Genomic DNA, 72089 nt, shown 5'->3' with positions numbered 1-72089 from the left:
ATCCCGACCCGATCCGGCCCGAAATAGGGTGGGTTTGGGCAAACCTAAAAATACATTTTTAGTTAAAACTCGAACCGGGTTCGAAAAAAGCCCGAAAACCCGCTACTTTTCTACGGGTTTGGGCACAAGAAATTATGATATGGCCCGGCTACTCGATTTTTTATCACCTCTAAATTTTTCCCGTTAATAATGTGTAATTTTTCAGAAAATTTTATCAAGTTTTTATCTCGTTCTTTTTATTATATCTTTATGTTCTTTGGTAATGCATGTTTTTGTCAAATACAAACATGTTCTTTGTCAAATACATGTATGTTCTTTATGAAACACAGGATGTTCTTTCCGCCTTTTTTTTATTTATCCGGGTGTACGATGAGCACTGTACACCCGTGTGTATAAACCACGGATTACATCTTAGGGCTATAAGTTGCTTCTAGAAACTATGTTTTCCTGAAAGAGCATGACGATGAATAAAGTAGTCAAATACAGATAGGGCTATAAATTGCTACTAGAAAAGCATTGCCTAACCACAAATGTATTCAATACAGATAGGGGCATGACATATCTCAAGGTCAATGTATACAGATAGGTGAATACATCAAAGTACATGGTTAATGAGTTGTAACAAGAAACCCGATGATGTTCAAGCCTTCAAGGTTTTGTTGAATATGCCGAGTTCGCCCTGAATTGAAGTCAATACTTATTTCCAAAGTGACTTTGACCACTTTGTTATACCAACATTGTTGGAGTTAGTAATGCAACCGGAAAGTTTTTATCTCAGACTAAGTTGGGTTAGTTTGTCCGACCGAGCAGGTGAGAGTAACTCTTTGGTTGAAAACTCATTATTGTACAACTATCTGCTACATGGCCGTGTACCTTGTACTACATGACCGTGTGTCATACATGGTCATGTACCTTACTCTACACGGTTGTGTGCTTTTGCAGACGAACCTATCTACACGGTCGTGTACCCTCTTCCTACATGACCGTGTGTGTTAGATATTGTTTGGAGTGGTTATCAGTTGGACCTAGTTGGGCACAATATAAACTGATAGGTTATTGCTTTCCTTGTATTGGAACTTCACAAATACAAACAAGAGTCTCTTCAATAAAAATAACTTTTGAAAAAAACACATATAACACAAACCTAACCTTTGTTATCTGAATATTTCTTAAGCAATTCCAACCTTCGAGTTTGGGTACACAAATTGCGGAGGTCGTTGTGTAAAACTTGGGGGCGTGCGTCACTGGAATACATGTACCGGTGGTGGCGTATTTCTCTTCTAAGTCAGTGGGTACCAAACCACGACACAACTGAAGGAGGACATATCTTTGATTCGAGTATGTCGATCGAATTTGTTCTAGAGAAGTTCTTGATTTGTCTATTATTATTCATGAAATCAACAGGTATTTTTCCAACAAATTAGAAGCAAAATAAAATATTATTTAATTATACTGTTGATTTCTTGGATATGGAGATTGCACGAAATTTTGGAGCAAGCGTATTAGACGATATTCAAGAACCCTAGTTTAATTATGAGACTATTAATTAGTTGGCAGATTATAATTTATGTATCCTCTGCAAAGAGGATGAAATTCGTAGAGGAAGACTGATTGTAATTTTGTACAATAAATTAATTTATGTCTGTTGCGATCAAGATGGGCCTGTATCATTATCCCTTGATTTACTCCTTGATTTACACAATTAGCTAGGTTCATTGTTATGGATTTCCCTAACTATTGTCTAATGTATTTAGTCATACTCTAATGCTTACTTATGTACTATAAATAATCTTATATATTCTTCAATATAATCAAACTTTTCAACAATCTCTTTCTCATAACTTGGTATTATGAGCTATATATTGATCTTGTTCCTGTTGGACGTGGAATATATCGGACGTACATTTCTGATATTATGTATTAACCGGCTACCCCATTTAATTCTAGCAAGAAATTTAATGGATTAGTGTCAGAGTATGAATTCATAAATTAACAAGAGACAAACCCCCTAAAATTTCAAGCCTTAAGTGGTATTATGCGTGTGGTTGGTGTGCTTAAGTCAACTTTGATGGTGGTCAGAGGCGTCGACGTGATTGACGCAATTATCATTTGATCATACGCTATAACCTTTCGTTATCAATGTTTGGAGCTGTTGTGCGACTATTGGTTGCGAGTTCGTGTGCCAAGTAGCTAAGTTCCTTCTCAACTTATTTTATTACTTCATATTAAGTTTCTAACTTTATACAATATGTTTATTATATGTGCCCCAAATATTCGTAATTAATTATTATGAAGTATTATGCTACAATGTGGGGGTGATTTAAATTAGATTTTTGTGACTAACTATGAAGTTGGGTTTGCTCATGTTTGTGAGTGGTTTTGAGGAGGAAAGATTCCGTCAGAGATCTTTTTATCTATTGCTATTTGCTAGTTGGTTTCATGAGTTGCTAGCAAGTATCTTTCTTCTGCTAAATTTTGCGTGCCTTGTTTAATTAATCATGTATGATTCGTGGCATTGCTTTTTTTCTTAATTGATTAAGGATGTTATTTGTTCTATCTTTATGTTGAAATGTTTCTCTAATCTAGAAAAAAAAAATATTTGTTGAGCATGGAGTATGTGATAAGCTTGCGAGGTTCCTTTTTAGTTTGCAAAGGGAATTTAGAATTATCGTTGTTAATTCTTGTGTTTGATAGTTTAACTTACCTTTTGAACTTAAAATGTGTATAACTGCTAGAGGACAAGCATTTGACTTCTCTTGTTGAAGGTCTAGAAGGGACCGGATTTTCTCCATGTTGAGAGCAGAAGTGAAAGGTATGGCTTGATGAGGACTAGTAAGGTTGTACAAGTCTAAATGCTATGAACTCCACATGCTGTAAGAATAGAAATTAAATTTCTATGTCTTCAATGTTGATTTTATATCATGTGAATAATCGCTATGTGGGGTAGCAGTATAGTTCAGCTTGTTATGTTTATAAAGTGTTACTCACTAAAGTTGCTAGTTATCTTTCCCTAAAACTTTGACAAGAGTCAGGTTTTATTATCACAAGATGTGTGATGTGGGGGTTTTTAACTATGAAGTTTATTCTATAAAGAACGATTCATATGACATGTGTGACCAGTATGAAAATGTGTGGGTGATATGTATGTTGAACTATGAGCTATGTATGTAAGTTTGTATGACTTTAATTTGACGGATCATGTATATGAAGTTTCTCAAGTACAGCTTATATCATGTATTAACCTGTTAACCTTGGTTGATCATGTGGGTGTTTTTGTTTCTTAAGCTTTGATCTGGCTAGTGTAGTTGATGAATAGTGGATCAACTAAGGTAAGTATATAATGACTAAAGCATGAACTAGTTGAGTTACGTTTGGTATTTGTTTCGGGGTTTTTTATGTGTCCTGCGGGAGAGTTACAATCCTGAGTATGCGCGTCTGACCGCCTGTACCTGCAAAAGCACGGAGACTCCGGTTGGTGGGAGTTCTGCCTCTGACGATCAAGTTAGTATATAGCCGGAGTAGGAAAACGTGCGGAAATGGTAAATAGTTCTCTGATTCAGAAAGATTCTGCAATTAATTATTGCTCGATTTTTTGCGTTTGTATTTGTGAATATATTTATGAATGCCAATAAATGAGCAGGATTCCTCTATTTATAGCAGATGTGAATCTTCTCCCCCATTGGGGATTCAATGCCACGTGGTGTCCCCTGAGTGGATCCCCTAGGGCCAATATGAGGGTGACACGTGTCAGGCCTTTATTGGGCCACGTGGTAGGGGTAATTTTTACCCCAAACATTTGCCCCTCACAGGTGTGACGTGGCTTGCCACGTGGAACCTGTGACATTTGTCACCATGCGGAAGGGCGACGGTTCACTTCCTTCCCTCCATTTTTTTTTGAATTTTGAATCTGGAGAGAGAGAGAGGTGACGGTTCACCTTCTGAAATTTTCTATAAATAAGAACCCCCCTCCTCTCACTCTTCACTTTGCCAATTTTGAGAATTTTTTTTAAGAGAGAGAAGAGAGCTCCTGAAACCGCCTGCATTTTCTTGCAAAATAGCCTTCAACTTCAGTTTCTTTGAGTATCGGCTGAGTATTTCTTTGCCCGTCTTACTAAGGTATCCTCCTGACCTTGTCAATTTCTTTCCCTTGATTTTTGATAAAATTGCATCCGGTCTAATGCCATCTGGGGTTTATATAAGCAATCTTAAAACGAATTGTACCCAGTAGATCCTCAGCCGGTTTACACCGTCTGGGGTATCTTTAAGCAATCTCATTGTGAGTTGCCTTAAATAGACCCTCAGCCGGTTTTAACCGTTTGGGGTATCTTCAAGCAATCTCATGATGAGTTGCACTCAGCAGATCCTCAGTCGGTTTACACCGTCTGGGGTATCTTTAAGCAACCTCATTGTGAGTTGCATTCAATAGATCCTCAGCCGGTATAAACCGTTTGAGGTATCTTCAAGAAATTTCATTGAGTTGCATTCAATAGACCCTCAGCCGGTATTAATCGTCTGGGGTATCTTCAAGCAATATCATGATGAGTTGCACCCAATAGACCCTCAGTCGGTTTACACCGTCTAGGGTATCTTAAATAAAATTTCTTAGCTAGTTCCGCAATTCCCTTAGCCGTCCTCACACCGTCTGGGAGGTCTTTGAACAGCCTTCCATTAAACTCCAGCCCATTTATTTGTTGTAACAACCACAACCGGTTTTTTCCGCCTGTGGTATCTTTGGGCAACATTGGAATTAACCCTGCTATCTTTTGCCAATTTTGCAGTCTGACTAAAAGTGATACCGTCTGGGGTATCTATAGCCAACAATCTTCAACTTCCTTTCATCAATCTACTCTTTCAACTACAAGGTATCACCTCTGCCCCTTGCTTTTTTGAAGGTTTTTCTTTTTGATTTTTCCTAGCTGTATATAGTAGCATAATGGGCTTACCCAATACACACACGGCACTCCACGATTTAGAGGTCAGCCGGTCTCCTGGTACGGCTGAGTCTAGGACTAGGGGTACTGTGTTTGGGCACTGGGACTCTCCTAGTTTATCTCCAAAACCAACCGCCTTTGTCTCTGTGCAGGACGCAATGGCTCGGATTAGGCAAACAGCCGTTGATCCAGAATATAGGGGAGAGTCCTCTGAAGAATTACCGCCTGACTCCAATCAGGCTGAAAGTGGATCTCCGCATGGTACCCCCAATACTCCCAGTGATGGAATACTGGGTTTAGAAAATGGAGGCGGTGAAGAGGCCGCCTCACCATCTAGGGTAGATGAGAGAAACCTCTCAGAGGAAGAAAACAGAGAGAGCGCCTCACCGTCCGGCTCTGAGCAAAGCAGTAGCAGCAGCAACCTCCTAACGTTGGATGCTAATAGCGAAGAGGAGGAGAGGCCAACATGGAATAATAAGGGTGACCCTCTCCTCATCGCCGTCTCCGCCAAAGACTAGGCCTATATGACCAGAAACTTAGAGGACTTCATCAAAATTCGTCCTCTTGGTACTAATTGGAGAATTTTTGTTCCGCCTGAGATGGGCGCTAAAGTCTGGGAAGATGATCAGCCCAACTCAAACGGGTATTTTGGCTGTTATGAGGCGGCGTTTCTAGCCGGTCTCTGCTTCCCTCTTCACAATACAATCAAGGCCATTCTTCGAGGGTATGGTCTGGGAATCTGGCAGTTAACCCCTAACTCCTGGGTTAACATCTTAGGGTACATCTCCGCCTGTGAGATGTAGAAAATTCACCCCGTCTGGGAGGCCTTTGCCCATATGCACTATCTGAGTAGAAGCCCAGGCGGTTGGAGGGCCTGGTACACATTGACCACCTATCCTCAATACTTGATGACCCTAGACAAACCGTCTAAGTGGTCAGACTGGAAGAATAGGTTTTATTTGGTTTCTGCCCCTACAAAGGAAGAAAACCACAACCACCCTCTCAAATGGAGAGTTAATAAGTGTACCCAAGAATTGGGTACCAAAGCACGAATTCCTTCGTGATGAGGCGTTTTCGTCCGCTTGTAAACTTAGCACTCAGTTTAAGAAACGTAGGTTGCGCTAGTGCTTGATCTTATGTACTTTTGTGAATTTTTGTTCTTCTAACCGGATGGGTTCTTTTTTTTTTTTTGCAGTGCGAGCCTTAGCCATGTTGCCAGCTGATAAAACACCGGCTAAATCGGCTAAAGATATCCGCAAAGAGAATGCGGAGAAGAAACTTGCCGCTCAGGCGGCAAAAAATAAGGTTTGATGCTTTTCCTCTTTTTCCTTTATTTTCCGTATGGCATTTCTTCGGCTGACCCTTCTATGTGTTTCCAGGATGGGAGCAAGGTGCCTCGCTCCCTTACAAAGATGATCAGGCCCCGTCTGGGGGAGGAGCTTGTTACACAAAATAAGGCGAGGAAGACTTCCTCCCAGACAGTACCCAGCCGGCTGACGGTTGGGGGTAAAACTGTCAAGGCAACCGGTGTGGGGTTCGATCTTGTCTCTAGACAGCCGGGCGTTCCTGAGGCTTCCAGGGGGGTTGCACCGCCTAAGGCGTCTGGTGCAGTCGTACCGGCTGAGGGCAGTCATGACCCTCGCCAAATATCTCAAGGTACATTTGATCCCTTCAACCCCTCTTTGCTTGGCAAGCCCATGCGGGTCAAGTCACACTCCCAGCTCCAGCCAGAAGACTCTTCTGGCAGCCGGCAGTCAATTGGAGGGAAGTATGTTACTTTCTCACCATCTCTTTCTGGTGCAGATCAATCCTCTCGCTGGCCGGATGTACAGCAGTACGCCCGGGCCATGCTCAAGGCGGTCCCCAAAGAAGAGAAGGAGGCGATCCCAGGGATCAACACCTTCAATGCCGACCGAGTCATGGCCGTTTTGGCTGATGTATGATGCTTCACATCTTAAAAGTTATTATTTTTTTCAAGTTATCATTCCGTCTGACTTCTCTTTCATCGCTTGGACTTTTACAGTCAATGCTGCGCGTGGAGGGGCTCAAGAAAGCCTACGCCCGCAAGTGCGACGAGGTAAGACGGGCTAAACGGGATGCGTCCGAAGCTCATAACGTTGCCCAATATTCCATGATTATGCATGAATTGAAAACTAAAGGCATAATCATGCAACATGCGGACTCCATCAAGGCGCTCCATCAGTCTCTCGATGAAGCCAACACAAAGCTCGGCCAACTTCAGACGGAGAAGGAGGAGGCTGAGAAGAAGGCGAAGGAGGCGTCAGATTCTCTCAAGCTCCTGGACCTAACCAGGAAGGAGAATAATACGCTTTTGACTGACAATGTCCGCCTGAAGGAGGAGGCGGCTAAAGCCAGTCAAAACTTCCAAGCCATGCTGGAAGGTGAACAGAGCCGGCTCATTGAGGAGAATGAGCAAGACTGCATCAACAGAATGCAAATGGCTTGGTCCCTGATACATCCAGACTCGGAGTATTACATCTGGGAGCTTGCCTACAAATATGCTGACGGCTAAGAAGCAGATCGACGCCATGAGGAGTGGGCTAAGAAGCAGATCGACGCCATGAGGAGTGGGCTAAGAAGCAGATCGACGCCATGCAGACGGAGATCGAGTTGGAAGGAGGAGAGCATCAGGATGATAATCAAGAAGAGGCTCCTCCAGCTTATGAAACTGCTTCTAAAGACCCGGCTCAGCCCCAGTCTTGAGCTTTATTTGTTTCAACTTTTTTTTCGGCCTGCGTGCCGTGTAGTTTTGTATCTTTTCCGGATAAGGGTCCGGCTGACATTTATCCTCAATTTATATATATGTATATATATATACATATATATATATATATGTATATGTATATGTATATATATATATATATGTATATATATATATGTATATGTATATATATATATATATATACATGTATATATATATATATATTCATATATATATATATACATATATATATATATACATATACATATACATATACATATACATATACATATACATATACATATACATATACATATACATATATATATACATATATATATATATATATATATATATATATATATATATATATATGCCGACTGAGTCGGTTTGCTTTGTCACTTTCAATTCTTTTTCAATTTTTGCACTTTGCTTTGCTTTGCACGTGTTATTGTGAAATACCGGATGCATTGGCTTTCTGCCCCTGGGCGGTTGCCTTTTTAGTTTCCAACACTAAAGAGGCAGCCGTCCATAGTCATCCGGGTTATTTCAATGAAAGGCTTGTCCGGCTGCCTCAAGCGGCCTAGGACCGGACTTGCCTTTGCCAGATTCGAGAAGGTGTAGGTCCTACTTCTAACGCTGTAGCCGGCTGAGGAGCTGTTGGGAAAAAGCTAGTTAGACCAGTGTAGGTTAACCCTTCAAATATGGGTTTGAGCCGGCTGGGGTGCTTTTGGGCAAAAGGCGGCTTACCTCAATAAGATTTAATTTTACCGTCTGTACTGCCTTGGGGCAATACTCGAGTGCATCTTGTTTGCAAAAGGTCATTCAAACGGACATGGATTGCTTTTAACCTGATAGGTTAAGTTTGTTTGAGTGTATGACGCCTAGAACAATATACCACCCGGAAGGGAGATGTTCTCTTCGACGAATTCACCAGGATGGGCATCGCCGCATGCCTGTTTATAGGTAAAACAAGCGTTTTAGAATATGCTGGCTTTGTGCCAATTAAGGTCTCTTAACGATTGCCCGGCTGTGTATTACACAGTGGACTTAGAGGATGCCCGGTTGTGCATTGCACTTCGGACTTTAAAAGGATGCCCGGATGTGTATTACACATTAGGACTTAACAAAAATTTTGAATTAAAGTATTACTTTCATTCATTTACTCTATTTACAAAAAATAATTACATTCTCCTTAGAAGTAGTACTTTTTTAAGTTATCTACATTCCAGGTTCTAGCTAGCTGCCTGCCGTCTGGGATTTCCAGGCGGTAGGTGCCGCCTCTAACTTTTTCAAAAATACGGTAGGGGCCTTCCCAATTGGGGGTTAGCTTCCCTTGCTCATTTTCCCTACCAGTTGCTTCCATTTTTCGTAACACAAAATCCCCTACTTTGAGTGGCCGCTTGTGTAGTCTTTTGTTGTAAGCCCTCGTAATTCTCAGACGGTATATCTCATGACGCAAGGCGGCTTTGCCCCTGCGCTCTGGGAGTGAATCTAATGCAAGACGCATGGCCTCCCAATTAGCCTCTTCATTATAGAGTATAACTCTGAGTGTTGGCTCGTAAAGTTCAATGGGAAAGACGGCTTCTGTGTCGTATGTCATGAGAAACGGGGTTTCACCGGTTGCCCCCTTTTCCATTGTTCTGATGGCCCAAAGGACGCGAGGTAACTCATCCGCCCAGAGACCATCGACTCTCTCAATCTTCTTTTTTATGCCGTCTGAGATGAGCTTGTTAAAGGCTTCAACTTGACCGTTTGCTTGGGGTTGGCCAACAGATGCGAAGCAATGTAAGATCCCCCGATCTCCCAACCAGCTCTTGAGGGTAGGCGTTTCAAACCGAGGGCCATTGTCAAAGACCATGGACATAGGAACCCCAAACCAGGTGATGATGTTTTTCCAAATGAAGGAAATGACATCCTTTATTTTTATGCCCTTGACCGCCTCTGCCTCAACCCATTTGGTGAAGTAATCTACGGCCTCAAGAATGTATCTTCGCCCGCCTAAGGCAGGCGTATAGGGACCCAAGATGTCCATGCCCTATTTTGCAAATGGAATTGGGCTGTAGATAGCCGTCAGATCTGTTGCCGGACGGTGTATGAGCCGGCCAAATCTCTGGCACTTGTCACATTTCTTCACTAGTTCCATGGCGTTTGCCTCAAGAGTAGGCCAAAAATAGCCCTACCGCTTGGCCCTCTTTGCTAGAGTTCTGCCGCCTATATGTGAAGCACAAAATCCCGCATGCAGATCCTCTAGCACCTCTTTTCCCCGCTCGGGGGTAACATATTTCAGTAACGGCTGTAGATAACCTTTTCGGAAGAGTTCTCCTTTGTACATCTCAAAGATCTCTTGTTAATTTTTCAATGGTGCCGTCTACCAAGTAATCCCGGATGGGGTCCATCCAGGTAGAGCTTCGGTCAAGAACTCCAATGGGATCATGTTAAATACTTTTCTTTTCCATGACTTCCTAGAAGACTGACCTAGGCGTATCACAAGTGGTGGATGAGGCTAGTTTGGACAAAGTATCCGTCTGATTGTTTTCTGACCGAGGCACTTAACTCAGATGAAATTCATCAAATGCCCCGGCTTCATCTTTGACCGCCTGAAGGTATTTGATCATTGCCGGATGGGTGGCCTCATAGTCACCGTTGAATTGGCTGACGATCAATTGGGAATCAGAACAGGCGTCAACTTTTCTTGCCCCTGCTGCCTTACACATGCGTATACCGGCTAGCAGGGCCTCATACCTAACTTCATTGTTTGAAGCCTGAAATTTGAACCGTAGTGCATATTTGTATGTATCCCCTTCCGGAGATTTGCAAATTACGCCTGCACCACAGCCATTCATAGTAGAGCTCCCGTCTACATGCAACTTCCAAACCTGATCAACATTTCCTGGCTGGGCCGGTCTTGTCATTTCAACGATGAAGTCGGCAAACGTCTGACCCTTCACCGCCTTTCTAGGCTCGAAATAAATTTCTAAACTTTGTAACTCAATAGCCCATTTAAGCATCCTGCCGGATGACTCCAAAGTTGTCATTGGCCGCCTAAGGGGTTGGTTTGTATAGACTACCACCGGATGTGCCAAAAAGTATGGTTTCAACTTTTTGACTGCCATGAAAAGAGCTAGGCCAAATTTTTCAACCAAGGGGTACCAGAGTTCAGCATTTCTGAGAATGTGGCTGATGAAATATACCGGGAGCTGCTTGCCGTCTCTCTCAGCAAGGAGAACAACACTAAGGGAGTGATCTGAGACGGCTAGGTACATGTAGAGAGTCTCTTGAGGCAGGAGACTCACTAGCCTTGGCAAAGAGTGTAAGTGTTGCTTTAACCTCTGAAATGTCGCCTCAGCTTCTTCTCCCCATTCAAACCTTGTTTTCTTCTTGATTGCCTGGAAAAAGTAGAGGCACTTGTCACCTGACCGGCTTAGGAATCTCCCCAATGCCGCCAGACAACCGGTGAGTTTTTGGACTTCTCTGACAGTGCCGGTTGACTTCATGTCAATCACCGTCTGTACCTTTTCCGGATTAGCCTCTATCCCCCTTTGATCAATCAAGAATCCGAGAAATTTCCCAGACTCAACACCAAAGACACACTTTTTGGGATTAAGCATGACTTTATGCCGCCTGAGGGTGGTGAAGGTTTTTCGGAGGTCATCAAGATGACCCGTCTGGAGTTTTGACTTGACTATTAAATCATCAATATACGCCTCCATACCCAATTTAGTTGATGAAAACTGTGTTTATCATTCGTTGGAAGGTAGCAGGCGCATTTTTCAACCCAAACGGCATCACCGTATAACAGAACAACCCTTGATCAGTGACGAATGCCGTCTTTTCTTGATCTTTTTTCCACAAGGCTATCTGATGGAAGCCTGATTAGGCATCCATGAAACTCATCAATGCATGACCGGCTGTAGAGTCGACTAAACTGTCGATCTTTGGAAGAGGATAGCTATCCTTCGAACATGCCTTGTTTAGATCTGTGTAGTCAACACACATCCGCTAGGTACCATTCGGTTTTTTAACAAGTACAACATTGGCTACCCAATCCGGGTAGTAGCATTGCCGAATGAACTCGGAATCCATGAGCTTCTTGACCTCGGCGGCTGCCGCCTGAGACCTTTCCTCGCCGTGGTTTCTCTTCTTTTGCCTAACTGGCTTCTTTTTTGGATCCACGGCGAGTTTGTGGACAGCAAGATCCGGGCTGACGCCTGGCATCTCCTCCACTTCAAAGGCAAAGATGTCTTTGAATTCTTTTAGCAGTTGGTGCAAATCTGCACCCAATTTTTCAAAAGCAACCGTCCCGACTTTGACGGTTCTGTCGAGCCGACTGTCGTCCAGGACGACATCAATGCTCTCACCGGCCGGCCGAGGTCGAAAGTCATCCGACCTTTCCCGGTCAGTGATTGCTATTTTTCTTTCTTGGCGGGGCCAGTTGGTCCGCCTTTCTCTTTTTACCGGCTGCCTTTGGAGCAGGCTCGACATTTTCTTCTTCAAGGTCAGCGGGTTCCTCATTATAGCCGGCTGTAGCAGCAGTCGGCCTGACGTCTGAGAGATAGCATTCTTTAGCCGTCTTCTGGTTCCCGCTTAGGGCACCCACTGACCCATCATCCCTCTGAAACTTGACCAACATGAGAGAGGGAATGATAACTGCTTTGGATTCATTGAGGGTAGGACGACCCAGTATGAGGTTGTAGGCGGTTAATTCCTCAACCACTAAGAATTTTACGACCATGTGTCGTCCTTCCCCCTTATTTCCCAGCCGGATGGGTAGGTCGATCTTCCCCACCGGATACACCACCCCTCCCCAAAACCAAATAGAGGTTGGGATGCCTTGTGCATACTGCTGGGCTTGTACTTGAGCTTAGCCAAGCAATGGTAGCTGATTAGGTCAGACGAGCTCCCGGTATCAATTAAGATAGCCAACTCGTTGATTGGCAACTTTGCATTCAATGACGATGGGGTCATCATGGGGCCGCCTGACCGTGCCCCTATCCTTCATTGAGATGAAAACCTCAGGAAAGGTGTCTTTCGACGCCTGGCCCTCATCCTCTGGGTTGGAAAGTTTTCGGAGATTATCCTTGTTACCCCGGATGGTAGGACCCCCGCTGGCGAAACCGCCTGCTATTGTCAGGATATGCTCTTCATCCGTATCAGAGCTAGCAGCCGACTTTTTTAGCGGTTGCCTGCTGGTGTGTTTGGGATTATCCTTTGATTTCAGCAGGTATGACTTCAAAGATCCCTCATTAGCCAGATGGTCCAATAGCCGCCTGAGGCTATAGCAACCATCGGTGTCATGGCCAATGTCCTCATGGAACTGGCAGTATTTTCTTTTGTCCCTGTTCTTGACAGAGCTCTTCATAGCAGCCGGTTTTTCAATTGTCAGCCGGTCTTTTATCTCCATGAGGATGGAGGAGCAGTCTTTGTTGTACTCGTACTTGGGGATGTACGGTTCAAATTTCTTTTGTTTCTTCTGGGCCGACTGACCAGGGCGGTCAGCTGCCCAAACCTCCTTTCTTTTCTTTTCTTCCTTTTTAACCTGCTGGGTAGGTCGTTTGTCTCTCCCGTCGGACCGTTTGGGTTCCGAGGGGTGCTTGATGGCGCAGAGTTCAGTTGCCTGTATATAGGCTTTAGCCTCCATCAGCGCCTCCTGGAGGGTAGCCACCCTCTTACGGACCAAGTCAAACTTGAAAGTTGACCTATCCTTCAGACCCTTAAAGAAGTTTGCATATGCAATTTCGTCAGACAACCCCTAAATTTGGATTCTCATCAGATTGAACCGCCTGACATAGGACCGAAGTCCTTCCTTGTCACCTTGTTGGATATCCCCTAGGTCGAGACTTGTCTTTTTGGCAGGGATGTTCATGGAGAAATTTGACGCAAACAAGTACGCAAGCGTCTTGAAGTTGTTGATGCACCCAGTCGGCAGATTGCCAAACCATCGTTGGGCTATGCTCTTCAATGTAGCCGGGAAGCATCGGCACCAGGCGGCGTCATCCAACCCCTGTAGGTACATGAGGTTGGTATATGCCATTAGGTGAACTTCCGGGTTGGTGGTACCGTCGTAGGTACCGACCAACACATTTTTAACCTTGGCCAGCTGTGCCGCCTTGGCTATCTCTTGGGAAAACGCAGAGGGCTGTTCCCCGAGGTTTAGCAGCCGTAGCTGCCAGTCCATAGGTTGGACTTGGTATGCCGTTTGACCCCCAAAGGATGCCGACTGCATGAATGGCGATCCATATGGAACATATGGCTGTTGGGGCACATACGGCTCCTGTAGAATCACATGAGGAGCAGTTCGTATGGACGTGCCGTGTGACTGGCTCCTTTGATTGGTTTCCAAATGCTTCGGAGAAGTATTGCAAAAGCTATCTGGGTATGTCGACATTGAGGCTGACTCAGACATTTGCCGACTTCTCTTTTCCTTGATGAAAATCCGGGCATCAGAGAAAGTCTTCTTGGACCCATCTGGCCGTGTATGCCATATGGCCTTTCGTTGCCCTGATTCAGGGAAACGAACTTTCGAAAAATCGATCAGGGGCCCATCCGTCCCCTTGTGTTTGGGGTGATGAGTAGGCACCCGGTCTTTGACTTGCTTCTTCCCAGAAGCCTTTTTTGCCGACTGACCCTTGCTGGGACCAGCTGACTTCTTAAGCATGTCCGTAATGTCCCCCTTGAAACTAGTCATGAGTTTCAAGAGTTCGTCTCTAATGACGGGAGCTGTGCCCTCCGTCTCCTGGGGTATCCCGGCGAGCTTGCTGCCTGGATTACTGGGACCAGCCTTGTCTGCGCCCCGTTCCTTCCTTTCTTTGGAATGGATGTGCTTTGATCGAAATGACCCGTCTGGGGCCACATAGGTTTTGATATTGTCGTCACCCCACTTTCATGGTCCGTATGGACCTCAGGTTCAGCCGTAGCCCGGCTGCTCCGAGCGTTCGGTACAACATCGGACGCCATCTCAGAAGTACTCTCCTTACAGACGACGCCAAATGTTTCGGGGTTTTTTATGTGTCCTGTAGGAGAGTTACAATCCTGAGTATGCGCGTCTGACCGCCTGTACCTGCAAAAGCACGGAGACTCCGGTTGGTGGGAGTTACGCCTCCGACGATCAAGTTAGTATATAGCCGGAGTAGGAAAACGTGCGAAAATGGTAAATAGTTCTCTGATTCAGAGAGATTATGCAATTAATTATTGCTCGGTTTTTTGTGTTTGTATTTGTGAATATATTTATGAATGCCAATAAATGAGGAGGATTCCTCTATTTATAGCAGATGTGAATCTGCTCCCCCATTGGGGGTTCAATGCCACGTGGCATCCCCTGCGTGGATCCCCTAGGGCCAATATGAGGGTGACACGTGTCAGACCCTCATTGGGCCACGTGGTAAGGGTAATTTTTACCCCAAACAGTATTTACTTTCTTGTTAGAAAGGTCTAGATGGACTGGTTTGTTGGTATTCAAGTAATAGTGGATTAAATCCTGAACCATATGAATAGACCCATGATAAATGTTATTTGAATTACTTTTGAAGAGAAGAAGCATGTTAACTTGAAAGTAAGCTCTCGTTGAGTTTTATATGCTTGAGTTTTATATGTCTTGCCTTGCCATGATATGTCCTTCAGTTGTAAGTGTCTTTTCAAAGGAATCGGAAGGTTTCTTGTTTGCATTGGAAGGAGGTTAAGGGTAAGATATTGTGACTTCACAATATACATGTAGGTTTGGTATTGACCCAATTTTTATTAATCACTTGTATTATGAGTATGTCATTTTTGCAGTGAGGTTGCGTAGGCTTCCTGACATGATTGATTAGAAATCATTGTGTTTGTTAGTGATGCAATTATATGAGACAACTCAAGGTATGAGGTATAACCTTCGTATATTAAGTTAACCTTTGTGGTTAATGTGGTGAGTGGACTAGACAGGTCATGTGGGTCAAGTGTAAGTACCCAAATTATGTCAAATGCTTTTCATTCTTGGCATGCTAATGTACTGATTTAATGCGTGTGTGTGTTTATTATGATGAGCATTGATGCTAGTCAGATGCTAGTCTAATCATATGTTGTTGATTACACATGTATTAGTTGTTTGAGATTGAAGATCTTAGTTTTTATCTACGCCAAGATGAAAAGTATGAGATAATGAGATGAGTGATGTGATTCTGGATGGTAAGGTCTAACCTCCTTTAGAGACACTATCTCTTTACCAATAATACAAGACTACACAAATTAAAATTCTCATATGACATTGGCAATGACACTAACAAAATTATGGCAGCATCCTCATCCTCAACCTTAACATCAATATTACGCAATTCTAATAGAGTAGTATTCAATTAATCTAAGTGTTCTAAGGGATGTACCTTCAGACATTCGTAGATCGAACATACATTACTTCAATAACAACTTATTGGTTAAAGACTTCGTCATGTATATACTCTCCAGCTTCAACCACAGACCCGATGCATGCGACCTCGGTGATAATTTAACATCGTCCGATCCAAATATAACATGATTGTTGAGTGTGCCTTCTCCTCCAAGATTGCCATCTCAGCGGTTACCCTCCGATGACTTTTTATTCAATGGCGCCATAGCCCTTGTTACCTCAACAAAGCCCGCATCTTGATCTGCCACAGACTAAAACTATATCTCCCCGTGTATTTGTCAATCTTCACATTCAAAGCAGCCATCTTTCTCACTAGAATTAAACCCTAGGCCCTGAACCTAAGCTCTAATACCAATTTGTTATAACGGATGTGAGAAATAACAAATATCAAATGTAAAATTGACAAGAATAACACACATAGATTTACATGGTTCACCAACAATGTGTTGGCTATGTCCACAGACATGCGAGAGCAATAGTTTTATTGATCTTGGAAAAACTGAATACAAATTCAGAGCAGATTTGAGACCAATCACAGAAAACAGATTGATTGTCTCTTGGATTTATAATGTCATCTCTCTCAAATCTCACTGATGAGAAATACACAAAAGAGTCTTAGATTTCTGAATAATACTCAATGACACAATCATCATGCTACAAAATAATCCTAGTGGGTATATATAGCACCCCGGAATAAGATAGATAGACGCCCAGAAAAGCTGACCGCCTTACTCCGCGCGCAACTTGCGGAATTGCGTAGACCCTCCGCGCAACTGAACCACTTGCGCGTGACTCCAAGACATGTGCGCAATCGAGCTCTCGCTCGCTGTTGAGTGAGATCTCGCTTGACCCAACCGCACCTAAATACCTCTGCGAGCTATAGCTCCAATTTCGTCACAACCTTCAACCTTGCCAACGAACTACTAAGCTACCTAGCGAGCTACCGCTCACTACTCCAAGACTTGAAAACATATTCAAGGCATATTTCTAACACTAATCTAAACCTAATTCAAATAAAGAAATTGAAAAAACACGATATAAGTTTACTAGGATATTTGAGATGCAATTTTGGCTAGCTTTGACCTTTTAACTTAAAGTTTTTACTAATATTTGTAATAACACTACTAGAAAACAGGTGATTTCCGACGGAAAAATTCCGTCGGAAACCCCCTGAATTCCGTCGGAAACGGCCGTTTCCGAATGAATTCCGTCGGAAACGGCCGTTTCCGACGGAATTCCGTCGGAACCTGTTGTCGGAAAACCCTTTGTTGGAAAAAACGGCTAATTCCGTCGGAATTCCTGTAACACCCCCAAATCTCCCTCTACGTAGATTGTAGAAAAATACGTATAAATACCGTAGAGATAGACTTGGGCGTATTACCGCCGCGTTTAACGCAAGGCTTATACAAAATACTTTTGCAGCGGAAAACTTTATTCTTTATTAAATAACCATAATAAAAATTCGTTCATAATTCAAGACACAAAAACGACTCAAACTCTTCCTAGCTAGGTGAAATTCCCGTGGACTCCCGTATGCATCAATCAATTTCCACCTGAAAAATTTACCTGTTTACCATAAATGATAAACAGGGCAAAGCCAAAACAAAAGCACGTATTAGCAAGTATGCTAAGTAAGTCATGTGTAAGATAAGTAAAACGTAATTTAAATCATTTACGTTTAATTAATAGAAGAAATACCAATGCCGTATGCAAATAGAACTTTTTCAATCCAATTCTTTTAATTCAAGTAAAACTCAATCGATTCATACCAAACCAATTCCTCTCTAAGTGTGCACACCCCCCAAGTGGTTTACTTTATAATCAAAGGCCAAACTTGAGGAAAGACTAGGTCATGCAAAGTCCATAGTCTTCTCTAAACCATTCCCTAAGTGGGATTCAACATATCGATTGATTTGTGTAAGAAAAACTCTTCTTTAAAAAAATCCATCACATTTACATAACTTGCAAATCATTTCCAATAACTTCCAATCACAATTTAAGGCCCTTTTGATCCAAATCATTTAATTCAATCAGACAAAATTTCATAATTTTAATACGGAACATAGTATCATAAATTCATACGAAACATAAAACATGATTTAATACGGAATGTAATAAAATATGATTTGATACGGAACATAATAATTTATAGTCTCATAATAAATCATAGTTTTATACGGAACATAAATTATAGTTTCACAAATAAAATTTCATACGGAATAAATTATACTTTCATACGATCATAAAATGTAGTTTCTTAATCAACTTTCGAAGGTATCAAACCACATAACGTACCTTGATCAATCACGAGCGATTCACAACTACTTCTCTAAATCACGAACACCCTACACATAATTATAACCTTAATTAATATAAGGTTATCAAATAAACACAACAATTTAATTAAACTACCCTACATGTGCATGAATTAATTATCCTTAGATAAAATAATTTTCTGTTTATAATGTAAAGAATTTTCTGTTTTTATAAAACTAATTTGTGTAAGAATAATATTTAGGAAGATGATTAGTAATATAAATAAGATTAAGAGGAAGGAAGGATTAAAGGATGGTGGAGGAACCAATGCAAGGGAGGAGAAAGGGTGGCTGTGGCCGGCTGGAGTGGCGGCTGGTGGCTGCTGGCGGCAGCAGGTGGTCGCCGGTGAGGGTGGTCGCCGGTGGCCGGAAAAATGGAAGGAGGGAGAGGAGGAAAACCGTGAGGAAGAGGGGGAAAGAAGAAGAGAATTCTTGAGGTTTTTGGTGTGATTTTTGGGGTGTATGAAAGGGGTATTTATAGGTGTTTAGGGGATGGGTTTATGGCATCTTAGGGTTTATAAATTTATGGAAGTTTTTTATCATGAAATTCCATTGGTAATTTTTAAGCTTGGAGTGCAAGGATAAAATATTCTTAGGTTTAAGAATGGAAGTAAAGGAATTTAAGAGATTTTATTTTTAATAAAATAAATTAAAATCTTTGTAGAAAAAATCATGATTGGCCGAAAATATCGATCAAAATATCACTCAATATTTTCGGACCTATCATGTTAGTTTAGGGGTTTTATAAAATAATTTATTTGTCAAAAATTAATAAGTTTATAGGTATTTGAAAGAATAAAATCAATTTTTCTTGCTAGATTATTAGGGTGGCCGAATTTGAACTATATTAAGGTATAAAAATCAGATTTTTATTATATAAAGTTTAAAATATTATTTGATAAATTTTGAAAATCATTTTATTTTATAAAATAATTTAGCAAATAATTAATAAAAATCAGATTTTTAATATATAAAAATCCGAAAATATGCTTCATTAGTTTAGGAATTAATTTTGTTTTATGAAAATACTTTTACTTAGAGTAAAATCAGATTTTTAATTGTAAAAAAAATACGAAAATGATATTTATTTAGTTTTAGGAAATTAATTTCATTTCATGAAAATAATTAGTTTAGCAAGGTATTAAGTAAAATTGGATTTTATTGGGAAAATCCGAAATTATATTTAAAAATCAGATTTTTAAATTCTAAAATGCCTCTAATTTTATTAATTAATATAGTTTTGTTTTATTATTTATTTAATCAAAATACTATTTATAAAATTTTTAGTTTATCCATTTAATAAATGATTTAGGCGCCAAAATTCAAATATCATTTTGGCTCCAAAACTGAAATACTCTTAAGTTAGAAAATACGTCGAAAATACGAGACTAAATACTCTCTAATTTAGAAAATGCCTTTCAAAAATACGGGGTATTACAATTCCGTCGGAAAACACTATTCCGACGGAATTTCCGACAGAATATCTTTGTCGGAAGAGGTATTCCGGTCACCGGGAAGTTCGTCAGAAATTTCCGACGGATTTCAAATCCGCCGGAAAGTTCCGACGGAATTTCCGTCGGAATCTGCTGCTAAAAAAAATAAAAAACAAAGCCCTGCCACCTCCGGCACCACCACCCACACCCAGACCCCCCCTCCCCACCCAGACCAGACCACCCCTCGTAAACCACCACTGTTACCCAGAACCCCCCCCCCCCACCCAGAAATAAAAAAAAAACCACGCACCAAGCACCCTCATCCACCCACCGCCATCACCAACCCACACCCAAACCCACTAGCTCACCACCGAACACCACCACCTATCCCACTTTCACTGACCACTACCAACCCACACCCAAACCCACTAGCCCACCACCGTACCCCACCAAATCCCAACCCTTGTCACCGAAACACCACCAACACCCAAAAAAAATCGAAAATTAACCAAATCAATTCAAAGAAAAGAAAATCGAAACAATTAATTCCCAAAAAATTAACCAACACACAATTCAATTCCCCAAAAAAATCGAAAATTATCATAAAAAATCAACAAAAATTAACCAAATCAATTCAAAGAAATATATAAATGTACATAAATTTAACAAAAATTATACATTAACATTACAATGACATCAATAATTAACTAAAATCGGAATTAAAAAGGAAAAAAAAGGCTAGATCTACAATCTAAAATATATAAAAAAACCGTTTCTGTTGGCGGCGTTTCTGTTGCTGTTCTTTTATGTTGCTGTTGGTGTTCGTTGACGTTGCTGTTGTTGTTCGTTGAGGTTGTTGTTGGTGTTGGCGGCTGTTGTTGGTTGTTGTTGCTGTTCGTTGTGTTCCCTGTTGTTGTTCGTTGATGGTGTAGAAGGGGAGAAGAGAAGAACGACAGGGAGGAGAAGATAAGGGAGGAGAAGTGAGGGAGAAGGAGAACGAGAACGAGAGAGGAGAAGAATGAGGGAGAAGGAGAAGATATGAGGAAGAAGACGAGGGACAGAGGAGGAGGAGAGAGAAAGAGAAATGGAAGAAATGAAGGGGAGGGGGCGGATTCTTTTTTTTTTTTTTTTTTTTTTTTTTTTTTTTTTTAAATAATTACCTCCATTCCGACGGATTTTCCCTCGGTAATATTACCATTCCGACGGAATATTCCCTTGGTAATTTTCCGGCGGATTTTAATTCCGCCGTAAATGTAATTTTCCGAGGGAATATTCCGTCGGAAAATTCCGACGGATTTTTTCCGACGGATTATAATTCCGCCGGAAATGTTATTTTCCGAGGGAATATTCCGTCGGAAACCTTTATATTCCAACGGATTTTTATTCCGTCGGAAATTTCCGACGGAATAAAAATCCGTTGGAACTTCGAACGTTTCCGACGGAATTAAGTGTCCGTTGGAAACAGTCCGTCGTAAATCAACCTATTTCTAGTAGTGTAAATAAATAAATAAATAAATACTTCCTACGTCATAGAATAATTGAGACACCTGACAATATTCATCAACTAGTTTAGTTCCCGTACGATGTACGATTTTAGACAAATACATTGTGAGATTTGTTTATAATGTGGAGAAAGAAAGTTTTCTACTTCGTTAATTTTTTGTATACATGGTTATTAATTTCTACTGTAGCATATTATTTGTAAAATATACATTAAAAAAAAATAAAAATAAAACAAAAAAAATCACAATGAACACTTTTGAACATTAAAATATTATCATACTTGTAAAAAAAAAAAAATAAGACTCAGGGACAAAGGATAAAACATATAAAAGGTTTATTAGATAAAAAAATAAAGGTAAAAGTAAAAAAATATAAAAACTAATGACATCACCATAGCAAATTGGCGGGAAATATTTTTTATGTCAGAGTGACTTGTGTACAATTTGGAGAAGACATGATGTCAACAACGTTTTGTTTTAGTATTAGTTAATAGATTTTGCCCTTTTTTTTTGCTATTATATAAAATAAAATGTTGATAAGTAAGTTGTTCAATTTATCTTAATTATAGTTTTGGAATATCAAGTTTTTATAAGATTTAATTTTATATAACACAAGTAGTAGTAAAAGATGGTCAAAGTTCCAAAAAAAAAATAAAAAAGTCAAGTGAGGGAGTACAAATGTTACTTCGTATCATATAATATGTTGTTGAATAATTTACAATACATTTTCTCAATTCTCATAATATCAACATTACATAGTTTATGCAAGTTATTAATCAATCAATGATATTAATAGCCGAAGAACCATATTGAAAAATGTTTTATAAATATAGCATTGAAAGAAAAATAGAGTCAAAATAAACACTGCACACAAGTACAAAAAGGACACTGAGTTTTCAAAATTACTAGCGATGTTAGTCCGTTGAAAAGAGTTTTAACAATTTGCCCTAATATCTTACACCTATTTGCATGGTAACTTTTTTTTTTTTTTTTTTTTTTTTGAAAGGGAAAGATGAAATTTTATTAATTAAAAGTCATATGCCATTTACAGTAAGTAATATAAAAAAGTAAAATACAATTTAAATTAATCAAGTAAAAATCCTCTTTAAAGAACTATGATGATGAGAAACTAAATCTAATGGTGAAACACAATCCCTCTTGTTCGCTAAATTATGCAGGCTTTTGTGAGAGAGTCCATTTTTTTGACATAGTTTTGGGAAGAAAATTCATTACTTGACCATGTAGATTTCATCCTTAATTCCAACGCCAATTGCAAAATTGTACGACTAATAAAAACAAATTTCAATTTTTCTTAAGGAAAGAGAAGAAAGACAAACACCAAACTCTCACAAAAGGAGAGAAGAAATCCAAAAATTGGGAAGAAAACTCTCATTAAGAGAGAGCAAGGAGGATTATTAATGACTAAAAAACAAAAAACAAAGGAAATAAAAGAAAGAATTGGGGCTTATCATCATCAAAGAGATGATGATATTAGCCCTTGTAGCTAGAGAGGAAGAGGCAAGAGAAAAAGATTGTATTGATGACTTATTATTGAGATTATTGTGTTGGAAGTTTTTTTTTTTTTTTTTTTTTTTTTTGGATGAGTGAAAGAAGCTTGATTGGCCCTTTTGATTGGGGATACCTAAATCATCCTTTTGGATGATGATAAGGGAGAGGGAAGGTGTAAAATTATTAAAGGACCAAAGTAAAATTTCATGGTGGTGTGCCCCTTCTTTGCCATGTAGTCTAACAATGGTGAATAGAGTGAGAATTAGGATTGTTCAAAGCTACCTCTCTATCACATATGTTGTTGATCTCCAATTAAATTTATTTCACATAAATGCGCCATCAAAGGATGTGTTGAAGTTGTGTAATCGTGCAATGTTTAGTAAAGTTTATTTAGAGTTAGTGAAGAAGCAGCAAAAATAAAATTATCAAGTTCTATAAAATAAATGTTTGATATATTTAAAGTACCTATTAAGATGAGTTACTATTGCATAAAATAAATAAATAAAAAAAAAAACCCCTAATGCATCCTACAAAAATGATTATCAGAATAAGACTACGGGTGATCATATATATTAACTCCCAAAGGTTTCAAAATTATAAGCAAAATATCATAATAATTAAACTTAAAACATCAATAAAAGGTGTACATCTTAAATACCTTTAAACTAAAAATTAAAATAAATAAAGTCCTGTTATGCGTCATTGGTTCCTCGACCAAGGAGACATTCCTCAAGTTAGATGTCACAAATAAATGACTCATACAGTAAAATAACTCACTTCCATGCCTTCTTCCCTCGAAACTGTTTACCAGAAGATATCTGTTTTCTCTTTTTCTCTTGTTTGGTTCTTGCGATCTTGCCTCTCTTTGCAGCAATAGGCATAATCTTCTTATGATCCTTCTGCCGGTTGCTTGAACCACCCTTCTATTGATCGTAAGAAAACGATGTCAAAACAAATAAATATTCAAAAAAGAAAACCATCAGCCTCCATTCAGTTCTCCCGTCCAATCCATAACTAAAATATAAACCGTGCCAAACCATGGTGCATACAAAAAGGGACAAAGCGCTACTCGTATATTTTTATATCTTTTATGACATATATACTTGAGTCCATCACCACTATGCTCAACTATAACAGGCAATACAACTAAAAAAAAACGGCACTAAAGAAAATGACGACTTTAACAGCAAGAGCAACTACTGAAGTCATATCATAGCAATGATAACATATTCCAGTACACATGAAGAATTTGCTTATAAGTTAAAAATGCTATAGAATGCAAAAAAGGGTGAGCAACGTCTTACACCTCATGGATATGTGTAAAGGAGGATTGACTAGATAAACAAACCTTATTTTGTTTTACAGCAGCTCGTGATTTGTATTCGTCCCTGTCTTCTCTTCCTGCCATCATACTTCCCAGTTTTTCCTTCTTGGTCATCTTTCTTTTGATATTTGCCTGTAACCACATAACACAAACAAGATATTTACCTTAAAGTCAGATTAGCCTTTTATTTTGCCACATCACTGCGTAAAATTAAGAGAAGAAGGGAGGATAAAAGACGAGAACATAATCCATAAATCCCTTTGATTTTCCCTCTCAAAAAAAAAAAAAGATTGTCGCTATCACTTTTTCACAACAGAAAAAAATATCCATATGAAGTGACTGGATGCGCTAAGAAAGATGCAAGAACAAATGAGCTCTTCTGTTTGTGTCCTTTTTTCTGGGGTCTCCAAAAAACAATTAAGAAAACAAGTAATCTTATACGAAGTACTATAGCTTCAAAATTAATGGTCAAAGTTAACCTTATCCGATTTAAAATTATGAACACAAAGTGTTCGTGGAAGGAAACAGCACAAGTTTCTGTATTTAAAGTGCAATGTGTTTGTTGCAAGATTTGGTAGATCCATTTTATTTTGACTTAGTTCTGCTAAATCTGATAATACACTTTACACAGAAATATAAGTCCACAAAATATCAATATGTCAAATTTATCTTGTTAATTGGAGATAATTAAGCAATGAGAATTTGAAAGTCACCAACAAATTAACAAGAGAATTTAATAATTCCTGAAACTGTAATAACTTTTACATTAGCCCAGGACAAGTTAAGCTTGAGAACAGCAGCTACATTCAGCCATGGAAATAATGCAGATATTGTACAGCAGTAGTATATATTAATCTACCTGACAATAGAGCATTTAGCTCAACATTTTCCAAACTAAAAGTTTCAAACTTGAACATCCTCAAACAGACACAACACAACATGGGCATGAAAAGTCCCACAGAATGCAACAAAGTTTAATTTATAGTTTGAGATAAGTTAACTTACTTCAAGTTTAGCAGGATTAACTGGCTTGAGACTTAATTGGTCTGAACTTGGGAACAAAGTTGTTGACTTGGAACCTGAACACTTTCGCAATTCACACTCTGTAGCCTGTATCAAAGCAAACCATTTGCATCACAATGTACAATGCAATGAAATGACTATTGAACTAAAAGGTTGGTGGAGAATTTACAGAGCATGAACCTTACCAGCAATTTTTTGATTTGTTGGAATTCTTCATTAGAATAGAAGTGATCATCTGCTTCGGACATGTGTTCCGACTTACGTACTGTTAATTTCTTCAATGCTCTAAAATCAGAATCAGCAGTATCTAATTGTTGGTCAAAATCAGCATATTTTCTCTTCCTTTCTCCAGAAATCTGTACATGACTACCATCAGATTCAATCAAACTACTAAATTCGTCTTCCATATCCACATCATCTTCCCGAAACTCCTCACCAGCGGTAATCCTGTCATCATCCCCTACCTTGGACTCAACTTCAGCACAACATTCATTCACTGCACTATCCCCTAAGCAATTAAAAGACGTTACATCATCATCATCATCCTCTGCATCCTCATCACCAGCATCATCCTCTGCATCCTCATCACTAGCATCACCCTCTGCATCCTCACTGCCATCATCATCATCCTCTGCATCATCATTCTCAACTTTGATACTGTCATAATCTTGATCATCATATTCTTTACCTTGCCGCAGCAAATCAGCTCCAGGGACATCGGTTGCATCACTCGCCTCTCCATATTGTTTAGGTTTAACATTTGCAGCAGACCGTCCACGGTGTTTTTTTGCAAGTAGTGAAGGATTAACCTAGGAAACAATGCTCAAGGATAGAGGAAATAAGGCAGTGGTTACCTCTTTGAACAATTTGAGAAGGGAGTGGGCAGCAAGTGAAATTGCCTTTACATTTTCTTTCTTATATAACACAAGTTCTTGTAGCAAATCATCATTCATCAACTAGAACACACAAAGTAAGAAAATGTTGTTAGAAGATGGACTTAAAAAAGCAACTGAGAGAAAAATCATCTTTTAATGTGACTATGAAACAACAATTCAGGAAACTACATACTGAACAAGCATATGATACAAAGATCAAAAGAGGATGCAAGAATCAATTCCACTCCACCCATTAACCAACCAAACACACACGTATACAAAACAAGTTGCAATTGTACATTTCAAAAATTGAAATTGGGCTTCTAAACAAAGGCTTGAAATCAGAAGAGTGATTGAGTACCCGAGGCATGCGTAGACATATCTCTCTGACCACATTCAATCCTACAGCAAATGCCTGTCCAGTTTCAGTAAGCAACACTATAATTATTTCACCAAATTAAACAAATAAACAAGAAACTGAAGATAGAACATTAGAGAGGCAAACATTGACATCACGAGAGTAATAAATTGTCTGCATAAATCAGTGCTCAGAATATAGAAATATAAAACCATTTAACACAACATTTCTCCATTGCTTTGAGTCAATAGTTTTTCTAGATTTACAGTAATATCTATCATACAATCAATACCTCTGGTTGCGACGAACTATTGTGTAAAAAGTTATTTACGATCTGAAGAAATAGGGGTTTAACATCATCATCTGGAACCTAATACAGCAAAACAAAAACAAAAACAAAAATAATTGAGAATTGTAAATAAGCAAGGAAGGGAAGTTAATAATGTAAAAAGTTGCTCCAGAAAATTAAAGTAACGAAGACAACTAAAGAGACAAAGCAATCAAGACACCGCAAACTGACATCAACATGGAAGACTTCAACAGCAGCAGCAAGTAGTTTAGTAATCTCCTTCTCATGGGGCTGCATGACATGAGGGAAGCTGCAAATCAGATACTATTATCGAATTTTTTTGAAAGGCAACAATGAGATGGAACACAAACCATCAAATACTTTCCAAGGAAACAATAGAACTTTGGCTTGATCAATCGGTGAAGCCCAATTGTCCGAGCAATCACTATAATTGTCATCATGTTAACCTGCATACCACAATAGCTCGTTTATCAAGGTTATCTCAGTACTTATAAAACACATAATTTCCAAAGAATAACCCCTGAATGAGCTCTGTTGAGCTTATATAATCAGATTTATCCATAAAAGCCAAGCTCCTAACAATAAAGCGGTGTAGAGGGATTTTTGTTGAGTTGAATCAATTAATGATTCTCATCAGATAAAAGGCAACGCACTCACCTCAGAAAGTTGAACTCTTCTATTATATCTCTATGAAGGTAAGAATACAGCTCATCCACAAATGCCTTTGAAAAAAGAACATTAATAACTAAACCGCCATATAGCATAAATGACATATATATCAAATCAAAAAGAAAGCAGCAGCATAGGTACATCTGCATCGTGCAAATCTGAAAGTGGCGAATAGTGATTTGAACCAGTTTTCTCCGAACTCAAGCGCTGCTGCCTTTTCATGCTACAAATCTCACGTTTCAACTTAGCCTTTTTTTTCTTTTTGCTTGATGTTGTGCCCTTATGGCGAGCCTAAAGTTATAGGAATGTATTACATTACCAATCATATTCAAACTAGAAATCAAACCATCAGAAAAATTAAGCTTTCAGATAATTTCATCTTCACATTTCAACTTAGACTAACATTAACAATTCAAGTATAGCCAAATGTAGAAATAGAAGAGACCTTATCGACTTGCTCTCTATGGAGAACAACTCGTGTTTGTTGAGCACACCCCTCATCTTCATTGCCTGAAGCATCAGTTTCATCATCTTCTTCAATCATCTGATAACTAAGAAGAAAGGAAAGAGCAGCTTGCCTGATGAATCCAGAAATTATTAACTTCAGTCAGTCAGTCCATTCATGATTCATCTATACTTTAAGGTAGGTGTTAGTAGATACCGTAATGTAGGATGGTGACAAGCACGGCATATTGCGTTTGAAACTAATGCATCAGACCATACATTCATCCGGTGCAGATTGCATAGCACAACAAGAGACCTCCTTGCTAATGCCTCCTCCCCACTCTGGTAACAGCTTAAGTTAGTTAAGAGGGCGCCCCGAATAATCACAGTGAGAAACGTTTTTGTTTCTCACAGTGGCAGTTTCGTAAATAAAATGTAACACTTTAGTGACGTGGTGCATTTTATTTATGAAATGGATGATAAAATTGTACCGCTTTAATAGAGATTTAGCCGTTAGTTAATACCGACCTTTTTCTATGTACAACTAGAGGTATTTTTATTTTAAATTTGAATCATAAATTATTGTATCTCGAAATCAGAATTTGATACAGACCTGAAGCATATGAAGAACGACATTCTGCAAAATCTTATTCCTAGCATGATTATTCTTGTGCTTCTTAATCGAAAGAACGACATGTGAATACGCCAATTTCTTCAAATTCCTATCTTTCAGTGCCTGAAGCTTCATAAACAACGCTAACAAAGTCGTCTTAGTCTTGGTGTTACGGATTTCGAACTCCTTATCAATAAACACAACCTGCAACACCATCGAATCGAACTTAATTTCTGCATCGAAATATAACAATCAAAAAACAAAGTGAATTACATTTCTATTAAGAAGAAGAATGAGCGATTGAGTGAGTTTGAAGCGCAGTGATCTCAAAGAAGGCGAGAGAGAAACGGGAGTAGCAACACGATGAAGAAGATAAACGAGGAGGTCGGGGAAATCACAGAGATGTCGAGGATAAGAAGATGACAATTGAGCAAGGAAGAAGGCTCTATCGCCGAGTTCTTTGTTGGCGGTGGAATCATCGCTTAACGAGGTGAAACCGAAATCAATTTGCTGCTCGAAAGGCTCAATGCTGTAATTGAAATCACGGTATAATGATTGTAATTCATCTTCATAACTTTCAGGATCCTTCTTCATCTCTGGCCGAAGCTTCTGGAAGCTCCAACCGCGATTAAAGGTAGTCATGGCTGAGGCTGTGCCGGTTGTCATAACTTACTGTGTAAAACCCTACAAGTAGAAACAAAGGGTGTGTTTATTTGTTTTTTTAGAAGAAGATTTATTAAAGGTTTTTATATGTGAATATTATACGGGTTACTTTTGGAATTAACCCCAATTCCAATTTTCACCTTTAGGCCCACTTCATTAAATATTCTATCTAGATAAAAATTAAAACTTAAAAACAGTCTAATATAATGTACGGTTACCAATTTTAATTTAAAATAGGAAAAATACATTTTAATAATCACTGCTTGATTTACTTTGAATAATCCCAACTTTCGATTATTTTGTAATAATTCCAACTTTCTACTGCGTTTTCTTTCTTCAATCCCAATTACCGATTACTATTTTTCTTATTTTGAGGAATAATTACTGGTTACCTGAAGAAAAGGTTACAAAAAAATTTACAAGTACAGAAGAAAACCAATCCCTTCCCAGTGTAACCCACCCAACCCTTTCCTCTTCCCCCACCAGAAAACCCACCTCCCCCCCTCTACCCGCCTGCCGTCGTCGTCCCTCCCCCTTCGACAGTGTAGTCGCCCCTCCCTCTCCGACAGTGTAGTCAACGCTACCTCTTCGTCGAGGTGACACTCGGCGCACATGTGGCACCAAATATATATATGTTAAATTTAAATATGGAAGTTATACATATGAATATACCAATGAAGAGTTTTTCAAATTAACTACACGTTACTGCAATTCAATACAGTGAGAGAAGGGTGATACACAGAGATCTTGGACAGCAGGGCAGTTGAACAGAGCATGGTGTGTCGTTTTAGCGGTATTTGGGCACCAAGGACAGGAATCTGAGTCCTTCATATGTCTATAATGAAGAAGGGAGCAAGACGGGAGGGAATTAGTACAAATACTCCACAAGAAATGCTTGACCTTCGGGATAGTTCAAGACTCCATATCAGCACCCAAGCTTGGTGAAAGGCATCCAAGTCGCATGATTTTCCCAACATATAGGCCGTCTTCACCGAATACATACCATTCATGGAGAATGCCCAAGTCAGCAGGTCTTCCCGGCCACGGGGGCTCAAGGGAATTGCCAATATACACTTGACATCCCTTTCAACAAAGGAAGTCGATAGAAGCTCATAATTCCATTCCCTAGTATTCTCGTCAATCAAGTCTTTCACTGTAGAAATGCCTTCTACAGTAGGAGAAATAGCAAATCTGCCATTGTCATCCGCAAGCCAAGGAACCTCAAAAATTCTGATCTTCGAACCATCCCCCACTCGCCAGATAAGACCCTCCTTCACGAGAGACTTTGCCCCCCAAATGCTACGCCATGAATAGCTACAATTCAACCCCAAAGAAGACTCAAGAAAATCAGAATTTGGGTAGTACTTACCCTTCATCACACGCCCAAGAAGCGAGTCCGGCTTAGAAATTAATCTCCACGCCTGCTTCCCTAGAAGAGCCTCATTGAAGATCCCCAAATCTCGAAAGCCCATCCCACCCAAGCATTTCGGTCTACAGAGAGCATCCCAATTCATCCAGTGCACCCTTCTCCTGCTATCCGAATTACCCCAAAAAAACTTTGCCGTAAGTGAACGCAACTCATCAATTACACTAGTAGGCAACTTGTAAGCACCCAATAGGTTGTCGGAATAGCTTGAATGACTGATTTTATAAGGACTTCTTTCCCCGCTCTCGACAAAAGTTTCTCTTTGTAGCCCTGCAACTTCTTCCAGATTCTATTTTTCAAAGCCGTAAAAACCATTCTCTTCGATCTTCCAATAACAGAGGGAATACCAAGATACTTGTCATTTTTGTTGACAAGTCGATTTTCAGTAAATCAATCAACTCCGTAACGCCTTTGCTAATGAGACCTCCGATTTTTCATAATTAATTTTCTGCCGGAAGCTGCTTCATAAAAGTTGTTATAAGTGTTAATATGTGTTATCTAAATTCAATTTACAATTACATTTAACAAGGTGTTTCTTATTAACAAAAAAAAAATTATTTATTCGGACACTTAAACCCCAATTTATTTTGTGACTAAGACTTAATTGTTGTTGTTGTTGTTATTGTTGTGTCGGACCATGTCCTACTAGTATGATACGGTTTGTTTTGCCTTTTGAGATGTTTCTATCGTTATTTAAGCTTGTGATTGATTATGGAAATTAAACATTCTAAATATTGTACACATGCTTTAGATTTGATTCATTTAACCCGTACGAGGTTCGTAATATATTTAATCGTATAATAATCCTTCATCGAATTAATCATTTAACCATGTTTAACACTACATGAACCAAAGTCGACAGGCCTTCAAGGGCAATGATACCTCCGAGTTTAAGTGCATTTTTTGCTGCCATTGTATCAATATTTGCCATTTTCGGTTTATAGATAACTTAGTAAAGTCTAGATCTCGAAAGGAGCTGTACATCTAACATACAAGTAACATTTATCATTCTGCCCATGAATAAAGATCAACAGAATGAAAATTTTCCCATATCATTAGCAATGAGCCAGTAACATGAGTTTAGCAAATCTGCACATTTTTTTTGCCTGCATATTAAGCAGAGAAATGCTAATAAAAATAATTATCTTTCTTATTGTTAGTTTGGTTACCAGGTTTGTCCAGCGAGACTTTGGCATCCATAATTCCTGCAGGTTTAGTAGCAGCTATCATTACTTCATAAGACATAAACTAGAGGTCCAATCATCATTACACATTTAAACTAAAATTTTAATTTCTTGACAGGACTACATCGTTGTGGTTATAGTAATCTGTATCATCTTTTAAACATGACATTTGCCTTACAAAAAGAACAAATGCAATTAACAAACTCTTTGAAATTAGTGACATCAACATGTTTCATTGCAAAACCATCAGCAAGACAGCAAGCTCATTTTCTACCCCTTCATGATCAAACTTCTGCGCCAGTTGCCTAGTCCCCTACAAGGATACAAAGAGCATTAGGATACCTGAGTTCAAGATAATACATGTCGAGATTGAAAAAACTGAGGGGAAAAAATGCTGCAGATGAATACGATATGCTTTACATAGAGTCACTTAACATAATTCATGCTCAAAGGAAACAGACTAAAACAGTTTTTTAAACCCAACTCATATACTAGTCTAGGAATGATAACTAACTGATGGTCTAAACATAGTAGAAACATTTTCTCAATAATGTCAAATGCCACAAGCTTTTATCATCGCCAATGGAAGCAAGTCAAATCCAAAGTAAGGGAGACAAAGAAAGAAGATCTCATTAACACTTGATCACAAGTTCACACAATCATCAAGCACCCAACATGTACACTCATATCTATACACTGAATGAAGTTCTAAAATGTTTACAGATACTCAATTCAAAATGTATAGTCTCTACCCAGGTCCAAACAAAAGTAATAAACTCTGAACAGTCTGAAGAGATACAATCCATCACCCATTTTAAAATTATTCTAGCTTGCTACATTAGCATAAAAATAAGCACAGTAAAATAGAAAGAAAGAGATAATGTGTTGTAGGGGACTGCATTAAGATCAGAGTCAATAACAAAAAAAAACAAGGGCATCAATAACGCGACACAAAAGGAACAGCTTATACATACATATAACAATAACAAAATAAAACTGAGCCATATAAAGCTAGAAGATTACATAACGAGGAATTTGGAATAATAACTAAGTATAGATGTTCTAACCTTCTCAACCTAGGAATTAAGTTCAGCATATAACTGCTTCATTTCTTGGTCATCTGGTTCCAACTTCAAGGCAAACTCTACATCATACATGGATCCTTCGATATTACCAAGTTCCTTTCTGGCTAATGCTCAGCGACTATAGGCTTTAAAGTACGTAGGATCCAAGTTCAAGGCTTGTGTACAATCATCCTCAGCCTCATGGAATCTGCTGACCATGATATGTGCCATCGCCCTATTAGCATAAGCTTCAGCACTTCGTGACAGAGCAATGCTTCTGGTATAGCAGCTTATAGCTTCATTGAATTTACAGGCCATGAAATTGTTATTGCCCTGTTCTTTTGCATAAGCAGCAGCTGTGAAAGTAAAAGAGGAGTAAATAACTTGGTTTCCTAAGCAGAATAGAAAATAACTCAAAAGAAAACAGTATAAAGCATTAGAATAGGAAAGAAAGGAGTTTCATCTTCAAAAATAGCACAAACTCACGGTTATTAGACTTATTACTGTCATTCAACCAACAAGTTTACAGGGATGCAGTTATTAGATTAAGGGATCCCATGCATATCAGCTAACATAGAACCGTGTGAGATTTAATCAAATATCAGGGAAAAATAAGACTCATCAACTAATTAATATCTACTAAAAATATGCAATCCTAACATAGGTGGTGCAGGAAAGCTAAAAAGAATTGTAGTCTGGGACTAATCCATCAAGCCATTGGCCCAGGGAATAGGAAAATGCAACTCATCAAGTCATCGTTGTCCTAAGACCCTTAAGGAAGAAAAAGAATACGACAAAGAAAGTTTTTTTTGACATCAACCCACAAATTACTACAGCAACAAAAAGAGTAGGGAAAGAAAATTGTAAGCTTACATACGAAATTTAAATTATGGGAACAAGACAATATATAATGCAGCACGAGTAAGACGGATGAACATCTTATATACTTTGTATTCATAATGCTTTAAGCACTGGCATAATAAATTTAAGGAAGCAACATGGTAATTTCAATTTAGTAATCATTTTCAATTAGAGATCTACTTGAAACTGAACTAAGGTATGGTCTGGGGTCTATAGTTTGAGGAGTACCTGTAATTCTGTAAAGCCCATGAATGAGTTGAACCAACAATTGTAAGATTGTAATCTAAATTTATAGTTCCAGGAAACTGCCAATACAACTTTTACAAACTACGGTGTCTAAGATGAAAATTGTATAATGAATGTTACCAAATCTTCCATACGTAAAGGACAAGCATCATTGGAAAAAATCTAGAAAGGGCAACAAGGTAATCACCCACAGTGTATTTTAATTACAGACACTTACCCAATGTAATCAATGAACCGAAATTATGAGAAAGCTTTTAATTAGTTAAGCACAATCCAATATATAACTAGTAAGAGTAGAAACAATAAAATTACAAAATAAGATTTCAACAGCTTACTCAAACATGGAGGGAGTGAAGTTGGCCAACTTGGCAGCACATATGGCATAACAAACACGTGTTCAATGATGCTCAAGTAGCCATCACCACAACTCTCCACCTTTTTAGTCCGAAAATTCAACGAAAAAATCTGGCCTTGAATATGAAAGAAGACAACATCAGCTTCCAAGGGATGGATAAAGCAACATGTTGGAGTTATTTCATCCAAACCATAAGCTAAATAGCTCTCATCAGACCAGATATCCAAAATTGACACTTTATGCGCCAAACTCCACTCTCCTTCACTCTTGATGATCCTTCAACCTCCACAGAACATAACCCTCCCTTTTCTCAGATATTTGCAAACATTGAATGAAACCTCCACCCACAAAGACCCTCATGGCAGAAAGCAATGGTGGTTTCGCAATGAACCGACATTTTACTGTGCTCTTCCTGCCCAAGCTACCAAAGGGGTCATCCCACACAATTAGCCCACAACCTCTATCAAACCAAAACAGCTTACCATCAAACTCCAAAGCTCCATCCTGCTCCCATTGATGCATAGACAGCATATAATTTGCAGATTTCGTCACCCACTTCCCAATTTCCGAAGAAAAGCACATCAAAGTAGCAAGATTAGACCCAATAAGTGGCTGATATTCAACAACCAAAAACCTCTCTAAAACCCCAACTGAGTTAGCCTGAGAGGTAAACCCGACAGTACCCCCGTGGAGAACGGGGTAAGGAGACTTCGGAATTGGAAACCACTCACCAGTAAGAGGGTTGGCCACAAACCAAGCATCCTCCTCAAATCTTTTATCAAAATAAAACTGTCCATTAAGCATTAAAGGCTTATATTGATAAGGGTTTCTCTTGACTCTGAATTGAAAAAGGAAAACACCATTACTACAATACATAATACTTGGGTTCTTTCCATCAATGGAATCCAGAAATGGTTCATCAGCCATCTGAAAAGGAGCAATTTGAAGAGAACTCACTTCCGGGGGATATTGGAGATCAAACTGCATCACCTTTGCATTCGATTTGGTATCAACTCGAACCATTCGATCCAAGATAACCCATGAAGGACCATGTAGAGACATATATGAAGAAATGAAATGGGCATTTTTATGACGGAGTTCCAGCGTTTCGAAACACATTTGAAACGGTGAATTGATTTGGCAGGTAACCTGATCAATATCTGAGATACTATTTCATCAGGAAACTTTTCCATTACTCCTTCATCTGTCACCTTTTTGTCATCCATCTTCAAACAACAAAATAATAAATAATCACACATGAGTTACACAACCAAAGCAAAAAGTAAGAGATGAACCCATAAAAAAGAAAAATGGCAAATGAGAAACAGCTTTCCCCCTTTACAATACCCGGTTCGAACTCAGATTAGTCCGAGTTTAGTAGGCTTTGGATTACCGGGTAATTTTTACACTTACCAAAAGGTGAGTAAATTGAACAATGACACTAGAAATGAGACTATTTATTTCAAGAATCCAACAACCCAACACAAGAACAACAAAATAAATCCATAATCTATATCGAAAATTTTTAGATTATCAAACTACATTTACTTAGTTTTTGTTTTTTCAATCAAACACAAGAAATGCATCAAACCGTCATCAATTTCAGCTTTTCAGGAAATTGCGTTTCATACTGGAAGAATGAAGTTAAAGATTGAGCTAACCTGTAGAAAGGGAACGATTGGTGGTGCGGCGTCGATGGAAACAGCAGCTGGGTGAGTGGCAAACTGAGTGACGTACTATTTTGTGTTGTGAAAGGGATGTAATTGGAACTTGGAAGAAGAGGATTTTGAAAATGGTTTCCAATATTAAAACAAAATCGAAATTGGGAAGGGATTCTATAATAAAATAGGAAATTTGTCAATTACAGCCTGTTAAAGTACCTTAAGAGAAGTAGTACCTTAAGAGAAGTCAATATTCCTCAATTATGCCTGGCCTCTTTTACAAAGAAATTCATCGCACATGATCTCACTTTTTAATGGAGTAGTGAAAATTCTAATGTATTCATGACTTTTGACGATCATAGTTTTTTTAAATAAAGACAAATTTTTAAATTATCACCCAAAAATGTCTCCATTTTCAAATTAACCACCCGTTTATTTATTTATTTATTTTATTTTACCACCCCTTAAATTGAATAACTACTCATATTACCATCCATTTCAAAATTCCGGTGGAATTCTCTTGTGTGGGCCCCACCCAACGGCTAGTAACGGCTATATTTAGCTTTCTATATGATTTCCCCCCCCCATTTTTTCCTATAAAACATTTCCCCTAAATCAATTAGCCATTTGTACTTCAATTTCTCCCAAAATCCCACTGATTTTGCTACTTTGTAATTGCAGACGCATCCCCAAGAAAGACATAAGCTGAATTCGCATCAGGTATTCTCATTTAAAAATTAGGGTTCTTGTCGCACTGTAATTGGGGAAAACTGGGGGATTAGTTAATTAGGGTTCTTGTTCAAAGCACGAATTATATGTGTTATTTCCACAATTAGGGTACCTAGTACTAATGAATTGGGGTTTCTATGAATGACTTTGATTGATTGTTAGTTAACTTTGGTGAAATTGTGTTTACAATTTGTTTATTCATGTACTGTTATGATTGATTGGATCATGTTGTAAGCTTGTTATGTTTATTTGTTGTTGGAATTCTTGTGGCAGAAATGGAGGAGAATAAGGTGGTTTTCAGATTTAAGTATTTAAGTGTTCTTATTGACATTGAATATGAAGAAGGCAAAAGTAACTTGTTGGATACAACAATAGAATTTGAAGATCAACTTCGTGAAATGAAAGATCCAGTAGAAGGATCAATTGACCTCCTACACCCCACATTTCAGTATATTTAAAAAGGGAAGTATAGGACTTTAATTTAGAAGATGATGGTGATGTGTTCAAGATGATTAGGAGGTTACCTAATAAAGACATGTATACCATACATGTTGGGAGCACAGATGACCCTGGTTTCTTGGCTGACTATATCTTGGAGTACAGGATGAAACAAAATGGGACATGGCTACCCCCTGGTTATCCTCATTATGGAGGCCAACCACCACAATGACTAGGTGTGGTTGAGTAAGATGTGTCTAATAGATTGTCTAATGGAAGTGGTTGGTTAAATTGACATTTTTTATGGTACTTGCAGGTTAGAAGATGTCTTGGAATAACTCATCTCCCACAAACCAGAAGAAATGCAATTGTGGATTGCCTTTTGCAAAGTTGACATCTTTGACCAGGAAGACCCCAGGGAGGAAATTCAGGGCTTGCAAATTCTATGACCCAAACACTGAAACTAGGGGGTGCAAGTGTTTTGAATGGGTTGACACTGATGATGGAACTGAGTGGTAGAGAGATGTGATCAACCAACTTGTGCTTGACAAAAAGCTGATGAAGGCTGAAGTTAACTCATTGAAGAGGGAGGTTGATGACTTGATTGGCCAAAGAAGATGTTTGCTAAATCAGGTTGACACTTTGAAACTGAAATTCAAGGCCCTAAGTGGTGATAGGAAAAAGATGATGAGCAGCAATGGAAATTCTGACAGCAAACTGATGGTTGTTGTAGTTGTTATGTGTTTTGTTTTTTTTAGTTTTAGGTTCTCTTGTACTCAATAAACTGGTTTAAGGGGGAGGTGGAGTGAAGATTGGGCTGATTGTAATGATATTACTATGTAGTAAGGAATGAAATAAACAAGTTATTTTGATGCACATTTTTGGTTTGAACAAGAACCATTTTTAAAATAAAAGGCAACACACATACGTGCATAATCTTGAAATTACATTGAACAAGTCATATTGTCAAATTCATAACATTTCCCAACATATTACAGCCAAATGCATAATAACATAGGCATCCAAATTACATCAGTTCATATCTAACATTGTTCAACAAGGTAAAAAAATGCAACCACCCATCATCTTCTGTTAACATACAAAATAGGAGCAACACAATCTACTTTCTAAGTTTAACAGGTTGCAGCTTGGTTCTTAGTGGTCAAGGAGCTGGTGTAGAGGTAGTGGCAGCTGTTTTGGATGAAGCTTGACTCTGCTGAGTCTGCTGCTGCTGCTGAGTCTACTGCTGCTGCTACTGCTTCCTCTGATGCTCTTCTTGAGGGAACCTCTTGCTGCCAATATTGTTTGGTCCAGGGGTACCACCAAGTGCACTCTATAAAGCACACACAACATTTAGTTTTTTCTCAAAACTCCAAAAAGCAAAAACAACATGTATCAATCTTTTTTTACCTTTTTTTAAAGCTCTTTCTGCTTTCTTCTTTCTCTGGTCATTCACCCAGTCAGTGTTCAAATGTGGTCTTCCACCTTCTTTCTTTGGGGAAGAGACAACTACTAGTGTGACAGTAGGGTTTTGGCAGGTTTTAGCATAGTGTCCAAGCTGGCCACAGTTCTTACATGTGCTCCTCCTTTTGATTGGCTGTTGCACATGCTGGTTTTGCCTACCCAATTCTCCCTGCTCTAACTTCATCTTCTTAGACTTAGGCCTCCCAGACTGTACTTTGATGGCTGGTGGTAGTGGTTGCCTTAGCTTATCCTTTTCCAAATAGTGTGGACCAGACATAGGTGCAACATCCTACCTATATGCTAACATATATGTGGACACAAGGTAAGCGTTGTCCACATAATCCTCAGGGTCTACCCTTTTGTCCATGATGCATGCATATGCATGGACACAAGGGATACCAGTTAGGTCCCAATGGTAGCAAGTGCATGTTGCCTTGCTTAGGTCAACTGTACTAGGTCAGAGTTAAGCTCAACCTCATAACTGTCACCCCTAGAAACTTGCACAATGCAATGCCTTGCAGCTGGTTCTATCCTTTGGAATGTATTCTTCACATATGGAACTACCTTTCCTTCCATTTTCTGAAAACTTTCTCATTTGTCATGGTTTCTTTTCATCATATACCTCCTAAGCCACTCCATCTGAGTCAAAATAAGATTATCCCTAGCTTCTTTGATTATAGCATTAAAAGTCTCACAAATGTTGTTGAGCAACATGTTTGACTTTGGGAATTTACTGAAGGCATATCTAGACTAGTGTTCAGGTGGGATGTCAGCAAGATATTCAAAAGCATCCTTAGACAAGAACCTTAACCTTATTGACTCCATTGCTACTTCAAAGTCAACCTAAAAAGGAAGGATATACATGCAAACACATAGAGAGACAGATCAGAAAACACACATTCACACACATGGATGTTTAATGAAACAAACAACATGACATAATAGTTCAAATACCCAAGTTAAGACAATCATCAAAGCATACCAATGTTGTTGCCCTTGCTGCTAACAGAACAGCTCCTTGAAAGTTGATCCACCAGATTGCAACTTGAAGTTAGCCTATATATGTCTCACACAGTACCTTGTGTTTGCATAAGGAACAACCTGCTATAAAGCTTCTAGCAAACCCTGTTCACATAGCACAAACACTAAATCAGTCAAGTGAACAAAGTTAAATTCAACATTCTAACATTTTTGGATTTATTTTTACCTTTTGCCTATCTAATGACATAAAGGTATATCCCAGGCCTTGATTTTCATCTTTTAGGGCTTTCATCAGACTCTCAAGGAACCAAACCCATGTTTCTGTATTCTCTATTTGCAACTAGTATCTGACCTGGATATGGACCTTTGAGATGGCATCCATCAACCCTAATTAGTGGTCTGCAGCCAGGGAGAAATCCTTTTGCCATAGGTGCAAGGCAAAAATGAACATTCTCAAGAATAATTGGGGCTCAGGCTGCTCTATTCCATCAAGTACAACATTACATTCACTACCAGGGTTGTACTTCATGAGAGCCTTCCCATAGTCACATACTCTTACATATTGGTCTGCTATTGATCCATAAATCATGAGCTTAGCCCTTGCCCTTACCCTCCTTTTGAAGCTTTTTATCTTCCACCTTGGTTCAGTTCTCCAATCCTTAATGTACTTCTTAACTAAAAATTCAGCAGTAAGTTTGAGATTGCTTCTTACTCTTAAACACTTGTGCTTCAAATTCAGATTCTTAATCTACCAAAAATCTTGGTTGACAGACCTCCTTGCAACCACCCTAAAATGACAGCTCCTCCCCCCAACACAAGTACACATAGTCAGCCTACACTTTTTGGAATTCCATTTGCATTGACACCTCCTTCTACACTGGATGGTTAATTTGCTGCTATCATTGTGCAAATACCAGTATTAATACCTATTCTCAATGGCATGAACCCTTAGAGCTTTCCTGAGCATTTTGTTATTGAGGAACTTCTGTCCTTTCAGCAACTGAATGGGTTTTTTTTAAGTCTGTTGAGGCATGAAACCATGGACAATTGCCTTGCTCATCATCAGACCCTCTAGGGCTATCCAACGCTTTTGAATCAGAAGTGAACTCTCTTTGTAGAGTAACTTCTTTGCTTAACAGTTCACTTTGAAGCACATAATCATTGTTCTGCACTTCATATTCACTCTTATCTTGCACACACTGTAGACTAGCATTCACTTCTTTAATTATGTTACTTACAGTGTTGTCAAGACCTTTTCCTATGTCAGCATCCTCATCTTCCCCCTCCTTTTCCCCTGCTTCCTAGTCTATATCAGTGTCAGAGCAGTCAGAGCTTGAGGAACCAGATCCAGAATCTGATTCCAACTCAACCTCTCTCTTTGTCTTCTTCTTCCATTTCCCTTTTGTTTTCCCCTTTCCCTGTCCCTTTCCCTTCACCCTACTTCTCCCAGATGGAACTTCCTCTTCACCTTGCTTCCTCTTCCTTTTCACACTCTCTGAGAACAATTTCTTTCTTGTTGTTTTCTCAGTGTGCTCTGTAACCCTATGCCCCCCTTTTTTTATTGTTTTCTATCTCATCCTTGTCTTTATTTGCCAAATGCTGCTTAAACTTAGGGCTTCTCTTAACTTGAGTGGGGGCTTAACAGCTTTGCTTTGATTGTTTTGGGTGGGTTGAACAATATTGGGTTCTTGGCTAGTACAATAAACTACAGCAAACCCATCCTTAGTCTTTGTCTCCAAAAAGCCCTTCACATCATCATCACTCAGAACTTCCTTTTTACCACTTGACCAAGTCTTCCCCCTTTTTTATACCAAATATTCCACAAGCTTGGCACATGCAAATCTAACTTCACAAACCCCCAAATGCAAGATTCCCTAAGTAAGTTCACTGACATCTCACTCACGCACTTTGCACTAGTACCTCCAATATTCCCAGCCACAAAGTCTTTTCCTTTATTTTTTTGTTCACAAACACACCCCCTAATCTAACCTTAACATCTACAAATTGAACATCAGCAGCAATTTGTGCATATAATAAAGCAATATTAATTCATTTACACAACACTAAATTGTTTATTAATCCCCATGTACAAAATTCTGCACTGTGTTCTACATAGCAACATTAAACAAATCCCCCCATTGACTGTCCTAACAACATCCTTACTTAACAATTCAACAATAATTAAAGAATAATTATATTGGCCTCTATTAAATAATTCAATCAAGTACATAATGAACCATAACTTTCCACATAATTGCAATTATACCATCAACAACCAACAGGTTTCAAAATTAAAGTCAAGGAACAAAATTGCTTACCTCTGTCGACACCATTGCACTGAGCAATTGTCAAGTTACTGACCTAAGCTATTGGTCCCCAGCAAACAGCCAAAAGATGGCGACTTTTCGCAATGTACCTTCTCCAGTACAACCAAAATTAGGGTTTAATAAGAAAATTAGGGTTTTAATTTGAAGAGTTGTTGAGAATTTATGAAGAAAGAGGGACAACAAAGTGGGTTGTTCAGAGAATTAATGAGGAAGAGGTTGGCTGAGTTCAATAGCTTAGAAAGAGATGAAGTCAAGATAAAAGAAAAAAAAGGAGGGAAATAATATAGATTGGGCCCACAAAGGGCAGTAATCTGAGTAATTTTTTAATTTAAGGGGTGGTAAAATAAAATAAAAAATTAAACCAGTAGTTATTTTGAAAATGGTGTCATTTTTGGGTGGTAATTTAAAAATGTCTCCATTTTTAAATTAACCACCCGTTTAAATTTTTTTTTTTATATTTTATTTTACCATCCCTTAAATTAAATAACTACTCAAATTACCATCCATTTCAAAATCCGGTGGATTTCTCTTCTATGTGCCCCACTTACCTTATTTCCCTCCTTATTTTTGTTCATTTATCTTGACTTCACTCTCTCTCTCTGCAATAACTCATCTCCTACAAAATGACTTCTCTCTCTCTGCAATTCCAAAAAACATCGTTATTCATGGCCATCAATTTCATCTCAGTAGCTTTAATTTACGTCTCAAAGGTCGATTATCCCAACGATTTGTCTCTTACAATTCCCTTTAGAACTCTGTTGATGACGCCTCATCTCATCAAATTGTTGTTCTTCTTAAAGTTGATGGGTAATTTCGTAAAACCCCCAATTAAATTGTGTTAAGAACCCTAATTTCAGAAAACCCCCAATTAAATTGTGTCAAGAACCCTACTTTTATAAAAAAACCCCAATTAATTTGTGTCAGGAACCCTAAATTTAGAAAACCCATAATTAATTTGTGTGAGAAACCCTAATTCCAGAAAACCCCTAAAATTAGTTGCCAAGATACAAAAAGAATTGAGCTTACCTAAATGGGACTTAAGTGACTGCATTTGGTTGGGTCAAATTCTTCAAATTAAAGCTTGCAAAAATTGGGAGAATTTGAGGTAAATGATTTCAATATTGTGGAGGAGTGTGAGAAGTTGTTTTATACAACAAAATCGAGGGAAAAAAAATGAAAATATAGGTCAAATTAGTTGTTAATAGCCTTTATGTGGGCCCTAAGGCTGGAAAAGTGACTGAAAAGATAGAAAAAGGTGGTGATTTAAATATTTTTTTTAATTTAAGAGGTAGTAAAATAAAATAAAAAATTTAATGGATAGTTATTTCAAAAACAGTGTATTTTATGGGTGATAATTTAAAATTTTTCCTTAAAAAAATTTAAAAAATAATTTTTAATCAAAACTTAATTAAAAATAAATTAAAAAAACATATAATCTCAGCCGTCCATTTTAAAAAATTATGATAGTCAAAAGTCATATGACTACATTAGAATCTCCCGAGTTAGAGATGAAATTAAACCTTGATTTTTTTGTGCTCCTTAATGTTTTTATAAATTTCTATATCCTTATTATGTCTGAATTAAAAAGAACTTTATGTTTATAAACGCTTTTATACCTCACATCAATTTAAGAGTAGTCATTGTTATGGTTGTTAATGATCTAAACAAAATCCTACTCATCACGTACCATAATATATGATCAATCGAACCAAAACTTACTAGAGATCGAGAAAAGCACACGATAATGTACTTTTTATTACTCTACAAACTATAATTAATCTAGCCACTGCACTAGTACACATGTAACATCCACGTACGTGTTATGATATCGATCATCGATACATGTACATAATTAAACTAGCTATTAAAGTTAGATTTTAGTATGTGGTGGTGGTATCAACACTAGCTTCACACCTTGTACTAATTCCACACCGTCCAGGGAGCTGCATGGCCTTCCTAAGCACCACCTTTTCCATTTGCCGCCCCTCTCGGCTCCTCATCATCCTCTCCTTCTCCTCCTCAGCCACGCTTTCGAGCACCTCGCACACGCAATCGTCGTCCATCTCTTGGAGCATCTCGCAACACTCCCTAAGGCAGCATGCTTGATTACCCGAATTTGGGTACATTAACACGTCCATTTCGCTCCTCATGTACTGCCTGCAATGATCCATTTTCTCCCACCGCATTTGTCGCTCGCATTTGTGAGCTTAGCCGTGCCTCGTTCGCTATGGTGGCGCCGGTTGTTTCGAAGGTGGATATGACTACGAGGGTTGTAGCTATGGTTGCTAGGAGAAGTGAGAGTGTTTTTGCCATTGTTTCTTTTTCTTAGATGGTTTGATATTTGGATGATTAAGTTGATGTGGGATGTTATTTGGCTAGTTGATTTGTTATTATATAGAGGATTTTGATGAGATGCTTAATTTGCATGTTAAGTACGTGGCTTTTGAACTTTATAATGTTTGATGTTGTGGTGTGGATGTGCATGTTGTGATAGTTAACACGTTGTGGTGTTGTATATTTCGTGTCTTATTAGACCTCTTAGTATATGTATGTGCTTGAATTTTTTTTTAATAATTTTTAATTTGTAGGCACTTTGCTTCCTATTTAACAAGTCTATTAGACTATTACGGTGTACTTACCACTTTGTCCTAATTTAATCGCAACTTTATACGAAGTACTTTTTTTGTACATGGTCTCTCATATGATCAAAATTTAACATTTTCGGTTATTAATATTTTTCATTTTGTACTACGAAGTATGTATGTACTAACATGTAAGGGTCCCTATAACATATGGTACTATTAACCATCGTTACTAGTTGATTGAATGTTGCATGTTAAATTGGAACAAAGGAGTGCAATCGGATCGTATATGATAGATTATCCCTCAAACTTCTCATTCTTTTAGATCTATCATTTCTTATTTAGAATTGTAGAATTTATATACTTAATATATTTCGATCTAACCTACTAATCGAAAACACGAGTAGTCGAGGATGTGGTAGAATTGAATGAGAGATGACATACATAATATTAAACTTCGCATGTGAATATATACCATATAAGTTGTATAAACTAATCCAATAATTTTAGAAATTTCAAACAAATAAAACTGCCCCAATTTTAAAACTACATACTTGAATGAAAATTTAACTTTGTGACAAACAATGAAACAATATTTCCAGCAAACATTCTCAATTTTATTATTTTTAATTTAATAAAAGTAAAACAACAGCTAAGATCGTCTTTTCTCAAGACTAAATCCCAACTTATCAAAATCTAGATGTACTATCTAGAAATGGGTTTATATATATCTTTCTCATATATGCTTACCTTGATTATAAATTTGGCTATCAAATAAAACCTTTTTTTTGTAGGTAACAATCAAGAGTAAGATATATTATTGTGCACCTACATTTATTACATGGTACACTTAGTTTCCATGGTGCCACACCTCAAGGGTAGCTCCATTGCCTTATCCAATTTCTCACCTGGCCCAATCTTAAACTTATCCACCATCATTTTCATGGCCTCACATTGGTATACCAGATCCATAATACCTCTCAACTCACTACAACACGTATCGAACGGCCGCTCCTCTTGAATCCCTACGACGTTTTTCACATTAACATTAACATTATCCCAATACCGTGTAACACCACTCTGTGATACAAACTATTCAAAGTGGTCTGGCCAACTAGACGATAGATAGTGGCAACACTCCCGAACTTTGTCAAACTTATTCCCCTTATCCGGGATGGCAACACCATCATCGATCTTAATCTAGGTGGTTCTAGGAGTGGTGGTTGGGGTCATCACCGCCAAGATCACCATGGAGGTTGCTAGAATCACAAGCTTGTAATCCATCGAATTATCTGTTGGGTTTTATTTGCTATCTTTAATTTGAGGAGATTGGAAATTGATAAAAGTTGGAGATTATGAGAGGTTGTTAGAGTTATTTAATAGGATTTAGTGAATAACAAACGTATAAATGCATGTTAATAACGTGGCTCATAAAGATGATTATAGGGAAATGTCACATATGGTTTGAATTTGAAGATGCATGCCGGATGCCCGGATTTATGATATGATTTTGCGTATAACATTTGACTACTCATGTTAAGTAAAGGGGGCCAAAGTTTAACCTCAATCTCTAGGTTAAGATATTGATACTCAACTATTGTGACAAATTTTAAAAGTTACATGTAAAGCAATGAATTCCTTATATCTAATGAGGTTCAGAGCCCTATGAGACTCAACGAAAATCCTCTCAAATATGATTTGTTAAACAAAACATGAGAGAAATAATAATCATATAAAATGAATGGTTGTGATCAAAAATTTGATAGGGAAATTCTCTTTGGTAACACTATACTTTTTAATTTTCTCAGTGGTGAATAGAGGTGGCCAGCGGGCCGGGTTGGACCTAGCCCACCCTAACCCGCACGGCTGGTGGGTCAAGTGGGTCCGACCCGGTTTCAACCCGGCACAGCTTGGATTTAACCCGGGTTGTGTCGTGGGTCCAAAATTTTCGACAAAACCCATTTCAACCCAGCTCGGTTTAACCCGTTTGATTCGACCCAACTCGCACAACTCGTTTTGACCCCTTTAATTCGACACACCTAGCCCGTGGACCCACCTAACCCGACCCACCTCACACAACCCAGCCCGCACGGCCCACCCGCACGCATGACCCACCCAACCCGCCCAACTCGCACGACCCCCCCAACCCGCACGACCTTACATCCATTTTAAAAAAAAACGGCTAGTTTTTCAAAACTAAGGGCTAGTTTTTTGAGTGTATGATCATCCCTTCAATTTTCCCTATAAATACCAATTCCATTTCACTCAAATTTCCACACAACTCAAGCTTTCTTTCTCTCTTACTCAAAAATTCTTAATTGTTCTCAAATTCTCAAGTGTTATATAGAGTTTTATTTTTGTTAAAAAAAAATTCCTTAATATTATTATTAGTATTCTTAAGATTCTAAAAAGAAAAAAAAAAGTTATTCTCCATATTATAATTAGTAATCATAAAAATAAAAAATAAAAAATAAAAAAAGGGCTCAAGAGGAGGAATGGGAAGGAGTCAAGGTGGTGGTCGAAGTGGTGGCCAAAGGAGTGGTGGTGCAAATTTTTCGTATGAAATTCATACGAAAAATTTAAACCAATTTGTCAATAAATATGGAGATTATGGTTTAGGAGATAGGCAAAATATTCAAACGTCTCCACCACAACATTTCTCCCATCAATCATCGAGTTCGACTATGCCACCTCTATCGCAACCAACATCTCAACCTTCATCTCAAGGTAATTTCTAATTAAATTTTTATTTTTATGAATATTTAAAAAAACTATTATTAATGATTATAAAGTTAGTTTAGTTTCCAATTTTCTATGATTTACAATTAGTTAATTACATGAAAAATGAGTTTAAATAATTATAATTAAAATATTTAAAATTTAAAAGCTTTTTTTCATGAATAGCGCTTAAAATTAATTTCAATAATTTGATTTATGAAAGGTGGTGGCGGTGAAAGTAGAGGTCGAGCACAATTTTTTTGGGTGTGGAAAAATTTTGAACGAGTTGAGGTCACACCACCAGGATGACAACCCGGTCAACCAAAGAGGTTCACGTGTACATGCCTAGTTTGCCAGGCGCTAGGTGCAAATATCAAGTCATATAATTGGAAAACGGGAGATGGAACCGGAACCTTGAGTCGGCATTTGCAAAATAAACACGACTTGTTCGAAAATGACCCCCGTCCTTCGGTGGGTGGCGTCCAAACACATTTGGGTGGATACATGAACCACCCCGGCGGAGGTACACCTTTCATTTATAATAAAGATAGAATGATTGATGAAATGAGTACTTTAGTTATTGGTAATGAATACCCTTTTAGTTACGGTGAAAATGCAAACGTTGAGAATTTTAATAAAGTTGCATTACAACCTGCATTTACTCGTGTCCCCCGAAATACCCTAAGACGTTATACACAAACTTCTTATTATAAGTATAGTAGTGGTTTGATTGAATTATTTCGTACTTTTGATGGTCGTGTTAGTTTTACAAGTGATACATGGACTTCTAGTTTTGGCGAACCTTTTCTCTGCATTACTGCTCATTGGGTGGATGATGATTAATTTATTCAAAAACGTATACTATGTTTTCAAGCTATGGAAGAAAGGCATACCGGTTTTAACATCAAAGTTCGTATTTTGGATTGTTTAAAAGAATTTCACTTGAATAATAAAGTTTTTCCGTTGTCTCTTGATAATGCAACTGCAAACACAAAGTGTATTGACTAATTGAAAAATGACTCTGAGTTGCATTTGTTGTTAGGTGGTAGCCTATTGCACGTTAGATGTTGTGCTCATATTTTGAATTTGTTTGTTCAAGAGGGTCTCGCTGAGTTGCAACCATTGCTAAACCCAATTAGAACAGTTATGAAATGGATTAGGATTACTCAGTCAGTTAGAAGAAAGTACATAGCTATGTGTAAAGAGAGAGGTCTTAAGAAAAGACAATGGTCTATTGATACCCCTACCCGTTGGAATTCTACTTTCAAGTTGTTGAGTGATGCTATAAAGTATCGTGACATTTTGACCCAACTTTACAATGAGACTTGTGTTGATCCTACTGAGTTAATAACCGAAATTCATTGGACTAATGCTTCTTTTGTTCGTGATGTTTTAAATGCTTTTGATAATGCAACTCATATTTTCTCTTATATTTATGAGCCTAACATTCATTTAGTCATAATTGAGTGTGTTAAAGTTGTTCACACCATCGAAGAGAATATGATGATTGATGGACTTCGTCCCGTTCTTGATAGCATGAAACGTAAGTGGCATACTTATTTTAGTGAATTTCCAATCATTTATGGAATTGCTGTTATTCTTGACCCCGGTGTCAAAGCTGAAGGTTTGGAAAATCTTTTAGAATTTTATTATACAAGTTTAAGTATCGATTATGATGTTAGTGAATATATTAACAAATGCAAATCTGTTTTGGGAGACCTTTATGATCATTATGCATCTATTTATGGTTTTGATTTGGCAACACCAACTACTACTAGCACTTTCGATTCTAGATTTGGTTTTCTTGATAAAGTTATGAAAAAAAAAAACACAAAGCATCTACATCATTCTCATCATCATCTTCTTCAACGCTTGCTATTAATGATTATTTATCATATCAACATGAGACCAACAACAACTTTCAAATTATAAAATGGTGGCAAGAACATAAAAAAAGTTTTTCTATATTGGCGAGAATTGCAAAAGATATACTTGCAGTTCCCGCTTCATCCGTTGCTTCCGAGTCTGCTTTTAGTGCAGGTAGAAGAGTGTTAGATGAAAAAAGATCTCACTAAACTCCGGAAAGCATTCAAATTTATGTTTGTAAGAAAGATTGGGATCAAGCTGAAAGAAGAACTCAAGGTTTAAAGGAAGACGAAGACGATGAAGATGATCCTGTGATGATATTGGAGTCGTCAACGGATGATGCAGCTTCCGGGGATGATGATGCAACAAACATGGGTGGCTAGAAAAGGCTAAATCAGGTACGCTAAGAACTACGTGGGATTTGATTCTTTCGATATGTAGTCAACTTATTTTTCGAAAATTAAAATTTAATTGCAAAATTAAATTTTAGTTTTCTAAAGATAGGTCCAAGCCCCCTCTCCCCCAAATTCCAAAAGAAGTACAATATAAGAACTACGTGGGTTTTGATTCTTTCGAGATACGTAGGCAACTTATTTTTCAAAATTACAATTTAATGCAAAATTAAATTTTAGTTTTCTAAAGATAGGTCCAAGCCCTCTCCCCCCAAATTCCAAAAGAAGTACAATATAAGAACTACGTTGACTTTGATTCCTTATTTTATAATATAAGGATACGTATGCATCTTAATTAAGAGCAACTGAGCAAGCCATCAAATTGTTAATTTTGTAAAAATTGAAACACCACACAACCCACCCGATCCTAACCCACGAACCAACCCGACCCTAACCCACCTAACCCACTCGACCCTAACCCACCTAACCCACTAACCCACCTTGACCCGTTTAACCCATGAACCCAGCTCAACCCACCCACGACCCGTCTATTCCACGAACCCAGCTCGACCCACCCACGACTCGTCTAACCCACAAACCTAACCCTGGTGTGTCTAACTTCTCCGACCCAACCCACGACCCAGCCCACCCTACCCTACGTGTGTCGTGCCGTGTGTCATGAAACCCCAACCCGCGACCCACCTAACCCTAACCCAGCTCGCACGACTCGCACGGTGGACACCTCTTGGTGAATTGCGAAAATTTTTATTATCTTTTGTAAACCTAAAGTTTTTATATTAAGTCAACTATAACATTAATGATAAATTTTAACTAAATATTTAACTATAGTTAGTTAGCTTTTTTTTTTTTTTAGCATTTATTTTAGAAATAATTTTTTATAAAAAAAGTCACCCATTTCCCAACAGCCAGCCACCTCTCCCCCACCCACCCCGGCGCCCAGCAGCACCACCTTCGCCGGTGCGCCGGCCTCCCCAATCCCCCTGGCGCGACTACTTCCCCCTGAACCACTACTTCTTCCCCGAAATCAACTCCCTCAGCTCCGAAACCCCCCTCAAAAAATTCCTCAAATTCTCAATCTCTCCTCTCTAAACGAAATCAGATAAATTCCTCAAATTTTCAAAGCTTTAGGGTTTGATTTCGCTCGGTTTTAGGGTTTAATTTCGGCTGGGTTTGATTTCGCTCAGTTTTGAGGGTTAATTTTGCTCGGTTTTAGGGTTAATTTTGTTCGATTAAAGGGTTTGAAGGCGGCGTTGTTTGCCGATAAGGAGGGGGTCACCGGTTGTGGGAGGAGATTGCTTGGTGAATTGTGTGAGATGAGAAGATTGCTTGGTGAATTGCGTGAGAGGAGGGGGTCAACGGCGGTCAAAGGAGAGAGAGGAGGGGGTACGGTCACCGGCGGTGGTTTGGGCGTTTGGGGTTATGGGTTGGTGGTGGTCTGGGAGGAAAAATTTGTGAATTTTTTTTTAAAAAATAATTTAATTATTAAAATATAAAAGAAATTAACCATAGTTAGTGAATTTATATTAAAATAGCTATTATCTTTAGTAATCAATAATTCAGGTTTACCAAAGATATAATAAAAATTTTCGCAATTCACCCTGAGAAAATTATAAAGTATAGTGTTACCAAGAGAATTTTCCAATTTGATATAATGACTACAATTTTATTATAGTCATTTGAAAATTATTTTGTTATTATTATTATTTTTTTAATCAAGTGGCCTAGCTTAGATGGTTCGTTGGAGCCTATTTTAATTTGTCCCGAGGGCATGTATGGTATAGTTGTATTAGTGCTGCTGACAATGGAATCAATTAAACATTTCCATTACCTATTGCTTCCTTTCCTAGAGGTAATCATTCCTTTACGCATTATTTGTTACCTCTCCCAACCGTATGATAATAATATAAATATTTATCACTTCAATCCGCAATTTTATACAAGGGATGGGCTCGTTTATTATCCTTCATTAGTTTAAACATAATAAATTCTCTACTATGCACCCTAGCTTTATATATGGAAGGCTTGTTTACAATTCTCCGCGTGCTTAACATTTTAGATTTCACCAATTAAAGCTAGGGTGCATAGTAGAGTATATTGACATACATGAAAGATTACTGCTAATGGTAAGGAAATTTAACATAGAAATAGGCATGGAATTTAAACATGCATGCCTATTTCTATGTTTAAATTCCTTAACATGATGTTTCGAAAAAAAAAAAACCAAATAATTCCTTAACATGAAAGACAAACTAAATTGGAATGAAAAAAAAAAAATACCCAGGAGTAAAGCGTATATATGGGATATCATAGTGATCAAGACCGAACGAGCTAACTTTTATTTATTGTGCATAGCTCAAATGAAACAACTAAAAACAAGTACAAAGCTCAAAAGAAAACATCAAGGCACACGACCATGTGCCCTAAAATCATCCCTTATATAACATTCTCTCTTAAGAAAATTAGACTTAGCTAATTAACTAAGAGAATTTAAAGACAACAATGATCATAATCATCCACCATGCATCATGATCATGATGTTGATGATGTTGATGACCATACCCTAGCTTGCATACATGCATATATAGGATGACATACATGCATGCATGCACATCATATAGTACGTCTTACTCCATGTATGACATGCGGCACTTGCGTTGCATGGTACCACACATCCTAGGAATGTTCATGGCTTTTTCCATCATTCTTTGTTCATGCATCATCCCTTTTTCTTCCACTATCATCTTCATGGCTTCACATTGACATTGTGGCCTCATCATCTTCAAGTCATCACAACACTTCTCTAAGTATTGTTGACTTCCTTGGTTATCATCCTCATCACGACCCATGTACCTCCTCATGCCTTGCATCATGTACTGCTCACAGTGGTTCGGCCACTGCGACCTTAGCTGGCGGCGACACTGGCTAGATGAGCCCCTCCCTTGTTCAAAGTCATCTTCAATCTCGACTTCGGTGGTTATGATGGTGGCATGAGTCATCACCACCAAGGCTGCCATGACGGCAGCTAGAATCACAAACTTGGTTATTGCCATTTTATTATAAAGAGGAAGTTGTATTTCTTTTTTAGGATTTGGTTATTTGTTGTTGGAATGTTGGTTTGAGAATAAGAATATTGGACTATTTATAGATGATTAAGGATACTTGCATGGAGATAACGTGGTTGGTGAAGATAGTAAGTAGCAGCCACCAAAGCTTGGTTTTTTGGCTTTTATGTAGATTTATACGACATATGGTGTTATTATGCATGGAGAATATATGCAAAGTCCAGTGTTCGCCATTTGTAATTGCTTTAATAAAAAAATGAAATAAAAAAATAAAATAAAATAAAAAATTGACAATGGTAAGATTATTGATGTGGTATATGTTAGGAATTGAAGATGAGTCATATGTAAATTGTAATTAGTTGTCCATATTAAAGATATAGAGGTATGTGATACTAGTTAGTTATCTATTGTATTACTAATTGATTTTAGAATGAAACCCTGATTGACTTGTATGTGATCAATTATATGTGTTTATATTGGCTAAGTGGTAAGTAGTGTTAGGCCCTAAATTAATCAGCTATAATTCACATTGCTTTAGAACGAACTATAAAACAAACGTCTTATTTCAATAAATCTTATAGGATCTGATAAATCTTATATGTTTTGTAAATTCTCATGGTGGAAACTAGAAATGTCATTTGACATGAAAGAAATAATGTGCTAATGCTCTCTTATGTTAGATATATGAAATAAATTGAATGACAAGACATAACATTGAAATTGAGCTAAATTTAGATTGTAATTTTAATAGTATGTTTTTAAGGAATTTTCAAGAGATTATATATAAGCTTTGAACAATTTTGTATGTGGACATGTAATAAGTGAACAAAAGTTCACCAAAATAGCTTACATGTTGTTCACTAGCTATAAGGTGACTTAGAAACTCACTAAAGTAATTTTTATATAAAAATTTTTGGGTAAGTCTCAATATTACAGTATTAGTGGAATTACGTAAAAGTTATTTATATCTATATAAAATCTCTTGATGGGGCTATTATCAGACAGCACAAGAATAAGAAAAAGAAATGATAAATTACTGCACAATATACTCTTTCCCACGGATAATACTCTACAGAAGAGATAAATTGTGTTGAATACTCCCCATGGATAATACTCTACACAATATGATCCTCCCAAATAATTTGTTTCACAATTGTGTACTAAGTTAATTAAGAATTTTGATGCCCCCTATAGGTGCATTTAGTTAATTTGAATTTTCTGATCTAAATTGATTATTCCTGAAAAAGCACCATAGTGCTTGAATAGATTGAATCAAACGCACCCTATATTTGAGATGTTTTACCATCTTAGGGGGAGAAGAACTGGATTAAGTTGGCAAAATTATAAGTAGTTGATCCCTATAATAGTAATGTATAAAGTTAGATGCCAGCTTTTGTATCAATATATGTTGCACATCTATGATTTGATTTGTATACCATTATGACCCATCAAGAGGCATAAAGAAGATACATTTTGGTTATAATGATGTGCATACATTGAGATAGATCTTGCCAATTTTTATTTACATCACTAAACTTGAAGTGTAGATTGTATGATCGGTTCCAATATAAATATGTGATGTATGGCAAGATAGTGTAGTTGACATTTTTAAAGTGTAATAATAATATACGAATACCATAGTGTATGCAATACCGAAGAAGTAGTATAGATATCTGAGTTATAAAAGATAACCTATGATATGAGATAAATATAATGCTACCAATTGCAAAAGCATTCAGATATTATTATAAATAGCATACGAAATTGTATATTAAAGAAGGTCATGATACCGGTATACTATGGAATCGATAAATAATATGTATATGCGTGAAAGAATGGACTAATAAATAAGGAATCTGAAATATATGTCCATTTTGATAGTGACATGATGATAATGATAAAAATTTAGCATGGACCAGAAGTCCAATGAAATATGGATTTTTAAGCCCACATTGTACAGTGTCTTGTATTATTTTTTAGTCTTACCTTCATGTGCATGTATGAGTTGTTGATAGATGGATTACTCATTGCATGTGTAAGCAGTTGTTATATGCATTACTTGTTGTATATCTATGCTAACATTATCTTATCGTAATTTCTATATCTCATATTACATATACTAGTTTCTATACAATAATAATTGTGATATATATATATATATATATATATATATATATGCATGTATGTGGATGTTCGTATTAAGTGTAGTAAGGAGAATTTACAATTTTAATGGAAACTTACAAAAAGATATTGTATTTATATTCCAATGGGCCCTTTTTTTTTATTTAAGGTAAGATGGAGGACCCTACTGAACCGACACCTCTCACAGGTTTAGCCAGCTTAGCTCCGCAGGTCACCGCTTGAGAGTAGAGGGGGGAGATAAGGGAATCCCCTTGCTCCCAAGAATTTTGTAGTTAGTGGGCTCGAACTCGTGACCTCAAAGTCACAAGGTGAGTTCCCTAACCAACTCAACCAAGTTTTGCTTGGTATAATCCAATGGGCTTATAGTTGTGATGAAATTATGTATGATGTTGATCTAATAGCATGTTATGAAATAAGTAAGAAGAGTTCTTGAAGAACTTATACACGACGTATTTAAATACCAAGCTGACAAGCGCACTTTAGGGCGCGCTTTAGAGCATATTTTAGGATGATTTTGGATGTATTTGGGGCCTCTTTGGCCGATTATTACCTTGTTATGCTTACGTTCCCCATATTACGTGCTTCACGGGTTTTCGGTTTGTTTTTGATGTGTTTTCAGGTAATATCAACCGAGTTTAATCGGATCCCGAGCCCTTGATGCGTAACCGAGCTAGCCTTGACCGGAGTCCGAGGAGTTAAGGAAGTTCAAGTGCCGTGCATTGATTACATAGCACAGGCAGCACGGCCGTGTTACCATAGGCACACCCGTGCTGGCCTATAAGCAAGCAACCCCAGGCAAGGAAGCACGGCCGTGCAAGCCAATAGCACGGACGTGTCAGTATCCACGCACCCGCACGGCCGTGCAGGCCATTAGCACGGCCGTGCCAGATGTTGCCCGTGCCCGTGTCAGCTTCAGTATGAGCCCCGTGCTAGAGCATATTCAGCACGGCCGTGTCATTTTTAGCACGACCGTGCCATATATAGCACGGCCGTGCCAATTTGAAGAAGAAACCCGGTTTACTTACTGACAAGCTAGCACGGCCGTGCCAAATACAGCACGGCCGTGCTGATCCAGGGTTAACTGCGCGCTTGACTTCTCCGAATTAGAAGACGTATATAAGGCCTGACTTTAAGAGGATTAAAAGACAGTTTTTAGAGATAGTTTTGAGAGCCTTTGTAGAGAGTTATTGGAGAACGTTCTTAGTATTAGAGATTCATTAGTTTTCTTAGAGAAATTCCTAGAGATTTTAGTTTTCTTGGATTGATTTGAAGCAAGATTTGCGAAGGTTCTTTGTATTATTCATTGACGACGGATATCAAAGTTCTGAACTTTTCCATTGATTCTCATCAATACAATTGGTATTATTCATTCTTGTTTATTAATCAAGCTTTATTATTCCTTAATCAGAATTCATGTTTATATCTATTATGCTTTTGGAATTCATTATTGCTTTGATTATGAATATGTGTGAGTAGTCTCCTAGCTAGGGTTTCGGGATGAAACCCGACCTAGGTAATCTATGTAATTGAGGATTGATTTTGATAAACGGATTGTGATTAAATTGATTGTATGCGATTGCATGTTAATTCATTATAATAGGAGTAGCTAACCTAGAATCTTGAATTTGATTGCATGATATTCTTGATTTGAACAAGAGATTGTGAATTGAGTATTTCATTATTGAATGTGGTTTGATTATGTATCGAGTAATGTTAAGTGCATGAGAAATCCAAGCTTAGTATTGCCCGTTGTCTTCCTATCACATGATATTGATCAGACTTATAGTCTTTGCATATCCCGTTTGTCTCTGTGATTCCTTGTTGCGTAGTTACCGATGGTTTGGTGAATTCCCGTTCTCCCTAGTGTCTTAGTTTATTGATTTATTCGATCTTATTAGTAGTATTTTAGAACGCCATTTTTCATTGATTTCGAACTAGCTTAGGTTTAAGATTGATTTGCAATTACTCTCGTTCCTCGTGGACCGAACCTTTATTTGCCATTGTACTTGGTTATAGGGTGTTCGTATAAGTATTGTTTGATTGAGATTTAGATTGTAGCGACCGATTTAACCCTTGTCACAAGCCTATAAATTTTATATTTTGAATATTGAAATTATAACACTACAAGAAAACAGCTTGATTCCGACGGAAAAAATCCGTCGGAAACATCGGAAATTCCGTCGGAAAATGATTTTCCAACGGAATTCCGTCGGAATCAGTCTGTCGCAAAACCCTTTGTAGGAAATTCGACCTTTTCCGACGGATTTTTTTCTGTCGGCGCTTTTTTTACTTTAATTGAATTCCGTCGCAATTTTCCGACGGAAAATTCCGTCGGAGTTGGAGTGATTTCCGACGGAAATTTCCGTCGAAAGAGGTATATTCCAACGGAAATTTCCGTCGGAAAAGTCAATTAAAAAAAAAAAAAAAACAGCCCCACCCCTAACCCTTACCCCACCCAGGTCCACCACTGCCCACACCCCTGCTCACCACCCCAACCCACCCCACCACCACCCCCTAACCCACCACCCCCACCCACCAGAACGTACCACCGTAACCCCAACCCACCCCACCACCGTAACCCCAACCCACCCCACCACCGTAACCCCATTAGCCAGTCCCTAACCCACCACGACCACCACTGAACCCTAACCCACCCACGCCTCCACACACCACCAGCTACCAACCCTAACCTGAACCCACCCACCAGACCCACCTAACCTGAAAATACTCTCCTAACCCGAACCCGAACCCAACCACTAGACCCACCACCTTAGCCACCAGATCTACAAACCACCATCACCCACCTCGCCATTCCCCACCCTCCCCAACCACCACCGAAACCACCATTCCCCACCGAAACCAACCAAAACCACCATACCTTCAATTCCACCTCCAATTCAACCACCACCACGACCACAGTTCAAACACCACCAAAAAAAAAATCAAACCAAATTAATAGAAAGAAAACAAAGACATGCCTTCAATTCCACCTCCAAAACCTCGAAATTGGAATTATATGGTTAAATTCGAACATAAAACTCCAGATCTGGAATTTTTATGGTCGAATTTAACCATAAACACCATAATTATTTGTTGTTGACGACCACCAGCCCACACATATTCCATTCTTGTCAAAAATTCAAGGAAAAAGAAAAAATGAAAAAGAAAAAGAGAACGAAAATGGTGCTGGAAACAGAGAAAGAAAATAGATGAAGAGAAAAAGAGAAGGAAAAGTGGAAAGAGAACGAAGGAGAAACCAGAAGAAAGAAGGAGAACTAAGAACAAGAAAGAGAAGGAGAAAAGAGGAACAGAGAAAGAAGGAGAAAAGAGGAATAGAGAAAGAAGGAGAAGAGGAGAGAGAAAGAGAGGCGGAGAAGGTTTGGGTTAAATGAAGGGGGTATCCGTTTTATGGGCTAGGGTTTGGTAAAAAAAAATTATTTATTTTTTAATTATATTCCGACGGAAAATTCCGACGAATAATTCCGTCGGAAAGCACATATATTCCGACAGAATTTATTTCCGTCAGAAATTTCCGACGGACTTCCGACAGAACATAAATCCGTCGGAAATTTTGATTTTTCCGACTGATTTTTGTGTCCGTCAGAACATTTACGTCGGAATTCGACTGTTTTCTAGTAGTGTAATCAAAATCCTGAAAAGTCTATGTGACTACATTATTGACATTTCAACCAGAAGTTTGAGCTATGAAATATTCATTGGAGAACTCTAATATTAAATTGTGAAAGATAAAATTGAGATATCTTTCAGCTAAAATAATTTTTTTATGGTCCAGAAGAACCATGGGTGATGTATGTGATTAGTAATTTTATCACTAATTCATATAAGAATAGAAAATGATATCATGTGTTGTGTGTTGACATAAATTATGATCAATTATTAATCATCACTTTCTACTACTTTGACCTCCAAAATAAAGCATAAGTTTAATTATAACGCCCCGAGCGACTTCTCGTATCCTTAATTGGCGTCACTAAACCATACTTAACTCGTCATTCGCAGCGGAATTAATCATAATCATAGATAATCTCATAACCTGTGGGTTATGGGCCCACAAATAAACATACTCCTTAATGAGTAACATTCCATTAAATAAATATAATTCAGAAATAAAAATAATATATCTCTCGATAAGTTGTAATCCATAATACATAAGCCTTGATTCAATTCTTCTAATTCCTCAATAATATAAATTCCATTAATCGCTTTTCCTTTGACTAACTTGAGCTCTGTCATCATCATACATCATACCTGTATATCCATAAAATGGAAAACAGAGAAAACACAGGAAAATTCCAAAAATGAGTGGAAAACTCAGTAACATTACTCTAGCCCGTAAAACAGTTTTTTTTTTCAAAATCATTTGAACACATATTATACATACATAGTTGTTCAGAAATAATCTAGTACCATTTTCTTTAAAAGTTGTGTCGACAAGGATCATTCCCTTTACATAAGACCATAGGTAAGTACAGGTTTTGGGCATTACATAACTTTCATTCTTGTGGGATTACAGTTCCCCATTTCATTAACATACTTTCCTCCATCTGTAACTCACCCATTTACCTGGTTCAGTTCATTTTCCAATGCCGATAAAAATAACATCGTATCATATTAAATCATTTCCAACAACTTTATACCTCATACGATTGCATAGTACACTGGCACATTTCATAATCATTTATTCATAACATTTTAATAAAATAACCACTGTTAAACATTTAACAGGGGCATAACAAATCACGTTCACATATCTTATAAATTAATAAAATAACTAGAAACAGCAATCATTCATAGAACCTTGCACCTTGTAAATAGTAAGATATCTTTGTAAACAATCGTACATTTCATTATATTGTAAAACTCATCAATACAATATCCTTGTGAGTTCTCATAAGTTCTTTAATAGAATTTATGTATTCATAACCTTTTTGATGGACATGCTAGTCGCTGGATAGTATGACATGGCAAAACGTCTTCCGCGATGGGCAGGTGCCCATAACATAGAGCAGGTGCTCCACATATTTGGGCCAGTGCCCCATGGGTACATGCATTGCATGACTGAATAGTAACCTGTAGACATATACTGCCATACGGACATGTTGTGTAACTTTTAATAAGTTATTCATAAATTAATAACGTACATTCGTGAGATTCAAAGATCAATAAACATCGTATATTCACAAAATCATTCATATAAAATCATAAGACTGAAACACGTCAATAAACATGCTTTCATACTAGATCATTTTATATTTATTTATGAGGGATCATATATCACATCTTTTGCACATAACATGCTTTTAAATCACAAAATGACAAAAATATAATACGAGCATACATATGATATATTAACATGTCATTAAATTGCACACGTGCACTCACAATTACTAGACATAATTGTCACACATATGGGACTAAACGCATTTGCTAGACATAATAGCCACACATACGGGACTAAACACATTGCTTAGACATAATAGTTACCTCATTCGATCATCATTAATCATCTCACTTATTCTCCAATAATCATCATTCAAACCCTTGGCCTCCGTCATTAGTTCTCGTTGCCATGACTCATTCGATCATACCCAGTAATAATAAATACTCATTAGTAACTTATTAATTCAAAATCTTTGATAAAAACAATATAAACTTATTTTTAAATAATAAAACCAGTATTACCTCATTTAGAGTAAAATGAGCATTACTTTGAAAATAAATACTACACTATTCATATTAGTAGAAAATGAATAAAACCTATAAATATTTTAACTAAAAGATTTCTTGAATACTTATTAGTAAATCAACCAAACTTATTTGCTTAAGGAAATCTATTATACGAAGTATCTGACTATTTGCCATTAGGTTTTTGCTTTCACAAAACAAGTAGTTGAGAAAACGTTATAAACTAAAACCTTTAAACGAACAAAACGTTATAAACTAAAATTTAATGAACTTATTTGGACTCAGTAGTAAGAAGTAGTTGTCAGGTAGTTGTCTTAAGACCATTCCTATTTGCTTGTTTCAAGAGTGAAGTCACAAATTAATGGAGGAAAGAAAAGAGCAGTGCGTGGGTTCGGTCGGCGGCGAGAAGAGGGGTGGCACGCCTCAAACAAGGAAGGGTGGTTGTGTTAAAGGTAGTGGACGGTGATAGTGTTTTATACTTATGAAGTATTATTGCTAGAATTTGAAACAAAAGGAATGATAAGCTCAAGTTTGCTAAATTAATAATCATGAGTTTGAGCAACCAATGATAAAGAGGCAAAATTTGGCTAAGCTTTGTCTTGCTTAACCGTGAAGGATAGGAACCAAAATGAAGAGGCAATTTTTTTTTGGATGAGCAAGGTCAATTTTGATCATTTACAAGGTAATAAGTTTAGGAATTAAACAACAAATAAAATAGAAGAAAATTTTGACTTTCCATCTCCATTTCTTAACCTGAAGGAGAAGAAGAAATAAGGAGGTGATGTTTGACCTTTTGTGCATTTTGATCATTTCACTCTCTCGGGTAAAAATACAAATTTTGATGCAAATTTGTAAACATTCAACGGAACATAAAAAATATTACTTAAACCGAAATACATTTTAAAATAAATTACTTTCCTTCGTAAAATTAGCTTCCGAAATAATATAATCTTATATAAAATTTAAGACTAAATATTCATACTTGTTAAAATAGAAACTAAACTTTAATTAAGCTAATAAAATAAAATTAGAGTATAATAAATCTAGTTTTAAAATCTCGGATATTACATTAATGGTCAAGATATCAAATGAGATTGAGATAAACACATGTATTATTTAACGAGTATGGTAAAATGAAGACATCTGACTTATTCACGCAAAGATTTGAACATTCAAATCTAACTTGGGAGGATCAACTATCAAGGAATGTTATTATGCTACAAATGAAAAGTTACCCACCGGCATTGGATTTATTACACCGAAGGACCTCATGTTATGTATTCACTAGGGATAGAAATTACGCGCTACACTCTTTTTCCCTTAACCATAGCTTTGTCCCATTGGGTTTTCCTGGTAAGATTTTTGATGAGGCAGCATCCTAAGCGTATTATGAAGAATGTTGTACTCTTTTACCTTCACTAGATTTTTATCCACAGGGTTTTTCCTATTAAGGTTTTAAGTTTAACGGTGCACAATCTTTAATAATGGACATCCAAGGCGGAGTGTTATGAAATATAATAATGTATATATGTCCATTATGTATACCATTGTAACCCCCTAGGCATTATTACTTCCCTAAGTAACCTCTTATCACTCCTTTTAGCTTATTGTTTCCCTTTGTAACTCTTGCTTATTATGACTCTTCATTGCTTTTGGAGAGTCACGTGTATATATATATATGGGCATTGCCTAATGAAGAAAATAACTAAGATTAACACCTACATCTCCCTCTTGTATTATACTATTATTCCTTTTTCTCTATTTTATAACAATTTCGTCCTTGATTGTATTTTTTTTGTCCTCGTACATTAACATTTATTTTTGCAATTACAAAACTATCACTTATTAATAGTACGTCATGCTAGTTTGATCAAAATTGAATAAATAATACAAATGTTTTGCGTTTAAGACTAGTATAGTCCTCTTTATTTCACCCATTATTTTTCAATTGCAAATTGGTTTTACAAATTGAAGTCATATCAAATTATGGTCATTTTATAACATGTCTACATGAATACATGTCATTACCCATCCTCAACCTGAGCTGGACTTGTTTATTACGAGGACTGGAGGAGCTTTTGATATTAGTGCAAGTTTACAAGCTATAATAGTTGATAGCTTAATATATACACTTTTCGTAAGATCTAAAGAGATTTATATGGGATCCTCCTTTATTGCAATGATACAAACTAAAATTGATAACGCTTACAACATCTCAAAATCGTAGCAGATATACTTCCTACCATTAACTTTTAATTTTTGTATGCTACATATACAAGGAGAGGTTTCTAGCAATTAATTTCATGCTCGATAGATGATAGAGCGAGGATATACATTAGTACCATTGTCTCAATATGTAGTTTTCAAATATCAATTTTTTTTTATAATTTATAATAATCAATAATAAAGAAATATTGTTGTTCAAACTTTTGTGTTAGCATATACGTCATTAAAACAAAGAGAGTACAAATATTCTCTTCATACGTTTAAGATATTTCCTCTAGACTATTTTAGTTTACACAAACTATTGGGTACCGTAAGCCGCACCTAACTGTTTTTGCGGCACTCTTTTTTCTCTTCCCTTCTCTTTCTCTCTCCTTCTTCTCTTCCCTTCTCTTTCTCTCTCCTCTGCTCCTCCTTTTTTCCAGATCAAAATCAAAATAAAAAATTCACAACAATTGCATAAAACAATCATCATTAATCCAATGGGGGGTATTGTTTCGAATTGAAATTTGCTGTTGAATCGAAATTAATGATTTGCTTTGTTTGAACCAGATGACGGATGCGGAAGTAATGACGGAGGAGGAGGCAGCGGCGACAGCGAAGGAAAGAATTGTAATCGATTTTTAGATGAATCTTCGAAATTTCTGGTTTGCGATTTGCGATTCAAACCCTAGATGTGAAGCAGCGACTGGTGGAAATCCCTGGTGGTGTGAATCGTTGCAGGTTTGCGTGGTTGGGCATAACTCCGCCTAGCTGATAAGCTTCCTAGGATACGTACCTTTTGGGTGGGTATAACTTCGCCTAGCTGCGCGGCTGGCCGTGGCTGCGGTTAGGCTTCGGCGTGGCTATGGAAGAAAAAAGAGAGAGTGTGGTGGTGGTTCTGTTGGTGGTGGGTGGGGGCTGCGACAAGGACGGCGGAAGGAAGAGCATAAGGATGATAGGATTATCAGTAGTAGCGCTAATGCTAGTGATAGGATTAGAAGAGAGAAAAAGAGTGCATGGGGAAGAGAAAAAGAGTGCATGGGGAAGAGAAAAATTGCCCATGATTTTGTGAAGAAGAGTGATGAGTAGAGAAAGTGAGAAGGAAAAAAATATATATATTGTATGTTGTTAACCATATTAGCCAACAAATGACGCATATCAACCATTAAAATTAACATATTAGCCAATTGATGTTTGATATCAGTCAATATTAGGGACATAGAAAACATTAATAAAAACGTATCAGTCAACACAGGGAACATATCAGCCAACAAATGAAACATATCAGCCAACAAAAGGAACATATCATCCAACAAAAGATACATATTAGCCAACAAATGAAGCATATCAGCCAACAAAAGGATGAAATCAACCAACAAAAGTAACATGTAAGACAACAAAATAAACACATCAGTCAACAAATGAAACATATATATAAACCAACAATAAAAATATACGTATCAACCAACAAAATAAAGATATCAACCTACTAATGAAATATATCAGCCAACTGATGTCTAATATCAGCCAACAAAAGGAACATATCAAAAAAAAAAAATCATTAAAAAAAAAACATATCAGCCAACAAAAGGAATATATTAGCCAACATAAAAATCATATCAGCCAACAAATGAAACATATCAATCAACACATGAAACATATCAGCCAAACATTATGCGTGTGGTAGTCTGCACCCAATACCTTCTCTTTAATTTTTGGTGTTTAGAGAGCCAAAAGGGTAGGGGTGAGATTCGATCCCAGGATCTCCTGAAATCAAGAGGAAAGCACTTACCACTTGAGTTATCCCTCACTCTCTCACCTTCTATATATTTAACTTAAATGTTGCTTTTGCTACTATTAAAGCTGTCGATTTACGTAAATGGGTCGGGTTTGGGTCGGTAAGCTCGGGTCGGGTTCGGGTTGGGTCATGCTTGAGTTGGGTCACGTCGAGTCATACAACTTATCGGGTTTAGGTCTGGTCAATACCAAGTCAGATTACATTCGGGTCGGGTGAATAATAGGTCGGGTTTAATTCGGGTTTTCACGAGTAAAATTAGTTAGGGTCATTCTCGGGTTCAAGTCGGGTTCGGTTCAAGTCAACTTACGGGTTTTTATCAGGTCGGGTCATTCTCAAGTTTGAGTCGGGTTCGGTTCAAGTCAATAATTTGCGGATTACAATCAGGTCGGGTCATTTTCAAGTCGGGTCATTCTCGCCTTCTCGGGTTCAACTCGGGTTCGGTTCAAGTCAATAATTTGCGGGTTAAAATCGGGTCGGGTCATTTCCAAGTCGGGTCTATTTGAGCAAATAGCTATACTATAATTAGTCTATGTAGGAAGTCGTATGTTTTGAACTATTGACTGTGGAACTTATCATAGTAACTCGTTTGCACAAGCACACAAATACACAAGTGACAACGTAACTATATATATAACTATACTTTGATCAATATTAATAAGGTGGTCTAAATTGAATTTAAGGTGATTTGTAATCGGGTCAGGTCAATAACAGGTTAGGTTGAGTTCAAAATGGGTCAGGAACAATTCAGGTTGAATTTGGGACAAGTTAATAACAAGTTGTGTTGATTTCGAGTCGGGTTAGTAATAGATCGGGTTGAATTTCGGGTCAGGTTAGTAATAGGTCGGGTAAAATTCGGGTCAGGCTAGTAACAAGTTGGATTAAATTTGGGTTGATTTAGTAACAGGTCGGGTAAAATTCGGGTCAAGCTAGTAACAAGTTGGATTAAATTTGGGTTGATTTAGTAACAGGTCGGGTTAAATTCGGGTCGGGTTAGTAACAGGTCGAGTTAAATCCGGATTTTGATGGGTTAAAACGGTTTTAGGTCAATCTCGGTTCAGGTCAATAATTTATGGGTTATATTCAGGTCGGGTCATCTCCAGGTCGGTTCATGTTTGGGTCTCAAAGACTCGGGTTAACTCGGGTCTAAGGTTGATTTCAGGTCGGGTCATATCGGGTTCGGATCACCATTTTTCCGAATTCAAACAGGTCGGTTAATAATCGACTTAGGGTCGGTATTTCGGGTCGGGTCAGCTTTTGACAGCTCTAGCTACTATTGATCAAAAACTCTAACTTAACTAGTTTTTGTACCTTATAATTACATTATGACACTCTGTAAAACATAGACTATGTTTAATTTAATTTATTGCAGGGCCTTATTACTTTACAGAGGTCTTGCATGAAGTGGGGTTTGTAGAAGAGAAGAAAATAGTAACATAGTAGTGTATCTTTATAGATATGTCTTACAATTAATTTGAAACGAAAGAAAAAGAAAATTGTGTTGCAATTAATACAATGAATTCAGCCAAAAATTATCCACAATTATAATTTTTTTTCTTAAAAAAATCTAGAAGGAAATATAAGTTGACTTACTGGGACCTGTTAGCCTAAGTCAAGCAAAAGTAGTACAAATTTTTCTCCTTAATAATTATTCAAAGGTTTTGTAATTGTAACAAAAAAGTTCACCGTGTTAGAAGGTGCATCATTCCTTTCCTCTTCCTTTTCATAAAATAAAACAAATTTGTTGGTAAAAAAAATGTAAATAAGTCTAAAGCTAAAATTATATTAATAAATAAATAGAATAATACGAAAAAGTTTCTTGTAAGTGTCCTAAATTAATAATTCTTAATTGATGACCTGCAAGTCATAAAGCTTAAAGGATGAGTGGAAGACTTTGACAAATATTACAAGTTTTACTTGAGAAATGAAACTTTTAAAATGTAGAAAATTAAAATCTACACAGTATATATATAGAAATAGGAATGAAAACTTGGGATCACTATGAAATATTACAAATGAAAACACACAAAATGAAGCCATACCACCCTCTTTCTTTTATTGCAGGACCTTATTACTTTACAGAGGTCTTGCGTGAAGTGGGGTTTGTAGAAGAGAAGAAAATAGTAACATAGTAGTGTATCTTTATAGATATGTCTTACAATTAATTTGAAACGAAAGAAAAAGAAAAGTGTGTTGCAATTAATACTATGAATTCAGCCAAAAATTATCCACAATTATAATTTTTTTTCTTAAAAAAATCTAGAAGGAAATATAAGTTGACTTACTGGGACCTGTTAGCCTAAGTCAAGCAAAAGTAGTACAAATTTTTCTCCTTAATAATTATTCAAAGGTTTTGTAATTGTAACAAAAAAGTTCACCGTGTTAGAAGGTGCATCATTCCTTTGACAAATATTACAAGTTTTACTAGAGAAATGAAACTTTTAAAATGTAGAAAATTAAAATCTACACAATATATATATAGAAATAGGAATGAAAACTTGGGATCACTATGAAATATTACAAATGAAAACACACAAAATGAAGCCATACCACCCTCTTTCTTTTACACTACCAACCCTTTCCCTGTTGCTAGCTGTATTTGTAACGCAACATCTTAGAGTAGCTAATGCTACTATTGATGCCGTCGGTAACAAAACCGATTATATGGCATTTTTGGCCATCAAGAGTAAACTTATCGATGGTAGTCCTGATGTTGTTTTGAGCTCATGGAATCGCTCTCTTCACCATTGTTTTTGGGAGGGTGTGACTTGTGGGCACAAACATAACAGGGTCGTAGTGCTAGACCTCGAAGCAAGGGGTTTAGCAGGAACCATATCTCCTTTCAGCTTCCTGAGAAAGATTGCACTTAACGAAAATGGCATATTAGGCCCAACCCCCCCTGAGATCGGTCGTTTGTTTAGACTTCAAATACTTAAGCTATTTTTTTTTTTTGGTATTGACGTATTGTAGATTTTATCAAAAGGGTATCTGTTTAAATTTCATGAATATGTGAAGCACACAAGTTAAACAAATGAAATGATAGTAAATGCATCATCTTATTAATTGTATTGAAGCAGAATTATATAGGATTTACTCAGACGTAACCTTAGAAATGCAAATTAAAACTGCAAAAGTATCAACTTAAATACATTCATGGTTACAAATAGTTCACATACATTGTTCCGGTTATCAACTTTTTATAATACGAGTATATCTTCATTGCTAAATTAAATACTCCCTCCGCCCATAATTATCTGCAATTTTTGCCATAAATGGGTGCTCTTTATTATGTGCAACAAATTTTTTTCTTTCCTGTTTTAGTAAATTTTAAAGAGTAAAAAGACCCCCTTATCCTTACTTTTATTTTTTAACTTTGTTTAACATCTTTTAATTACACTCAATTTTCCACCTTTTTCCCACTCATAAAAGGGGGCCCTCAATTTTTCACCTTTTTCCCACTCACTTTAACCCACCCAAAAACAAAAAAATAAGAGACCACTTCTTTCTTTCTTTTTTCCCACTTAATTAAATCCACCCAAACTTAATTAAACTTCACTAAAAGTTTTGCCTAGGAGTCCGCAAAAAGGACGTTTGGTGCAGATAATCGTGGGCGGAGGGAGTATATTATTGGTCACATGTCTACATTGGCAAATATGCAAAGTTAAAATGGGACACTTAAAAAACACTATGGGAGTACGTTTTCTTTTTCAACAATTTAATGGTCTTTATTTTAACCCACTCTTATTTTTCTTACCCTAATTACCCCACTAGCATCTTATTATACCTCATATTAAAGTTGATTAAATTACCTAAAACAACATGTCGGTCAAAGTATAACACTTAAAAAAAATAGCAGGAGTAATAGTTAAAAACTCTCTTAGAGCCTTAGAATAATTGAACATTATGACTTTTTCTGATTGGATAATGACAAGGATCGACTGACTAAATCTTGATAATTCTTGTTTGTTAGGTATATGATCAATATACCACAGTATGAATTTATGATCTGGTTTTGGACATGCCTAGCGAAGATCCCAAGCCCGGCTAACCTGCCATAAAAATGGTCTAGCATGGCCTAACGTCCTTAAACCTATTTTGTTTGTGCTCGTATGCGCTTATGTGAGATGAAATAATATGTATGTGCATAGGAGAAATCTTCGTAGGTACACGTACAATTGATGTTGTACATATACGAGAAATCTTCATCAGTACACAATTGATTTTGTTAAATGAGGATTGCAAACACGTACAACACGGGTCAGTTCATCGCATGTCACGTAACACTAGTTGAGCATAACCAAAGCATAGATCATGACCAATTGCTCGGGTATAGATCGTAAAGAGAACCATAACCAAAGCATAGATCATGACCAATTGCTCGGGTATAGATCGTAAAGAGAACCATAACCAAAGCATAGATCATGACCAATTGCTCGGGTATAGATCGTAAAGAGAACCAAAAACTACCATTTATGAAAAAACCGAAAGGTTCTAGAGGAAGTTGCATGTACAACACACCCAAATTTTGACCAAACACACAAAATGACCAAAGGGGTTGAGTTAGAGCTCTTGGCTCACAACACCTATATTATTACACAGGCTTAATTTCACCCTCTCATTGCCTTCTGCAACATTAGGCATAATATGGGCCGGAATGGGCTGGGCTTTAATAATTTAAGCATCAACAACATCAGAAGATTCAGCAGAAGCCAATGTAAACTCGGGCTGTAGCTTCTCGGTTGCTGGTCCATCAAGAGCGTTGTCTAGGCCCAATGCTCTTAGTGCTAAGTGGGCCGCCTTTTGTCCTGATATCATCATAGCCCCAAAAGTTGGACCCTGCAAAACATTGTTTGGTATGTCAATCCTTTATCCAATTTCAAAAAATAACAAATAAATAAAGTTTTGAGATTATTTTGAATTTGTGATTTTAGTATAAGAGAGTTTTTCGATCATATATTACCTAATTAAATTTGTAATTGATTTTTTTTTTTTATAAATAAAACACCTCGTAATACAAACAAATAAATTTGATTTTGGTACTCAGATGATCATGACACGAAAAGTTGTAGTGTCACTTTAAGGAGTGTCAAAATCATTTTCCCAAACAAGCAAATGGAGACTAGATATTTTTTTAGAAGAAAGGTTTCTACCTTACATTTTACTTTTGTGGAGATCTCTAAAGATACTACAAATTGAGGATATTCTCATCCATAGTTTTAAAAGGGATAATTCTCAACCATATTCGCATATACCCCACAATTATAGCAAGTTTTAGTGATTATCATTTATTCATAATTTTTTTTGAAAAAATAAAAGCATTTTACTGTAATCTTTTTAATTTATTGGTCAATAATGGTAATGAATGATAAATTGATAATCACTAAAACCATATCACAAAACATATTTGCATTTAAATTTTTTTTTCACACCTTTAATCTTTTGAAGCATCGAGTATTTAAAAATTATAATCGTCTCATGTTCTTTTATTATTTTTTTTTACACAAAGGTTCTTTTGTTGTTACTCCTACATACAAGTAGAACATTCTAACTTTCGTATTATTCAATTACTATCTTTACTCATTTGTTTTCTAAGGCTTAAAAAAAAAAAAAAAAAAAAAACAAATGGTTACTTGTTGTATGGTGTTGGATTATTCTCGACAGAAAATAATTTATTAAGATAATCAACAAATTAAATTACATGCATAACTCTTCACCTATTGGCTAGTATGCTCAAAAAACAATATCATAATTTAAGGTCACAGACTGTATGTGATAGACGGACCAAAAAACTAGACAATACTCTAATTCCAACTTCTAGATAGAACAAATTGCATTGAAAATATGTTACGGAGTACTCTACCCACCACAAACTAAATACTCATGATATCTACGATAAAATTATTTATCAACAATTAATAATTAAAATATTTCCCTGATTTACTTTAATAAAATACGAGAGTACAAATAACATTTTTATTTTGTTGTTGAGATTGTAGAAAAGTTCAAATTTAAGTCCTAAATTTTAGAAATTCACTCGATAATACGAGTCAAACTTAAACAAAAAATGTGGCAGTTTTATCTATTCCTACGTCTAGAAAGAACAGAACACATGTCTTTCATAAAAGATAACCTCAAATTAGATAAGAATTCCCAAGTTCAAATAATTTCCTTGATCTATTAATTATTTAGATTGCATCTTTGATTTGTTCCTATTTGTTGAAAATGTTATAGAAAAGTTCAGATTTGAGTCCCTTATATTAAAAATCGACCATATAAAATATATTAGATAAGATAAATAAGAAATGTGACGTATAATTTAGAGACGACACGAATAAGATAAAAGGGCGTTACCATTCGAGGAGCACCATCAATCTCAGCAACCTCCATACCAGTAACAATCATACCAGGAACAACTTCCCTAGTCAATCTCACAATAGCATCCTCGGCCGAGTTCATGTCCAAGGCACTCATTCCAGGAACAGTCTTGATCATACCAATGTCTTGTAACCTTTTCACACCCGTGGCTCCGAACGGACCGTCGTGACCACATGAGCTAACCACAATTTTAGCCTCCATAACATTCGGGTCCATACAACTCTGGGTGTTGTGGTTCATGGACACTAAGGCCCAGTTAGTAACAACACCCGCGACACGGCCCGATTTCACGATCAAGTCCTCGGCCGCCACGGCGTTGAACAGCTTGACATTGGGTCTGGCCAACAGCTTAGACATGATGGTGGAAGTGAATAGAGCAGCGTGTTTGATGACAACGTAGTTGTCCTGCTCATCGTATTCGATACCGAGCTCATCGAGGAATCGATGAGCCGGTTTACGGACAACCATGGCGGAGAAAAGCTGGCCACCGAGCCACGCTCCTCCGCCAGGGCTAACCGACTGTTCGATAAGGGCTATGTTGATGTCCGGGTTCTTGCTGAGCTCGTAAGCACAGCTGAGCCCGGCTGACCCGGCCCCGATCACGACCACGTCGGTATCGGCGTACGTGATCATGTCGGTCATGTAACGCCGGGTCATCTCTCGAGACACGATGGATTCACGGATCGGGTCGAATTTGTAGTTGTTAAGGTCATACGGGGGTGGGGCCGGGGCGGCCGACATGGAGATGGAAGACTTGGATGATTGTTGCTTGTATGAGATGGACTTGTTGATGGGTGTGGTTAAAGGGGTGCCATAGATGGGTGAGTCTAAGAAGGCTGGCTTGTTTAGCTTGGAAGAAAGGGCAGCTGATGCCATTGAAGCCATTGTTTAGGTCTACAAAAGAGAGAAAGGGTTGATTTAATTTGGGTGTAAAATGAAAATAGTAGTGAGTGAGTGAGTGTGAATGAGAGGGAGTGATGGATTTTATAGAAAATGAAAAGTTGTTATTAGGAAAAATATCTTCTATGATGTTGTGAGTCATATGTGACTGTGATTACCCTAAAAACTCTTTAACTGATTTTTTATTTTTTTTATTATTATTATTTTTTTTCCTAATTTAATTAGGAAATAAAATCAATGGACCAATTTTAACCACTTAAAAATTAGTGGTGTGAGGATGAGGATATAATAATCCGTGGTTTATACACACGAGTGTACAGTGCTCATCATACACCCGGATAAATAAAAAAAGGCGGAAAGAACATCCTGTGTTTCATAAAGAACATACATGTATTTAATAAAAAACATGTTTGTATTTGACAAAAACATGCATTACCAAAGAACATAAAGATATAATTAAAAGAACAAGATAAAAACTTAATTAAATTTTCTGAAAAATTACACATTATTAACGGAAA

At 37.4% G+C, this 72089-nt stretch overlaps 4 protein-coding genes and 1 long non-coding RNA gene across 5 annotated transcripts; all 5 read right to left on the bottom strand.

Moving 5' to 3' along the window:
- Nucleotides 1-22855: 22855 nt before the first annotated feature.
- Nucleotides 22856-29074, bottom strand: LOC110720804 (protein SDA1 homolog). The gene is made up of 16 exons (XM_021899841.1): nucleotides 28670-29074; nucleotides 28409-28564; nucleotides 27989-28137; nucleotides 27797-27929; nucleotides 27493-27642; nucleotides 27340-27404; nucleotides 27201-27213; nucleotides 27033-27128; nucleotides 26893-26952; nucleotides 26665-26742; nucleotides 26376-26429; nucleotides 25994-26095; nucleotides 25286-25948; nucleotides 25122-25226; nucleotides 24141-24248; nucleotides 22856-23715 (listed from the first exon to the last, which is right to left on the bottom strand). Exons 1-16 carry the CDS (start codon nucleotides 29072-29074, stop codon nucleotides 23566-23568), a joined length of 2487 nt encoding a protein of 828 aa, XP_021755533.1. The 3' UTR covers nucleotides 22856-23565.
- Nucleotides 29075-29452: 378 nt separating this feature from the next.
- On the bottom strand, nucleotides 29453-31428 carry LOC110720803 (uncharacterized mitochondrial protein AtMg00310-like). Its single transcript, XM_021899839.1, has 3 exons — nucleotides 31342-31428; nucleotides 30075-30786; nucleotides 29453-29463 (listed from the first exon to the last, which is right to left on the bottom strand). Exons 1-3 carry the CDS (start codon nucleotides 31426-31428, stop codon nucleotides 29453-29455), a joined length of 810 nt encoding a protein of 269 aa, XP_021755531.1.
- A 325-nt stretch (nucleotides 31429-31753) lies between these two features.
- LOC110720774 lies at nucleotides 31754-35112 on the bottom strand. The gene is made up of 3 exons (XR_002511357.1): nucleotides 34188-35112; nucleotides 32749-33101; nucleotides 31754-31994 (listed from the first exon to the last, which is right to left on the bottom strand). It is a non-coding gene; the product is annotated as an uncharacterized LOC110720774 (long non-coding RNA).
- A 16581-nt stretch (nucleotides 35113-51693) lies between these two features.
- Nucleotides 51694-52518, bottom strand: LOC110720773 (2S albumin-like). Its single transcript, XM_021899812.1, has one exon. The coding sequence runs from the start codon at nucleotides 52434-52436 to the stop codon at nucleotides 52011-52013; it is 426 nt and encodes a 141-aa protein (XP_021755504.1). The 5' UTR covers nucleotides 52437-52518; the 3' UTR covers nucleotides 51694-52010.
- Nucleotides 52519-68736: 16218 nt separating this feature from the next.
- On the bottom strand, nucleotides 68737-71646 carry LOC110721030 (thiamine thiazole synthase, chloroplastic-like). The gene is made up of 2 exons (XM_021900154.1): nucleotides 70648-71646; nucleotides 68737-69132 (listed from the first exon to the last, which is right to left on the bottom strand). Exons 1-2 carry the CDS (start codon nucleotides 71554-71556, stop codon nucleotides 68971-68973), a joined length of 1071 nt encoding a protein of 356 aa, XP_021755846.1. The 5' UTR covers nucleotides 71557-71646; the 3' UTR covers nucleotides 68737-68970.
- Between the last annotated feature and the right edge of the window lie 443 nt (nucleotides 71647-72089).

Source organism: Chenopodium quinoa, unplaced genomic scaffold, assembly GCF_001683475.1.
Source record: "Chenopodium quinoa cultivar QQ74 unplaced genomic scaffold, ASM168347v1, whole genome shotgun sequence".
Taxonomy (NCBI): Eukaryota; Viridiplantae; Streptophyta; class Magnoliopsida; order Caryophyllales; family Amaranthaceae; genus Chenopodium; species Chenopodium quinoa.
The sequence above is the reverse complement of the archived record's forward strand: the minus strand, read 5'-3'. Positions and strand labels throughout refer to the sequence as shown.

Coding starts and splice junctions, on each gene's coding strand:
- LOC110720804 (XM_021899841.1), bottom strand. CDS start 29,074: ATGACAACCGGCACAGCCTCAGCCATGACTACCTTTAATCGCGGTTGG. Junction 27,930..27,988: donor CTACTAACACCTACCTTAAA/GTATAGATGAAT, acceptor TGGATTCATCAG/GCAAGCTGCTCTTTCCTTTC. Junction 26,953..27,032: donor TCCTTGGAAAGTATTTGATG/GTTTGTGTTCCA, acceptor CATGTCATGCAG/CCCCATGAGAAGGAGATTAC.
- LOC110720803 (XM_021899839.1), bottom strand. CDS start 31,428: ATGGCAAATATTGATACAATGGCAGCAAAAAATGCACTTAAACTCGGA. Junction 30,787..31,341: donor GCCTGTCGACTTTGGTTCAT/GTAGTGTTAAAC, acceptor TTTGAAAAATAG/AATCTGGAAGAAGTTGCAGG.
- LOC110721030 (XM_021900154.1), bottom strand. CDS start 71,556: ATGGCTTCAATGGCATCAGCTGCCCTTTCTTCCAAGCTAAACAAGCCA. Junction 69,133..70,647: donor TTGATGGTGCTCCTCGAATG/GTAACGCCCTTT, acceptor AATGTTTTGCAG/GGTCCAACTTTTGGGGCTAT.
- LOC110720773 (XM_021899812.1), bottom strand. CDS start 52,436: ATGGCAATAACCAAGTTTGTGATTCTAGCTGCCGTCATGGCAGCCTTG.